The following is a 72,089-nucleotide window of genomic DNA, read 5'->3' on the forward strand; positions in this document are numbered from 1 at the left end:
AATTTAATTGGTATGGTTTTTTAAATGCTATTGAAGTTAATTGGTGAATAGTAGTGAAGAGTTACATAATTTTATAAATGCTATAGAAGTTAATTTCCATTTATGTTTAAATTCTAATGGCTTTTATGTAATTTCTCTCTCTCACTCAAGAAATGGTCATACTCATGACTCATTCTCAATCCAAATGAAGCTTTTCATAAAGCTTTTCCTTAATCAAGCTATGCTTGAGGCCAAATTAATGGCTTTTTGCTATGCTTTTAGTTTATGCACACTGATGATTCAATCCATTATGGATTGATGACCCAATTAGAGACCATTCTAATTATTTCCTTAATGATAAGCTTTATCCCTTAGAAAAAAAAAATTTGAGATTTATCAGTCATAGTAGCGGAGCTATGGCAAAATTTTTATAGAAATCACGCATAAAATAAATTCATTCAAAGCATAAAAAGAGGACTTCCTACCATATCCTAGGAACTATCATCCTAGATTAATTAAAAGAATATTATTATGCATGGAGATATGGACGTTTGCATGAAGATGTAGATGTATAGATGTAGATGAGAATGGAGATGTGGATGTATACATGTAGATGTAGATGTATAGATGTAGATGGGAATGGAGATGTGGATGTATACATGTAGATGTAGGTGTATAGACGTAGATGTGAATGGAGATGTGGATGTATGCATGTAGATGTAGGTGTATAGACGTAGATGTGAATGGAGATGTGGATGTATGCATGTAGATGTAGGTGTATAGACGTAGATGTGAATGGAGATGTGGATGTATGCATGTAGATGTAGGTGTATAGACGTAGATGTGGATGTAGAGGTGGATGTATGCATGTAGATGTAGATGTATAGATGTGGATGTGAATGTGGAGTGGATGTATGCATGTAGATGTAGATGTATGGAGGTAAATGTGAATGTGGATGTGGATGTATGCATAGGGATGTAGATGTATGCATGTAGATGTGAATGTACGCATATAGTTGTGGATGTATGGATGTGAATATACGATTGTGATGTGAGGGAATCTGAAGTGATGAGATGGAAATGATGTGATGGGATGAGTATACATATAAATGGAATATGGAATAAGTAATGTAGATTGAGGAGGGATAATGTGGAAAAATGAAAGTTAAAATAGAAATTGTATTGTAAACGGTTTGTAAATGCTGTTTGTAAATGCTGTTTGTAAATGATTGTTTTATGTCAAGAATGCTGGGGGGAGCATTTTGACCGTCTTGTGATTAAGGTCGTGATGAGAAAGTTGCAACTGCTGACGGGGAGTCAATGAAGGACGTCTCGCGTAGCAAGGTCGGCCGAGGTCTTGACCAGCCTCGGTGCGATTAAAATGGTGAGCTTCCGGTACGGTGGATGAGGGGCCAAGGAAGCGGCCTATGCGTGAAGCGCTAGGTTACCTGCGAAGGATCCTAGAGGGTGCTGACCATACGGTGCTCGGGCTCTGGGTCGCCTAGGATACCCACGCGTGCGTCGAGGAAGATATTGGAACAGAGTTGGAGTTGTTTTCTGAAATCGAGCATGGATCTGGTTGATTGACCTTGCTGGTCTTCAATGGATGAGTCCATGGCTCCTTATAAGGGTCCGTTGGTTGATCTTGCTGATCTTCAACGAGAGTCCATCTTGTTAAGTGATTATATTGCCAAGTATTATGGGCTAGGAACTATCGAAACGGCTCCTGAGCGTTCTAGTTGCCAATGATGCCATAGATACTCTGATGAAGGAATGATGGAAAATTAAGAATCAATTGGATAAAGTGGAAGATGGTGATCAATGATACTATGGTTTTATTAAAGGATTGTTTTAAACTGGTTGAATCTGGTTGAAAAAGGTAATTTCATATTGGGTGTGTGAGTGGTGTGACTAGTTTTATTTTGCATGAACATCCGGCTAGGGGGCCTTGGAACTCTTTTCTTTGGTACCCGGGACAAAACCTAACCAAATTTTTAATTGGATCCCATCACTACAGTGGTTGGGCGGTTGGCTAACCCATGGGATTGGATGGGGTTAGGCTGGACTGATGGATCCGTAAATCGAGACTCAAACTTTTGTTTTTACGATAGAAAAAAAAAATCCCGGACAGTAACTGTTCTATGGATAGGAACCAACGGCTGTGCCTCTTGAATGGGGAAAAAAGCGTTGATCCCAATGATCCAAGTGCAAGTTTCTTCCTTGAACTGACTAAGTATCTTATAGATGTAATTGGATCATCTCGATCAGAAATGATCTTGACTACGTTAGAGTAAAAAGTTATCCTGGTGGAATCGCCCGTGCTTCCGGTTAAGAAAGTTTTTCCGGGTTCGGTTTTGGAACAATCGGCGGATTAGTCTCTTATCCGGATATCCGTGGGCGAGGCCCCGAGTGTGGGACCCCTGTCCCGCGCGAGAAGCGCTACTTCCGTTGCCAGTACCCCGAATCCGTTGCTCGGTGGGAACAGGGATCTTACAGTTGGTATCAGAGCATTTGGTTAATAAACATCAACTGAGAAGACAAATATGTCAAAAATTTATCAAGAAACACAAAAAGGTTATAATTGTGTGATATAATTCATACAATTTGATATTCAAACTGAAAGTCGTAATTTGGTAATTGGGTCTTCAAATGGAAGTTTTGCAATTATATAGAACCCTGACTTGCTTGAGGCCTAGACATGATGGTATTTACCTTATAATTCCAAGGGCCGTGACTACCCGTATATACCGAGAGTATACTGCAGCTCTTTACTGACAGTATATACGAGTAAATCTAAGACTTGAAATTTTAAGCGTTAATGCTATCCAGATGATGATTTCGAATGTGATTGATATGATTTTTAATTCTGTTTGAGAATTGATGAATTGATTTGGATTCTGATTGAAAATGCTGATTGAAAAAAAAATGTTGATTTTTAAAAATTAGTTGAAATATAATGAAACCACAATGAGGGAGAATGGGACGAGTCCCTGTGATGATATTCATAACTAGAATGATGATAACGAATTCAGCAAATCACTATGAGATTAGTGGGTTGTGCTGTCAGATTACTACTGTTAATACTTGACCGGTAGATCAAGTTAAGGGATGTCAAATTGAGAACTTGCTTGACTGAAATTTCCGTGTGGAGGAATGTTCCAAAGGAAACTTTTCGGTCTAATGGACCATTATCATGTTAAAGATATGAATGATATAATCTGAATGAATTGTTATTTAATGATGAGTTCTATATAAGGGATATTTATCCCAGTGTTCTATTGGGTTGACCAGAATATAAGGAACCCTAGAATAAAATTGGATCTTAAGAATAAGAGCTGTCCTCTACCTTGCGAGATGAGGACATCTCGCACTTTTTAAGTCGGGTAGGATGTAAGATTCCTCCCCAGCCTTCGAGGTATATAGGAGTAAGAATCTCCCTTTCGGATCTTATAATTATTCCCTCTCTAAAATAAAAGAAAGTTTCTGTTTAAAAAAAGGAAGACCCTTTTCCTAGAATACTTCTCAGGAGTCACGCCTATTTTAAGGATTCAAAACAATGAGTTCAGAAGTGAAAATCGATGTTTTGGATACCAAGGTTTTGGTTTTCATTCGAGTACGGCCCAAAAGAAGTTCTTTATCTCTTGGGGAGTATAAGAAGTTATCCCCCAGATATTGTGATCCTTATATCTAAATTCAATGAAAGTAGGTGACTTAGCCTACAAGTTTCTTTTATCTCCTCATCTCAAAATTCTTAATGCCTTCTATAGAAAAATGTGTCAAACTCAAATCATGGAAATACGAAAAAAACTTTAGTGGCAAGTTACCGATGGCTTCTAGGTTACGCTAGCTCCTTCCTCTATATAAGTCGTAACTTTTACTTGTCGCTCACAGTAATCTTACTCCCATCAATCTCCTTTCTTTCTTAATCTCCTTCATGGCTTGGCAACAAGAACTAGTTTTATCCATGATGATTTCTCACCTTCAAGACGCAAGAGAGTCTGTGAAGAAAGACTTTATAGAACAGTATGAGCGCTCACTTTTTCCTCACCTAGGAACTTCTGTAGCGCAGACCAAATGGCGGACCTATCAAAACATAACTAGGGTAACACCCTGGGGTCAGCAGCACTTTCGTAACAATGTCCGCTTGGCCATGGTTATCGAAGCCTTGGGTTTGGGTCCCCGATACTACTGCGTCATGAGATCAAGGCATCTTGGGTTTTCTGAGCGGGTCTTCTTACTGGCGTGTTTTCTTCCTCATGAGAAGATATGCCTTTACCCCGTTTTTGGCTTGCCTCTCAGAGGTCCTTTTGTTGGATCACCTCATACCACTGAGATAGGTGCGGCAATAACCAGCAGAATCATTCCCATAGATGAGTTACCCTATACTTGTGCAGCTTGTGAGGACTGCTTTTGTGACCATATGATGGACGGGCTTATGGAAGTGTAAAGAGTTCTTCTATCTTTACTGTATAAGTTTCGAGAATGAATAAAGTTTAAATCTTGTTCTTATCTTGCCCTCTTTAAGACTTTTCTTGGTGGTTAATCTTGATTAAAATTTTTCTCTAAGTCTCATATTCGTGCATCTTGCGAAATTATCCCAAGTTGTGAGATGAGGACATCTCGCGTTTTTTAAGTGGGGTAGAATGTAAGATTCCTCCCCCAACCCCTTTTTGATGTCTAGTATCTTCCCCTGTAATCAATCCCTCTTCAGAAATATAAAGACCTTGTTTCTAACTGTTTTAACCTAGAGAGAGAAAATATTCTACAGAGAGAATATTCAGATTTTGAATATTTTTAGATAGAAAAATATCTCATATAATTAAGATGAATTCCCTTGAAACAAAAATTCAAAAAGAATATTCCAATGTGCAATTGGAATTAATTGGAAATAGGTATAAAGAACCTTAGTCTAAGGGTATAGATTTTCAGAAATCTTTAGACTATGGTTCAATTAAAGTTCCTATGGGCCAATAGCATCAATACATGTGTAGGGAGGAGATAAATCCTATTTGTAAAAAGAAGATACCCAAAAATGAGTAAATGCTCACACGAGGTGAAGAGTTGAAAATGTACAAGGTTTATTAGTAAAAAAACTATGAGCAATATTAAAAATATGAGATATTTTGGGTATAATGATTTTATTATGACACATATGTAAGGAAGGGGAGTCCCTTAAATGCTCACATAAGATGAAGAGTTGAAAATGTACAAGGTTTATTAGTAAAAAACTATGAGCAATATTAAAATGATTCCATTATGACACCTATGTAAGGAAGGGGAGTTCTTTAAAGGAGGTGCATATTTCACATAAGATGAAGAGTTGAAAATGTACAAGGTTTATTAGTAAAAAAAAACTATGACACATATGTAAGGAAGAGGAATTCTTTAAAGGAGGTGCATATTTCACATAAGATGAAGAGTTGAAAATGTACAAGGTTTATTAGTAAAAAACTATGAGCAATAAAATTTTGACACATATGTAAGGAAGGGGAATTATTTAAAGGAGGTGCATATTTCACATGCTTGAATGAGTTTTAAACTCATAAAAATTGAGATATTTCATCTCTCCTCTCTCCTCATTCAAGTCTAGTTCCAAAAAGTTAGCTTAACTGACCTAAAAATGGTCAAAAAGTGACCAAACTGACTTGGAAAATTCTAGAATCGGTTTGTTTGGTTAGGAGCTCAAATTTTCCTATAAATAGAAGCCTTCCCTTGTTGAAAAAAATATAGAGTCTTATGCCTTGTTACTCTACTCCACCTAAGCCAAATTAGATAGAGTCTTATGCCTTGTTACTCTACTCCACCTAAGCCAAATTAGATAGAGTCTTATGCCTTGTTACTCTACTCCACCTAAGCCAAATTAGATAGAGTCTTATATCTTGTTACTCTACTCCATCTAAGCCAAAATATATAGTGTCTTATGCTATGTTACTCCACCTAAGCCAAGAACTGTGAATTCTTTAATAATTCACTAGTTTTTGACACTCTCTCTTTCTTCAATCCCCATTGGTGGCTCCATCAACATACTAAACCAATTGATTGGTTGGGGGCCTCTACCGTGAATAAAGAATCAAGCAAATCATAAGGTAAGTATATTGAATTTTGATCTTTTCTATAATTTCTCAATGATTCTCTCTTCTCAACCCCTCTCAAGCTTGAGAAATTTAATTGGTATGGTTTTTTAAATGCTATTGAAGTTAATTGGTGAATAGTAGTGAAGAGTTACATAATTTTATAAATGCTATAGAAGTTAATTTCCATTTATGTTTAAATTCTAATGGCTTTTATGTAATTTCTCTCTCTCACTCAAGAAATGGTCATACTCATGACTCATTCTCAATCCAAATGAAGCTTTTCATAAAGCTTTTCCTTAATCAAGCTATGCTTGAGGCCAAATTAATGGCTTTTTGCTATGCTTTTAGTTTATGCACACTGATGATTCAATCCATTATGGATTGATGACCCAATTAGAGACCATTCTAATTATTTCCTTAATGATAAGCTTTATCCCTTAGAAAAAAAAAAATTGAGATTTTTCAGTCATAGTAGCGGAGCTATGGCAAAATTTTTATAGAAATCACGCATAAAATAAATTCATTCAAAGCATAAAAAGAGGACTTCCTACCATATCCTAGGAACTATCATCCTAGATTAATTAAAAGAATATTATTATGCATGGAGATATGGACGTTTGCATGAAGATGTAGATGTATAGATGTAGATGAGAATGGAGATGTAGATGTATACATGTAGATGTAGATGTATAGATGTAGATGGGAATGGAGATGTGGATGTATGCATGTAGATGTAGATGTATAGATGTAGATGGGAATGGAGATGTGGATGTATGCATGTAGATGTAGATGTATAGATGTAGATGGGAATGGAGATGTGGATGTATGCATGTAGATGTAGATGTATAGATGTAGATGTGAATGGAGATGTGGATGTATGCATGTAGATGTAGATGTATAGACGTAGATGTGAATGGAGATGTGGATGTATGCATGTAGATGTAGGTGTATAGACGTAGATGTGGATGGAGATGTGGATGTATGCATGTAGATGTAGGTGTATAGACGTAGATGTGGATGGAGATGTGGATGTATGCATGTAGATGTAGATGTATAGACGTAGATGTGGATGTAGAAGTGGATGTATGCATGTAGATGTAGATGTATAGATGTGGATGTGAATGTGGAGTGGATGTATGCATGTAGATGTAGATGTATGGAGGTAAATGTGAATGTGGATGTGGATGTATGCATAGGGATGTAGATGTATGCATGTAGATGTGAATGTACGCATATAGTTGTGGATGTATGGATGTGAATATACGATTGTGATGTGAGGGAATCTGAAGTGATGAGATGGAAATGATGTGATGGGATGAGTATACATATAAATGGAATATGGAATAAGTAATGTAGATTGAGGAGGGATAATGTGGAAAAATGAAAGTTAAAATAGAAATTGTATTGTAAACGGTTTGTAAATGCTGTTTGTAAATGCTGTTTGTAAATGATTGTTTTATGTCAAGAATGCTGGGGGGAGCATTTTGACCGTCTTGTGATTAAGGTCTTGATGAGAAAGTTGCAACTGCTGACGGGGAGTCAATGAAGGATGTCTCGCGTAGCAAGGTCGGCCGAGGTCTTGACCAGCCTCGGTGCGATTAAAATGGTGAGCTTCCGGTACGGTGGATAAGGGGCCAAGGAAGCGGCCTATGCGTGAAGCGCTAGGTTACCTGCGAAGGATCCTAGAGGGTGCTGACCATACGGTGCTCGGGCTCTGGGTCGCCTAGGATACCCACGCGTGCGTCGAGGAAGATATTGGAACAGAGTTGGAGTTGTTTTCTGAAATCGAGCATGGATCTGGTTGATTGACCTTGCTGGTCTTCAATGGATGAGTCCATGGCTCCTTATATGGATCCGTTGGTTGATCTTGCTGATCTTCAACGAGAGTCCATCTTGTTAAGTGATTATATTGCCAAGTATTATGGGCTAGGAACTATCGAAACGGCTCCTGAGCGTTCTAGTTGCCAATGATGCCATAGATACTCTGATGAAGGAATGATGGGAAATTAAGAATCAATTGGATAAAGTGGAAGATGGTGATCAATGATACTATGGTTTTATTAAAGGATTGTTTTAAACTGGTTGAATCTGGTTGAAAAAGGTAATTTCATATTGGGTGTGTGAGTGGTGTGACTAGTTTTATTTTGCATGAACATCCGGCTAGGGGGCCTTGGAACTCTTTTCCTTGGTACCCGGGACAAAACCTAACCAAATTTTTAATTGGATCCCATCACTACAGTGGTTGGGCGGTTGGCTAACCCATGGGATTGGATGGGGTTAGGCTGGACTGATGGATCCGTAAATCGAGACTCAAACTTTTGTTTTTACGATCGAAAAAAAAAATCCCGGACAGTAACTGTTCTATGGATAAGAACCAACGGCTGTGCCTCTTGAATGGGGAAAAAAGCGTTGATCCCAATGATCCAAGTACAAGTTTCTTCCTTGAACTGACTAAGTATCTTATAGATGTAATTGGATCATCTCGATCAGAAATGATCTTGACTACGTTAGAGTAAAAAGTTATCCTGGTGGAATCGCCCGTGCTTCCGGTTAAGAAAGTTTTTCCGGGTTCGGTTTTGGAACAACCGACGGATTAGTCTCTTATCCGGATATCCGTGGGCGAGGCCCCAAGTGTGGGACCCCTGTCCCGCACGAGAAGCGCTACTTCCGCTGCCAGTACCCCGAATCTGTTGCTCGGTGGGAACAGGGATCTTACAGTTGGTATTAGAGCATTTGGTTAATAAACATCAACTGAGAAGACAAATATGTCAAAAATTTATCAAGAAACACAAAAAGGTTATGATTGTGTGATATAATTCATACAATTTGATATTCAAACTGAAAGTCGTAATTTGGTAATTGGGTCTTCAAATGGAAGTTTTGCAATTATATAGAACCCTGACTTGCTTGAGGCCTAGACATGATGGTATTTACCTTATAATTCCAAGGGCCGTGACTACCCGTATATACCGAGAGTATACTGAAGCTCTTTACTGACAGTATATACGAGTAAATCTAAGACTTGAAATTTTAAGCGTTAATGCTATCCAGATGATGATTTCGAATGTGATTGATATGATTTTTAATTCTGTTTGAGAATTGATGAATTGATTTGGATTCTGATTGAAAATGCTGATTGAAAAAAAAATGTTGATTTTTAAAAATTAGTTGAAATATAATGAAACCACAATGAGGGGGAATGGGACGAGTCCCTGTGATGATATTCATAACTAGAATGATGATAACGAATTCAGCAAATCACTATGAGATTAGTGGGTTGTGCTGTCAGATTACTACTGTTAATACTTGACCGGTAGATCAAGTTAAGGGATGTCAAATTGAGAACTTGCTTGACTAAAATTTCCGTGTGGAGGAATGTTCCGAAGGAAACTTTTCGGTCTAATGGACCATTATCATGTTAAAGATATGAATGATATAATCTGAATGAATTGTTATTTAATGATGAGTTCTATATAAGGGATATTTATCCCAGTGTTCTGTTGGGTTGACCAGAATATAAGGAACCCTAGAATAAAATTGGATCTTAAGAATAAGAGCTGTCCTCTACCTTGCGAGATGAGGACATCTCGCACTTTTTAAGTGGGGTAGGATGTAAGATTCCTCCCCAGCCTTCGAGGTATATAGGAGTAAGAATCTCCCTTTCGGATCTTATAATTATTCCCTCTCTAAAATAAAAGAAAGTTTCTGTTTAAAAAAAGGAAGACCCTTTTCCTAGAATACTTCTCAGGAGTCACGCCTATTTTAAGGATTCAAAACAATGAGTTCAGAAGTGAAAATCGATGTTTTGGATACCAAGGTTTTGGTTTTCATTCGAGTACGGCCCAAAAAAAGTTCTTTATCTCTTGGGGAGTATAAGAAGTTATCCCCCAGATATTGTGATCCTTATATCTAAATTCAATGAAAGTAGGTGACTTAGCCTACAAGTTTCTTTTATCTCCTCATCTCAAAATTCTTAATGCCTTCTATAGAAAAATGTGTCAAACTCAAATCATGGAAAGACGAAAAAAACTTTAGTGGCAAGTTACCGATGGCTTCTAGGTTACGCTAGCTCCTTCCTCTATATAAGTCGTAACTTTTACTTATCGCTCACAGTAATCTTACTCCCATCAATCTCCTTTCTTTCTTAATCTCCTTCATGGCTTGGCAACAAGAACTAGTTTTATCCATGATGATTTCTCACCTTCAAGACGCAAGAGAGTCTGTGAAGAAAGACTTTATAGAACAGTATGAGCGCTCACTTTTTCCTCACCTAGGAACTTCTGTAGCGCAGACCAAATGGCGGACCTATCAAAACATAACTAGGGTAACACCCTGGGGTCAGCAGCACTTTCGTAACAATGTCCGCTTGGCCATGGTTATCAAAGCCTTGGGTTTGGGTCCCCGATACTACTGCGTCATGAGATCAAGGCATCTTGGGTTTTCTGAGCGGGTCTTCTTACTGGCGTGTTTTCTTCCTCATGAGAAGATATGCCTTTACCCCGTTTTTGGCTTGCCTCTCAGAGGTCCTTTTGTTGGATCACCTCATACCACTGAGATAGGTGCGGCAATAACCAGCAGAATCATTCCCATAGATGAGTTACCCTATACTTGTGCAGCTTGTGAGGACTGCTTTTGTGACCATATGATGGACGGGCTTATGGAAGTGTAAAGAGTTCTTCTATCTTTACTGTATAAGTTCCGAGAATGAATAAAGTTTAAATCTTGTTCTTATCTTGCCCTCTTTAAGACTTTTCTTGGTGGTTAATCTTGATTAAAATTTTTCTCTAAGTCTCATATTCGTGCATCTTGCGAAATTATCCCAAGTTGCGAGATGAGGACATCTCGCATTTTTTAAGTGGGGTAGAATGTAAGATTCCTCCCCCAACCCCTTTTTGATGTCTAGTATCTTCCCCTGTAATCAATCCCTCTTCAGAAATATAAAGACCTTGTTTCTAACTGTTTTAACCTAGAGAGAGAAAATATTCTAGAGAGAGAATATTCAGATTTTGAATATTTTTAGATAGAAAAATATCTCATATAATTAAGATGAATTCCCCTGAAACAGAAATTCAAAAAGAATATTCCAATGTGCAATTGGAATTAATTGGAAATAGGTATAAAGAACCTTAGTCTAAGGGTATAGATTTTCAGAAATCTTTAGACTATGGTCCAATTAAAGTTCCTATGGGCCAATAGCATCAATACATGTGTAGGGAGGAGATAAATCCTATTTGTAAAAAGAAGATACCCAAAAATGAGTAAATGCTCACATGAGGTGAAGAGTTGAAAATGTACAAGGTTTATTAGTAAAAAAACTATGAGCAATATTAAAAATATGGGATATTTTGGGTATAATGATTTTATTATGACACATATGTAAGGAAGGGGAGTCCCTTAAATGCTCACATAAGATGAAGAGTTGAAAATGTACAAGGTTTATTAGTAAAAAACTATGAGCAATATTAAAATGATTCCATTATGACACCTATGTAAGGAAGGGGAGTTCTTTAAAGGAGGTGCATATTTCACATAAGATGAAGAGTTGAAAATGTACAAGGTTTATTAGTAAAAAAAAACTATGACACATATGTAAGGAAGAGGAATTCTTTAAAGGAGGTGCATATTTCACATAAGATGAAGAGTTGAAAATGTACAAGGTTTATTAGTAAAAAACTATGAGCAATAAAATTTTGACACATATGTAAGGAAGGGGAATTCTTTAAAGGAGGTGCATATTTCACATGCTTGAATGAGTTTTAAACTCATAAAAATTGAGACATCTCTCCTCTCTCCTCATTCAAGTCTAGTTCCAAAAAGTTAGCTTAACTGACCTAAAAATGGTCAAAAAGTGACCAAACTGACTTAGAAAATTCTAGAATCGGTTTGTTTGGTTAGGAGCTCAAATTTTCCTATAAATAGAAGCCTTCCCTTGTTGAAAAAAATATAGAGTCTTATGCCTTGTTACTCTACTCCACCTAAGCCAAATTAGATAGAGTCTTATGCCTTGTTACTCTACTCCACCTAAGCCAAATTAGATAGAGTCTTATATCTTGTTACTCTACTCCATCTAAGCCAAAATATATAGTGTCTTATGCTATGTTACTCCACCTAAGCCAAGAACTGTGAATTCTTTAATAATTCACTAGTTTTTGACACTCTCTCTTTCTTTAATCCCCATTGGTGGCTCCATCAACATACTAAACCAATTGATTGGTTGGGGGCCTCTACCGTGAATAAAGAATCAAGCAAATCATAAGGTAAGTATATTGAATTTTGATCTTTTCTATAATTTCTCAATGATTCTCTCTTCTCAACCCCTCTCAAGCTTGAGAAATTTAATTGGTATGGTTTTTTAAATGCTATTGAAGTTAATTGGTGAATAGTAGTGAAGAGTTACATAATTTTATAAATGCTATAGAAGTTAATTTCCATTTATGTTTAAATTCTAATGGCTTTTATGTAATTTCCCTCTCTCACTCAAGAAATGGTCATACTCATGACTCATTCTCAATCCAAATGAAGCTTTTCATAAAGCTTTTCCTTAATCAAGCTATGCTTGAGGCCAAATTAATGGCTTTTTGCTATGCTTTTAGTTTATGCACACTGATGATTCAATCCATTATGGATTGATGACCCAATTAGAGACCATTCTAATTATTTCCTTAATGATAAGCTTTATCCCTTAGAAAAAAAAAATTGAGATTTATCAGTCATAGTAGCGGAGCTATGGCAAAATTTTTATAGAAATCACGCATAAAATAAATTCATTCAAAGCATAAAAAGACGACTTCCTACCATATCCTAGGAACTATCATCCTAGATTAATTAAAAGAATATTATTATGCATGGAGATATGGACGTTTGCATGAAGATGTAGATGTATAGATGTAGATGAGAATGGAGATGTGGATGTATATATGTAGATGTAGATGTATAGATGTAGATGTGAATAGAGATGTGGATGTATACATGTAGATGTAGATGTATAGATGTAGATGGGAATGGAGATGTGGATGTATACATGTAGATGTAGATGTATAGACGTAGATGGGAATGGAGATGTGGATGTATGCATGTAGATGTAGGTGTATAGACGTAGATGTGAATGGAGATGTGGATGTATGCACGTAGATGTAGGTGTATAGACGTAGATGTGAATGGAGAGGTGGATGTATGCACGTAGATGTAGGTGTATAGACGTAGATGTGAATGGAGAGGTGGATGTATGCATGTAGATGTAGGTGTATAGATGTGGATGTGAATGTGGAGTGGATGTATGCATGTAGATGTAGATGTATGGAGGTAAATGTGAATGTGGATGTGGATGTATGCATAGGGATGTAGATGTATGCATGTAGATGTGAATGTACGCATATAGTTGTGGATGTATGGATGTGAATATACGATTGTGATGTGAGGGAATCTGAAGTGATGAGATGGAAATGATGTGATGGGATGAGTATACATATAAATGGAATATGGAATAAGTAATGTAGATTGAGGAGGGATAATGTGGAAAAATGAAAGTTAAAATAGAAATTGTATTGTAAACGGTTTGTAAATGCTGTTTGTAAATGCTGTTTGTAAATGATTGTTTTATGTCAAGAATGCTGGGGGGAGCATTTTGACCGTCTTGTGATTAAGGTCGTGATGAGAAAGTTGCAACTGCTGACGGGGAGTCAATGAAGGACGTCTCGCGTAGCAAGGTCGGCCGAGGTCTTGACCAGCCTCGGTGCGATTAAAATGGTGAGCTTTTGGTACGATGGATGAGGGGCCAAGGAAGCGGCCTATGCGTGAAGCGCTAGGTTACCTGCGAAGGATCCTAGAGGGTGCTGACCATACGGTGCTCGGGCTCTGGGTCGCCTAGGATACCCACGCGTGCATCGAGGAAGATATTGGAACAGAGTTGGAGTTGTTTTCTGAAATCGAGCATGGATCTGGTTGATTGACCTTGCTGGTCTTCAATGGATGAGTCCATGGCTCCTTATATGGATCCGTTGGTTGATCTTGCTGATCTTCAACGAGAGTCCATCTTGTTAAGTGATTATATTGCCAAGTATTATGGGTTAGGAACTATCGAAACGGCTCCTGAGCGTTCTAGTTGCCAATGATGCCATAGATACTCTGATGAAGGAATGATGGGAAATTAAGAATCAATTGGATAAAGTGGAAGATGGTGATCAATGATACTATGGTTTTATTAAAGGATTGTTTTAAACTGGTTGAATCTGGTTGAAAAAGGTAATTTCATATTGGGTGTGTGAGTGGTGTGACTAGTTTTATTTTGCATGAACATCCGGCTAGGGGGCCTTGGAACTCTTTTCCTTGGTACCCGGGACAAAACCTAACCAAATTTTTAATTGGATCCCATCACTACAGTGGTTGGGCGGTTGGCTAACCCATGGGATTGGATGGGGTTAGGCTGGACTGATGGATCCGTAAATCGAGACTCAAACTTTTGTTTTTACGATAGAAAAAAAAATCCCGGACAGTAACTGTTCTATGGATAGGAACCAACGGCTGTGCCTCTTGAATGGGGAAAGAAGCGTTGATCCCAATGATCCAAGTGCAAGTCTCTTCCTTGAACTGACTAAGTATCTTATAGATGTAATTGGATCATCTCGATCAGAAATGATCTTGACTACGTTAGAGTAAAAAGTTATCCTGGTGGAATCGCCCGTGCTTCCGGTTAAGAAAGTTTTTCCGGGTTCGGTTTTGGAACAACCGACGGATTAGTCTCTTATCCGGATATCCGTGGGCGAGGCCCCGAGTGTGACCCCTGTCCCGCGCGAGAAGCGCTACTTCCGCTGCCAGTACCCCGAATCCGTTGCTCGGTGGGAACAGGGATCTTACAGGGAGGGGGCAAAAAGGCCTTTTACTACACGGTCTCCTTAGAAAGAAATACATGCACAAAATCCTCAGCCACCACCATCTTAATTGCTTCCCCGCCGCTAACAAAGACAGTTTCGCATTCTTAACCAATCTATCCAAGGGAGGATCCAATCTTCTGACAAACCCATGGAGAAGGGTCTCGTCTTCCATCGGAAGAGCATGTCGGACTAGGCTTACGTAAGATCAATTGATAATACGCCTCCGTAAGTTTGCCTGCTTGAGAAAACTCTATAAACTCATTTATCTTCTCTTCCATGGGGACAAAACCTTTGATGGAGGTAAGCTTTCATGTCCTCCCATCTCAGACTATACCATTAACTTTCAATTTGGCGAGATCCATCTTACTGTACCCCGCACATGTTACACTACTCGTCCATAGAATCTGTCCAATTCAACACTCCCTCTCTCCAAGGTTTTTACCCTTGCCTCGAAATGGCTATGGTGGTTGTGACCCATATACGAAGTGCTTCCTTGACATCCTTATCCAATGCCTTAATTCTAGATATGACATCATCCATCCCTCATGATTATTCTAAAACAAAAGACCGTCGTAGGCTCGGCCAGCAATCGACATCTTGTATCAAGGAATATAATGCCCCAGAGTCGTACACATCAATCTATGAACACTAAGGTCTCGTCGAGGTGGTGCTGATAGAGAACTATCCCTCTTGTAACAGGCAGTTCACTAAGGATCATGGCAAAGGCAATGTTCTCGGCCAACCGCTCATGCCGACTATAGGTGGTGTGCCATGATCTACTGACTATCCTAAGCACACGTGTACCTCCGCTGATCATTCAGTAGTACTCAGAAAGTAGAGGCTCTCCAATTATCGAGCCGAGATGACTTAATCTGCGTAGTGAAGGTGCTTGAAGGCAAAGGCTATCGTGTCATCCTCTAGAGACAGCTCAGGGACTCCAGATAGATAGGGTCTCACCATCCGATTTGCTGCTTTATCTGAAAGCGAAACTGGATAAGATACTGTAAGTTTTGGTTTTAGGCTAGAATAGGCACCGTTAGGGCCTCTTAGAGGTTGGTGGCACGAGAAGAAAGTTTTGAGTAAAAGAAAAAAGGGGAGGAAAATAAAGGAGGTACCTATTCTAGGGTTTGGATCCACTCGCGCTCTTGACAAGGATTTGATTCCCACGCTTTGTGCACTCAAGCCTTCTTTCACTCCACACTCTATGGTCATTTGCCTAGCCCGTTATCTTCACCATTAACCTTATCCTATTTTCTTGCACACATGTACACACCTTCGCTACACTGGTATTGAAAGAGGCTGCTTTCGTGCAAATTTTGCATACGCACATTTGGAGAGGATTTGAGGTCTAGAGGATTGATCACACATATTTTTAGTGATTGTTAGGCATGTTACATGGGGGTGAGGGGAGAGCGTGTTTTCAGGGATCTATTGTGGGTCTTGTTCACACGTGATTGCACCCTATATGAGTCACGTGTGGGGCTTGTGTTGAGCATTGGTTGTGGCGTTTTTTCACACGCTTGTGCACTTTGGGTAGTGTTCACACACGACCATGGGTTATGATTCTTATTACTTTTACCCTTCAGTTGGGCACCATGGTACGACTTTGCATCATCATCGCGCAAGCAAGACGACATCGTTTTGATTGTTTTTTCGTTTACGATCGGATCATGGGAGAGCCGCTCATGCACTATTATCGTCGCTCTACGATCGATATTATGAGTTGCCATTTTGTGTCATGGTTCACATATCTTTTGTCAATTTCACACGTACGTTTAGTAGTGCTTCAAGGCTTAGGACCTCTATACCCTCATTTACAGACTCCACGCTATGAAGAGATGGCATACTCATGCCATTGTTGGACGTTGGAGCTTGCATGTTTGTTGCCTAGTCATATGAGGTGTTGTTTTGATGAGGAGGATATATGGTCCACATACGGCAACTTTGTTGACCCACTCTGTGCTCGAATGCGTTGACACAGAAGGTTCGGCATTGTTCGCATTCATGGGATGAGTCTTCTTTTGGTGACTTGTACGAGTGTCTGACACTCTTAAGCCGCCATGATTACGTTCTTAATACTGTAGACTACATCGATGCACGGATCTGATGATGATGATGATGATGATGTATCTTATATAAACCCATACGCATGATGATCTATTACACACACATACGATGATATTGATGTATCACACACACATGTGCACATGATGATACATACACACATATTTGCACATGATGATATGGACACTGATGCTGACGTATGTGATAGCGATGTGTGTGAGCTAGATCATGTGGGCATGATCTGGAGAGGGGGCAGGGATGATGGCATCGAGCATTATGAGTGTTCATATATCTAGGCCTACCTTCTCATCATCCAATACATGACTTGGATCTAGAACATACTTCTTCTTTCTTCAAATGAGCTCGCATGAAAATACATTGTGGATCTTCCAGTATGGAGGAGGGAATAAAAGTTCACGAGCTCAATCTCCAACTTTCCTCGTATTCATGCACAGTCTATAACTTAATCTCCAACTTTCCTCATATTTGTGTAGGGTTTATGTTATATGGGCAAAAACTTCTTGTACTTTTCCCCAAGGAGAGGGATTTTCTGTGGTTGGGTCGTATACCAACAAGGAAGACCATATCACCTTCATCAAATTCTCTAGTAGTCTATTTGAGATCAACACGCTACTTTTTTCTATCGTGAGTAGCTTTGATATCCTTTTTTATAGTCCGCATTGAACAATCCACTTTATCTATTTGCTTCAAGACTTCCACTCTGACCAGTGGGTTGAACTAAATCAATGGTGTTGCACAATCTACTATAAGATGCATCGCAATAAAATTATACCGAATGTGGAGAATTCATCCATTTTTTGGGTTCCCTTCCATGGAATGCTCGAAGAATGTCTTTGATTACCCTCTCTGCCTAATCATCAATTTCTAGATAGTACCAAAATCTATAGAGCTACAGCTTCAAAGCATTTATTCCAAGAGCAGGACACATGAATTCAGCACCCCGATCCCTAACTATCCTTCCAAAGTAAAGTCTAAATATATCCTTTGGAATGACTTTTAGCAAACACCAAGAGCAGTATAAGTCTTTTTCAAAAGAATCGAATGAGCAACCTTCGTCAAGCGATCTACCACACGGCTAAGATGGAATCATGTCCTGCATCGACTGAAGAAAAATCTAATGATGGAATCCATGCTTATGTATTCTAATTGTATATGTGAAATAGGATGCACGTGTCTTGGCGTTTTTGTCATTTCACCTTTGCAAGGCTAAAAGAAATGCTTCTTTGTAGCAGCCACCATGACGGTCTTCACTTAGCTGGGGCGTGTCACGAGCTTTCTTTAGAATCCTCTTATTAAGATCTCTATCTTGAAAAATATACAACCGATTATTGAAGTACAAGCATCCACCTCTAACGTGAATCCATGAATTTTCTTTATTTCTAGGGTTGCCTTTACTTTTGCGGTAAGCAATATGATAATAGGGATAAGGAACTTATCTAATCCAATCTCTTCCTTAATCTCAACGTGCAAGTAAGGAGGCCTTCCTGCCTAATATATCTATGACCGCATTCTCCTTGTCTAACCTATACTTGATTTTAAAACCAAACTCTCGAAGTGTTTGTATTTATCTTCTTTGCTGATGTTAACATCATTCTGGTTGAAAATTTGCTTTAAAATTTTATGATCTATAACCCGAGAAGACAAGCAACTCTACGTCATCACTGTTCCTCTCGTGAGATCTTAGCTATAGCACCAGCGGATTAGTCAAGCAACCCCTCAGCTTATCAAAGTTACTTTGGCACATCGCGCAGACCATTAGAATGGAATGTCCTTCTTGAGAAGCGCCGTCAAAGGAGAAACAATCTTGGCATATGAACATCGGATACCATCTTATCAATCCCAAGAACCATTTGACTTCCTCTATCGTCTTTGGTTCTGGCAAATCGATAGCCGCTTTTGCACCTTGGCAGGATCAGCTAATATACTATCTCTTGACATTATGATCCCGGATATTCAATTTGATGGTAAAGAAGGTACATGCACTCTTCTTAGAGAAAAGTCTGTGCTTCTGGAGGCTTTCGAGGACTTTGAAGAGACACATACTTCACATGCGATCAGCTACATTCTTCGAGCAAACTAGAATTGCATCAATGAAGACCGAGATAAAATCATCCGAAGGTTTCTTTTCTTTTTCTTTTTGCATTCAACAGTTATAGCTAGAAGGGGAATTTGTTTAATCCCAACAGCATTATCGTGAACTCGTAATGTGCATACCATGTATTAAAATCTATCTTAGGAATATTATGATACGATAACATCCTAAGTTTAAGTCAATCTTTATAAATATCTGGCCTTTATGCGATCAATCTAACAGCACATTCCAGGAGTAAGATGCTTATTCTTAACAGTAAGCCGATTTAACCCTGAATATACAATCTCATAGTCCCATCATTCTTCTTCTGAAAGAGAATGAGCACCACATAGCAAGGGGATACAAATGGGCCAAACAAAGCTCTCCTCAAACAGTTATCTCGATTATTCCCCGCGCTCGGTTGCTTTCGGAATGGCCTTCTTATAAGCTCAAGATTCACTATTGTTGGGCTCCGAGAATGAACTCTTTCTCATGATCCACCTCACGAGTCGAGGGTATTGTAGTTAAATCTACGTCACAGTATATACTCACTTAACCAACATGGTTTCCTTGCAACTCTTTATCTGCAGGATGGCTTGCTTCTGCTGGAGTCCCTTCAATAACTTTACTACTTTTACAGGTTACGGGGTGGGAGTTCAACAAACTACTCCAGTTCCTTTCATCTTGTTCACATGAAGATCCATGAAGGAAATGGTGCCTTTGTGATAATATTTGGCTAGGTTCCCATCCAAGAGAAACTGAATTACATCCGTCTTTTGGCAAGTAACTTCCACTACCCAATTCCACTCGCATTGGTCTGCCTTGCTTCTGGTCGATTACTAATTTATGCAACATCCAAGTGAAATGAATGAATGAATGAGCGTTTCTCGAATCAACAAAAAGCTTAAAATTCTTACCTCAAAAATCGGATGGGGTGTAACTTAGTGAGAATCGTTGGTTTCGATCCTGGTGCTCCACTCTATCGAACGAAGTCTACCTCTTCCTTCTTTCTCTGGGGTTAGCTACTATTATAATGGCATTAGAAGTTGCTGAGACTGGGCTAGAACTTGCCTCCTTTGACTTGTCAAGCAAGTTCTATGGTGGAGTTAGAATGGTAACATCAATCGGTGCGTTGGCACAACCATTCATAAAATGTCCCAATAGCTGCTCGCATCTAAAACACTTCATACTCCTTCCTGAGCTAAAACTGCAAATCCAAAGGCATTCTAGGGAAAGAATCATGTCCACCGTGCCCACTCGCTTTTCATACTTGGCTCCAATCTTGTCCCCTATTTCTCTTTGAATTTGGCATACTAGAATTAGATGGAGCTCTCTTTGGGACGGGGCAAAAAGGCCTTTTACTACACGGTCTCCTTAGAAAGAAATACATGCACAAAATCCTCAGCCACCACCATCTTAATTGCTTCCCCGCCGCTAACAAAGACAGTTTCGCATTCTTAACCAATCTATCCAAGGGAGGATCCAATCTTCTGACAAACCCATGGAGAAGGGTCTCGTCTTCCATCGGAAGAGCATGTCGGACTAGGCTTACGTAAGATCAATTGATAATACGCCTCCGTAAGTTTGCCTGCTTGAGAAAACTCTATAAACTCATTTATCTTCTCTTCCATGGGGACAAAACCTTTGATGGAGGTAAGCTTTCATGTCCTCCCATCTCAGACTATACCATTAACTTTCAATTTGGCGAGATCCATCTTACTGTACCCCGCACATGTTACACTACTCGTCCATAGAATCTGTCCAATTCAACACTCCCTCTCTCCAAGGTTTTTACCCTTGCCTCGAAATGGCTATGGTGGTTGTGACCCATATACGAAGTGCTTCCTTGACATCCTTATCCAATGCCTTAATTCTAGATATGACATCATCCATCCCTCATGATTATTCTAAAACAAAAGACCGTCGTAGGCTCGGCCAGCAATCGAGATCCTGTATCAAGGAATATAATGCCCCAGAGTCGTACACATCAATCTATGAACACTAAGGTCTCGTCGAGGTGGTGCTTATAGAGAACTATCCCTCTTGTAACAGGCAGTTCACTAAGGATCATGGCAAAGGCAATGTTCTCTGCCAACCGCTCATGCCGACTATAGGTGGTGTGCCATGATCTACTGACTATCCTAAGCACACGTGTACCTCCGCCGATCATTCAGTAGTACTCAGAAAGTAGAGGCTCTCCAATTATCGAGCCGAGATGACTTAATCTGCGTAGTGAAGGTGCTTGAAGGCAAAGGCTATCGTGTCATCCTTAGAGACAGCTCAGGGACTCTAGATAGATAGGGTCTCACCATCCGATTTGCTGCTTTATCTGAAAGCGAAACTGGATAAGATACTGTAAGTTTTGGTTTTAGGCTAGAATAGGCACCGTTAGGGCCTCTTAGAGGTTGGTGGCACGAGAAGAAAGTTTTGAGTAAAAGAAAAAAGGGGAGGAAAATAAAGGAGGCACCTATTCTAGGGTTTGGATCCATTCGCGCTCTTGACAAGGATTTGATTCCCACGCTTTGTGCACTCAAGCCTTCTTTCACTCCACACTCTATGGTCATTTGCCTAGCCCGTTATCTTCACCATTAACCTTATCCTATTTTCTTGCACACATGTACACACCTTCGCTACACTGGTATTGAAAGAGGCTGCTTTCGTGCAAATTTTGCATACGCACATTTGGAGAGGATTTGAGGTCTAGAGGATTGATCACACATATTTTTAGTGATTGTTAGGCATGTTACATAGGGGTGAGGGGAGAGCGTGTTTTCAGGGATCTATTGTGGGTCTTGTTCACACGTGATTACACCCTGTATGAGTCACGTGTGGGGCTTGTGTTGAGCATTGGTTGTGGCGTTTTTTCACACGCTTGTGCACTTTGGGTAGTGTTCACACACGACCATGGGTTATGATTCTTATTACTTTTACCCTTCAGTTGGGCACCATGGTACGACTTTGCATCATCATCGCGCGAGCAAGACGACATCGTTTTGATTGTTTTTCCGTTTACGATCGGATGATGGGAGAGCCGCTCATGCACTATTATCGTCGCTCTACGATCGATATTATGAGTTGCCATTTTGTGTCATGGTTCACATATCTTTTGTCAATTTCACACGTACGTTTAGTAGTGCTTCAAGGCTTAGGACCTCTATACCCTCATTTACAGACTCCACGCTATGAAGAGATGGCATACTCATGCCATTGTTGGACGTTGGAGCTTGCATGTTTGTTGCCTAGTCATATGAGGTGTTGTTTTGATGAGGAGGATATATGGTCCACATACGGCAACTTTGTTGACCCACTCTGTGCTCGAATGCGTTGACACAGAAGGTTCGGCATTGTTCGCATTCATGGGATGAGTCTTCTTTTGGTGACTTGTACGAGTGTCTGACACTCTTAAGCCGCCATGATTACGTTCTTAATACTGTAGACTACATCGATGCACGGATCTGATGATGATGTATCTTATATAAACCCATACGCATGATGATCTATTACACACACATACGATGATATTGATGTATCACACACACATGTGCACATGATGATACATACACACATATTTGCACATGATGATATGGACACTGATGCTGACGTATGTGATAGCGATGTGTGTGAGCTAGATCATGTGGGCATGATCTGGAGAGGGGGCAGGGATGATGGCATCGAGCATTATGAGTGTTCATATATCTAGGCCTACCTTCTCATCATCCAATACATGACTTGGATCTAGAACATACTTCTTCTTTCTTCAAATGGGCTCGCATGAAAATACATTGTGGATCTTCCAGTATGGAGGAGGGAATAAAAGTTCACGAGCTCAATCTCCAACTTTCCTCGTATTCATGCACAGTCTATAACTTAATCTCCAACTTTCCTCATATTTGTGTAGGGTTTATGTTATATGGGCAAAAACTTCTTGTACTTTTCCCCAAGGAGAGGGATTTTCTGTGGTTGGGTCGTATACCAACAAGGAAGACCATATCACCTTCATCAAATTCTCTAGTAGTCTACTTGAGATCAACACGCTACTTTTTTCTATCGTGAGTAGCTTTGATATCCTTTTTTATAGTCCGCATTGAACAATCCACTTTATCTATTTGCTTCAAGACTTCCACTCTGACCAGTGGGTTGAACTAAATCAATGGTGTTGCACAATCTACTATAAGATGCATCGCAATAAAATTATACCGAATGTGGAGAATTCATCCATTTTTTGGGTTCCCTTCCATGGAATGCTCGAAGAATGTCTTTGATTACCCTCTCTGCCTAATCATCAATTTCTAGATAGTACCAAAATCTATAGAGCTACAGCTTCAAAGCATTTATTCCAAGAGCAGGACACATGAATTCAGCACCCCGATCCCTAACTATCCTTCCAAAGTAAAGTCTAAATATATCCTTTGGAATGACTTTTAGCAAACACCAAGAGCAGTATAAGTCTTTTTCAAAAGAATCGAATGAGCAACCTTCGTCAAGCGATCTACCACACGGCTAAGATGGAATCATGTCCTGCATCGACTGAAGAAAAATCTAATGATGGAATCCATGCTTATGTATTCTAATTGTATATGTGAAATAGGATGCACGTGTCTTGGCGTTTTTGTCATTTCACCTTTGCAAGGCTAAAAGAAATGCTTCTTTGTAGCAGCCACCATGACGGTCTTCACTTAGCTGGGGCGTGTCATGAGCTTTCTTTAGAATCCTCTTATTAAGATCTCTATCTTGAAAAATATACAACCGATTATTGAAGTACAAGCATCCACCTCTAACGTGAATCCATGAATTTTCTTTACTTCTAGGGTTGCCTTTACTTTTGCGGTAAGCAATATGATAATAGGGATAAGGAACTTATCTAATCCAATCTCTTCCTTAATCTCAACGTGCAAGTAAGGAGGCCTTCCTGCCTAATATATCTATGACCGCATTCTCCTTGTCTAACCTATACTTGATTTTAAAACCAAACTCTCGAAGTGTTTGTATTTATCTTCTTTGCGTGATGTTAACATCATTCTGGTTGAAAATTTGCTTTAAAATTTTATGATCTATAAGCCGAGAAGACAAGCAACTCTACGTCATCACTGTTCCTCTCGTGAGATCTTAGCTATAGCACCAGCGGATTAGTCAAGCAACCCCTCAGCTTATCAAAGTTACTTTGGCACATCGCGCAGACCATTAGAATGGAATGTCCTTCTTGAGAAGCGCCGTCAAAGGAGAAACAATCTTGGCATATGAACATCGGATACCATCTTATCAATCCCAAGAACCATTTGACTTCCTCTATCGTCTTTGGTTCTGGCAAATCGATAGCCGCTTTTGCACCTTGGCAGGATCAGCTAATATACTATCTCTTGACATTATGATCCCGGATATTCAATTTGATGGTAAAGAAGGTACATGCACTCTTCTTAGAGAAAAGTCTGTGCTTCTGGAGGCTTTCGAGGACTTTGAAGAGACACATACTTCACATGCGATCAGCTACATTCTTCGAGCAAACTAGAATTGCATCAATGAAGACCGAGATAAAATCATCCGAAGGTTTCTTTTCTTTTTCTTTTTGCATTCAACAGTTATAGCTAGAAGGGGAATTTGTTTAATCCCAACAGCATTATCGTGAACTCGTAATGTGCATACCATGTATTAAAATCTATCTTAGGAATATTATGATACGATAACATCCTAAGTTTAAGTCAATCTTTATAAATATCTGGCCTTTATGCGATCAATCTAACAGCACATTCCAGGAGTAAGATGCTTATTCTTAACAGTAAGCCGATTTAACCCTGAATATACAATCTCATAGTCCCATCATTCTTCTTCTGAAAGAGAACGAGCACCACATAGCAAGGGGATACAAATGGGCCAAACAAAGCTCTCCTCAAACAGTTATCTCGATTATTCCCCGCGCTTGGTTGCTTTCGGAATGGCCTTCTTATAAGCTCAACATTCACTATTGTTGGGCTCCGAGAATGAACTCTTTCTCATGATCCACCTCACGAGTCGAGGGTATTGTAGTTAAATCTACGTCACAGTATATACTCACTTAACCAACATGGTTTCCTTGCAACTCTTTATCTGCAGGATGGCTTGCTTCTGCTGGAGTCCCTTCAATAACTTTACTACTTTTACAGGTTACGGGGTGGGAGTTCAACAAACTACTCCAGTTCCTTTCATCTTGTTCACATGAAGATCCATGAAGGAAATGGTGCCTTTGTGATAATATTTGGCTAGGTTCCCATCCAAGAGAAACTGAATTACATCCGTCTTTTGGCAAGTAACTTCCACTACCCAATTCCACTCGCATTGGTCTGCCTTGCTTCTGGTCGATTACTAATTTATGCAACATCCAAGTGAAATGAATGAATGAATGAGCGTTTCTCGAATCAACAAAAAGCTTAAAATTCTTACCTCAAAAATCGGATGGGGTGTAACTTAGTGAGAATCGTTGGTTTCGATCCTGGTGCTCCACTCTATCGAACGAAGTCTACCTCTTCCTTCTTTCTCTGGGGTTAGCTACTATTATAATGGCATTAGAAGTTGCTGAGACTGGGCTAGAACTTGCCTCCTTTGACTTGTCAAGCAAGTTCTATGGTGGAGTTAGAATGGTAACATCAATCGGTGCGTTGGCACAACCATTCATAAAATGTCCCAGTAGCTGCTCGCATCTAAAACACTTCATACTCCTTCCTGAGCTAAAACTGCAAATCCAAAGGCATTCTAGGGAAAGAATCATGTCCACTGTGCCCACTCGCTTTTCATACTTGGCTCCAATCTTGTCCCCTATTTCTCTTTAAATTTGGCATACTAGAATTACATGGAGCTCTCTTTGGGACGGGGCAAAAAGGCCTTTTACTACACGGTCTCCTTAGAAAGAAATACATGCACAAAATCCTCAGCCACCACCATCTTAATTGCTTCCCCGCCGCTAACAAAGACAGTTTCGCATTCTTAACCAATCTATCCAAGGGAGGATCCAATCTTCTGACAAACCCATGGAGAAGGGTCTCGTCTTCCATCGGAAGAGCATGTCGGACTAGGCTTACGTAAGATCAATTGATAATACGCCTCCGTAAGTTTGCCTGCTTGAGAAAACTCTATAAACTCATTTATCTTCTCTTCCATGGGGACAAAACCTTTGATGGAGGTAAGCTTTCATGTCCTCCCATCTCAGACTATACCATTAACTGTCAATTTGGCGAGATCCATCTTACTGTACCCCGCACATGTTACACTACTCGTCCATAGAATCTGTCCAATTCAACACTCCCTCTCTCCAAGGTTTTTACCCTTGCCTCGAAATGGCTATGGTGGTTGTGACCCATATACGAAGTGCTTCCTTGACATCCTTATCCAATGCCTTAATTCTAGATATGACATCATCCATCCCTCATGATTATTCTAAAACCAAAGACCGACGTAGGCTCGGCCAGCAATCGAGATCCTGTATCAAGGAATATAATGCCCCAGAGTCGTACACATCAATCTATGAACACTAAGGTCTCGTCGAGGTGGTGCTCATAGAGAACTATCCCTCTTGTAGCAGGCAGTTCACTAAGGATCATGGCAAAGGCAATGTTCTCTGCCAACCGCTCATGCCGACTATAGGTGGTGTGCCATGATCTACTGACTATCCTAAGCACACGTGTACCTCCGCCGATCATTCAGTAGTACTCAGAAAGTAGAGGCTCTCCAATTATCGAGCCGAGATGACTTAATCTGCGTAGTGAAGGTGCTTGAAGGCAAAGGCTATCGTGTCATCCTCTAGAGACAGCTCAGGGACTCCAGATAGATAGGGTCTCACCATCCGATTTGCTGCTTTATCTGAAAGCGAAACTGGATAAGATACTGTAAGTTTTGGTTTTAGGCTAGAATAGGCACCGTTAGGGCCTCTTAGAGGTTGGTGGCACGAGAAGAAAGTTTTGAGTAAAAGAAAAAAGGGGAGGAAAATAAAGGAGGTACCTATTCTAGGGTTTGGATCCATTCGCGCTCTTGACAAGGATTTGATTCCCACGCTTTGTGCACTCAAGCCTTCTTTCACTCCACACTCTATGGTCATTTGCCTAGCCCGTTATCTTCACCATTAACCTTATCCTATTTTCTTGCACACATGTACACACCTTCGCTACACTGGTATTGAAAGAGGCTGCTTTCGTGCAAATTTTGCATACGCACATTTGGAGAGGATTTTAGGTCTAGAGGATGGATCACACATATTTTTAGTGATTGTTAGGCATGTTACATGGGGGTGAGGGGAGAGCGTGTTTTCAGGGATCTATTGTGGGTCTTGTTCACACGTGATTGCACCCTGTATGAGTCACGTGTGGGGCTTGTGTTGAGCATTGGTTGTGGCGTTTTTTCACACGCTTGTGCACTTTGGGTAGTGTTCACACACGACCATGGGTTATGATTCTTATTACTTTTACCCTTCAGTTGGGCACCATGGTACGACTTTGCATCATCATCGCGCGAGCAAGACGACATCGTTTTGATTGTTTTTCCGTTTACGATCGGATGATGGGAGAGCCGCTCATGCACTATTATCGTCGCTCTACGATCGATATTATGAGTTGCCATTTTGTGTCATGGTTCACATATCTTTTGTCAATTTCACACGTACGTTTAGTAGTGCTTCAAGGCTTAGGACCTCTATACCCTCATTTACAGACTCCACGCTATGAAGAGATGGCATACTCATGCCATTGTTGGACGTTGGAGCTTGCATGTTTGTTGCCTAGTCATATGAGGTGTTGTTTTGATGAGGAGGATATATGGTCCACATACGGCAACTTTGTTGACCCACTCTGTGCTCGAATGCGTTGACACAGAAGGTTCGGCATTGTTCGCATTCATGGGATGAGTCTTCTTTTGGTGACTTGTACGAGTGTCTGACACTCTTAAGCCGCCATGATTACGTTCTTAATACTGTAGACTACATCGATGCACGGATCTGATGATGATGATGATGATGATGTATCTTATATAAACCCATACGCATGATGATCTATTACACACACATACGATGATATTGATGTATCACACACACATGTGCACATGATGATACATACACACATATTTGCACATGATGATATGGACACTGATGCTGACGTATGTGATAGCGATGTGTGTGAGCTAGATCATATGGGCATGATCTGGAGAGGGGGCAGGGATGATGGCATCGAGCATTATGAGTGTTCATATATCTAGGCCTACCTTCTCATCATCCAATACATGACTTGGACCTAGAACATACTTCTTCTTTCTTCAAATGAGCTCGCATGAAAATACATTGTGGATCTTCCAGTATGGAGGAGGGAATAAAAGTTCACGAGCTCAATCTCCAACTTTCCTCGTATTCATGCACAATCTATAACTTAATCTCCAACTTTCCTCATATTTGTGTAGGGTTTATGTTATATGGGCAAAAACTTCTTGTACTTTTCCCCAAGGAGAGGGATTTTCTGTGGTTGGGTCGTATACCAACAAGGAAGACCATATCACCTTCATCAAATTCTCTAGTAGTCTACTTGAGATCAACACGCTACTTTTTTCTATCGTGAGTAGCTTTGATATCCTTTTTTATAGTCCGCATTGAACAATCCACTTTATCTATTTGCTTCAAGACTTCCACTCTGACCAGTGGGTTGAACTAAATCAATGGCGTTGCACAATCTACTATAAGATGCATCGCAATAAAATTATACCGAATGTGGAGAATTCATCCATTTTTTGGGTTCCCTTCCATGGAATGCTCGAAGAATGTCTTTGATTACCCTCTCTGCCTAATCATCAATTTCTAGATAGTACCAAAATCTATAGAGCTACAGCTTCAAAGCATTTATTCCAAGAGCAGGACACATGAATTCAGCACCCCGATCCCTAACTATCCTTCCAAAGTAAAGTCTAAATATATCCTTTGGAATGACTTTTAGCAAACACCAAGAGCAGTATAAGTCTTTTTCAAAAGAATCGAATGAGCAACCTTCGTCAAGCGATCTACCACACGGCTAAGATGGAATCATGTCCTGCATCGACTGAAGAAAAATCTAATGATGGAATCCATGCTTATGTATTCTAATTGTATATGTGAAATAGGATGCACGTGTCTTGGCGTTTTTGTCATTTCACCTTTGCAAGGCTAAAAGAAATGCTTCTTTGTAGCAGCCACCATGACGGTCTTCACTTAGCTGGGGCGTGTCACGAGCTTTCTTTAGAATCCTCTTATTAAGATCTCTATCTTGAAAAATATACAACCGATTATTGAAGTACAAGCATCCACCTCTAACGTGAATCCATGAATTTTCTTTACTTCTAGGGTTGCCTTTACTTTTGCGGTAAGCAATATGATAATAGGGATAAGGAACTTATCTAATCCAATCTCTTCCTTAATCTCAACGTGCAAGTAAGGAGGCCTTCCTGCCTAATATATCTATGACCGCATTCTCCTTGTCTAACCTATACTTGATTTTAAAACCAAACTCTCGAAGTGTTTGTATTTATCTTCTTTGCGTGATGTTAACATCATTCTGGTTGAAAATTTGCTTTAAAATTTTATGATCTATAAGCCGAGAAGACAAGCACCTCTACGTCATCACTGTTCCTCTCGTGAGATCTTAGCTATAGCACCAGCGGATTAGTCAAGCAACCCCTCAGCTTATCAAAGTTACTTTGGCACATCGCGCAGACCATTAGAATGGAATGTCCTTCTTGAGAAGCGCCGTCAAAGGAGAAACAATCTTGGCATATGAACATCGGATACCATCTTATCAATCCCAAGAACCATTTGACTTCCTCTATCGTCTTTGGTTCTGGCAAATCGATAGCCGCTTTTGCAACTTGGCGGGATCAGCTAATATACTATCTCTTGACATTATGATCCCGGATATTCAATTTGATGGTAAAGAAGGTACATGCACTCTTCTTAGAGAAAAGTCTGTGCTTCTGGAGGCTTTCGAGGACTTTGAAGAGACACATACTTCATATGCGATCAGCTACATTCTTCGAGCAAACTAGAATTGCATCAATGAAGACCGAGATAAAATCATCCGAAGGTTTCTTTTTGTAAGATTCCTCCCCCAACCCCTTTTTGATGTCTAGTATCTTCTCCTGTAATAAACCCTCTTCAGAAATATAAAGACCCTGTTGCTAACTATTTTAGCCTAGAGAGAGAAAAATTATTCTAGAGAGAGAATATTCAGATTTTGAATATTTTTGGATAGAAAAATATCTCTTATAATTCAGATGAGTTCTCCTGAAACAGAAATTCAAAAAGAATTTTCCAATGTGCAATTGGAATTAATTGGAAATAGGTATAAAGAACCTTAGTCTAAGGGTCTAGATTTTCAGAAATCTTTAGACTATGGTCCAATTAAGGTTCCTATGGGCCAATAGAATCAATCCATGTGTAGGAAAGAGATAAATCCAAATTTGTAAAAAGAAGATACCCAAAAATGAGTAAATGCTCACATAAGGTGAAGAGTTGAAAATGTACAAGGTTTATTAGTAAAAAACTATGAGCAATATTAAAAATATGAGATATTTTGGGTATCCAAAAATGAGTAAATGCTCACATAAGATGAAGAGTTGAAAATGTACAAGGTTTATTAGTAAAAAACTATGAGCAATATTAAAATGATTCCATTATGACACATATGTAAGGAAGGGGAATTCTTTAAAGAAGATGCATATTTCACATAAGATGAAGAGTTGAAAATGTACAAGGTTTATTAGTAAAAAAAACTATGAGCAATATTAAAATGATTCCATTATGACACATATGTAAGGAAGGGGAGTTCTTTAAAGGAGGTGCATATTTCACATGCTTGAATGAGTTTTAAACTCATAAAAATTGAGATATTTCATCTCTCCTCTCTCCTCATTCAAGTCTAGTTCCAAAAAGTTAGCTTAACTGACCTAAAAATGGTCAAATATTGACCAAACTGATTTAGAAAATTCTAGAATCAGTTTGTTTGGTTAGGAGCTCAATTTTTCCTATAAATAGAAGCCTCCCCCTTGTTGAAAAATAGATAGTGTTTATGCATCGTTACTCTACTCCACCTAAGCCAAGAACTGTGAATTCATTTAATAATTCACTAGTTTTTGGAGCTTCCCTCTTTCTTCAATCCCCATTAGTGGCTCCATCAACATACTTAACCAATTGATTGGTTGGGGGCCTCTACCGTGAACAAAGAATCAAGCAAGTTGTAAGGTAATTAGTGAATATTGATCTTTCTATAATTTCTCAATGTTTCTCTCTTCTCAACCCCTCTCAAGCTTGAGAAGTTTAATTGGTATGGTTTTTTTTTAAAATGCTATTGAAGTTTGAATAGTAGTGAAGAGTTACATAATGCTATTGAAGTTAATTTTCATTTATGTTTAAATTCTAATGATTTTTATGTAAATTCTCTCTCTCACTCAAGAAATGGTCATACTCATGACCCATTCTCAATCCAAATCAAGCTTTTCATAAAGCTTTTCCTTAACCCAAGATTAAGCTATGCTTGAGGCTAAATTAATGGCTTTTTTTCTATGCTTTTAGTTTATGTATATTAATGATTCAATCCATTATGGATTAATAATCCAATTAGATATCATTTTAATTATTTCCTTAATGATAAGCATTATCCCTTAGAAAAATTGAGATTTATCAGTCATAGCAGCGGAGCTATGGCAAAATTTTTATAAAAATTATGCATAAAATAATCTCATTCAAAGCATAAAAAGAGGACTTCCTACCATATTCTAGGAATTATCATCCTAGATTAATTGAAAGAATTTCATTACAATCATGGAGAAATTGAATTTTAATATCATGCATAAAGGATAAGTTTTTATATCAAAAGTGTTATTTTTACCATTTTTATTTCATGCATAGAAGTATGCATAGTGGATAAATTTTTATATCAAAAGTGTTATTTTTACCATTTTTATTTTCATGCATAATGGATAAATTTTTATATCAAAAGTGTTATTTTTACCATTTTTATTTCATGCATAGAAGTATGCATAATGGATAAATTTTTATATCAAAAGTGTTATTTTTACCATTTTTATTTCATGCATAGATGGATAAATTTTTATATCAAAAGTGTTATTTTTATCATTTTTATTTTCATGCATAGAAGTATGCATAAAGGATAAATTTTTATATCAAAAGTGTTATTTTTATCATTTTTATTTTCATGCATAGAAGTATGCATAAAGGATAAATTTTTATATTAAAAGTGTTACTTTTATCATTTTTAATTTTCATGCATAGAAGTATGCATAAAGGAAAAATTTTTATATCAAAAGTGTTACTTTTATCATTTTTAATTTTCATGCATAGAAGTATGCATAAAGAAAAAATTTTATATCAAAAGTGTTACTTTTATCATTTTTAATTTTCATGCATAGAAGTATGCATAAAGGAAAATTTTTTATATCAAAAGTGTTACTTTTATCATATTGGATTTCATGCATAGAGGTATGTATAAAAGTTGATTATTTTATTATAAAAGTGTGACTTTTATCATAATTGAATTTCATGCATAGAGGTATGCATAAAAGTTGATTATTTTATTGTAAGAGTGTTACTTTTATCATATTGGATTTCATGCATATAGGTATGCATAAAAGATATTCTTTTTATACTAAAAGTGTGATTTTCCTCATAAATGGATTTTATGCTTAACTTAGATGCATAAGAGAAATTCTTTTATTCTAAAAGTGTAATTTCCTACCAAATTGAATTTATGCATAAGAAGATGCATAAAAGATTGATTTTAAATTCGAAAGTGTTAGTCTCCTTAAATGGAATTTATGTATAAATAAATGTGTAGAGAAATCTTATATCAAATATAAGAATTCTCTTTAAAAAAAAAGATATGAAATGTGATAAGAGGTGATAAGAGGTGTATGAGATGTGATAAGAATTGATAAGATGCGTATGGAAAGTGATAGGATGTGATAAGAGGTGTATGAGATGTGATAAGAATTGATAAGATACGTATGGAAAGTGATAGGATGTGATAAGAGGTGTATGAGATGTGATAAGAATTGATAAGATGCATATGGAAAGTGATAAGAGGTGATAAGAGGTGTATGAGATGTAAAAAGATGTGATAAGATGTGTATGAGATGTGATAAGATTTGATAAGATGCGTATGGAAAGTGATAGGATGTGATAAGAGGTGTATGAGATGTAAAAAGATGTGATAAGATGTGTATGAGATGTGATAGAATGTGTTAAGATGAGTTAGGATGTGTTAAGATGTATATGGGATGTGTTAGGACGAGAATGGATGTAATATGGTTGTATGAATGTGATGTGGATGTATACATGTAGATGTATATGTATGAATGTGAATGTTGATGTGGATGTGGATGTATGGATGTAGATACGGATGTGTATGTATGTATGTGGATGTGTATGTATGAATGAGGATGTGAAAATGGATGTATGTATCTAGATGTGGATGTATGGATGTATGTATGTAGATGTGGATGTATGTATGTAGATGTGGATGTATGAATATGAATGTGGATGTGTGGATGTGGAAATGGAGGTATGGATGTATGAATGTAGATGTGGATGTATGCATGTAGATGCGTATGTATGAATGTGAAATTGGATGTATGATGTGGACGTACGAACATGGATATGTATGTAGAATAATGAATATGAAGTTGTATGTGAGATAATGTAGTCTATATGAGTGAATGGATGAGAACGAGTACACACTGAATGGAATGTGGAATAAGTAATGTGGTCCGAGAGTGGATAATATGGAAAGACAAGAGTTCGTTATAGAAATTGTATTTGTGACTGTTTGTAAATGACTGTTTTATGTCAAGAATGCTGGAGAAGCATTTTGACCGTCTTGAGGATTAAGGTCATGAAGACTGAACTGATAAAGTTGCAACTGCTGACGGAGAGTCAATGGAGGACGTCTCACGTAGCAAGGTCGATCGAGGTCTTGACCAGCCTCGGCTCGATTTAAATGGTGAGCTTCCGGTACGGTGGATGAGGGACCAAGGAAGCGGCCTATGAGTGAAGCGCTAGGTCACCTGCGAAGGATCCTAGAGGGTGCTGACCATACGGTGCTCGGGCTCTGGGTCGCCGAAGATACCCACACGTGCGTCGTGGAAGATATTGGAACAAGGAGTAAGAGTTGTTTTCTGAAACCGGGCATGGATCTGGTTGATTGACCTTGCTGGTCCTCAACAGATGAGTCCATGGCTCTTTTATATGGATCTGTGGGTTGATCTTGCTGATCTTCCACGGAGATTCCATTCTATTATATGAATATATTGCCGGTTACTATGAGCTAGGAACTATGGAAAAGGCCCCTGAGAGAACAGGTGGTGAGCGTTCTGGTTGCCAATGATGCCATAAGTATACCGATGAAAGAATGACTGGAAATAAGGATTCAACTAGAGACTTTGAGGATTGTCATCAGTGACATAATGGTTTTATTAAAGGATTGTTTTAAAGCTAGTTGATGCTAAGAAAAAGGCAATTTCATATTGGGTGTGTAAGTGGTATGACTAGTTTTATGTTTGCATGAACTTCCGGCTAGGGGGCCTTGGAACTCTTTTCCTTGGTACCCGGGACAAAACCTAACCAAATTCCAAATTGGATCCCATCACTACAGTGGTTGGGCGGTTGGCTAACCCATGGGATCGGATGGGGTTAGGCTGGACTGATGGATCCGTAAATCGAGATTTAATTTCTATTATTACGATAGATGAAGTAAATCCCGGATAGAAATTGTTCTATACATAGGAATCAACGGCTGTGCCTCTTGATGGGGAAAAAAGCGTTGATCCCAATGATCCAAGTGCAAGTTCTTCCTTGATTTGACCAAGTACCGTTAAAGGTGCAGTCAGATCAGTTTGATCAGTAATGATCTTGACTACGTTAGAGTAAAGAGTTATCCTGGTGGAATCGCCCGTGCTTTCCGGGTAAAGGAAGTTTTTTCGATTTCGGTTTTGGACAAACCGACGGATTAGTCTCTTGTCCGGATATCCGTGGGCGAGGCCCCGAGTGTGGGACCCTGTCCCGCGCGAGAAGTGCTACTTCCGCTGCTAGTACCCCGAATCCGTTGCTCGGTGGGAACAGGGACCTTACACTTTTCTTTTTCTTTTTGCATTCAACAGTTATAGCTAGAAGGGGAATTTGTTTAATCCCAATAGCATTATCGTGAACTCGTAATGTGCATACCATGTATTAAAATCTATCTTAGGAATATTATGATACGATAACATCCTAAGTTTAAGTCAATCTTTATAAATATCTGGCCTTTATGCGATCAATCTAACAGCACATTCCAGGAGTAAGATGCTTATTCTTAACAGTAAGCCGATTTAACCCTGAATATACAATCTCATAGTCCCATCATTCTTCTTCTGAAAGCGAACGAGCACCACATAGCAAGGGGATACAAATGGGCCAAACAAAGCTCTCCTCAAACAGTTATCTCGATTATTCCCCGAGCTCGGTTGCTTTCGGAATGGCCTTCTTATAAGCTCAAGATTCACTATTGTTGGGCTCCGAGAATGAACTCTTTCTCATGATCCACCTCACGAGTCGAGGGTATTGTAGTTAAATCTACGTCACAGTATATACTCACTTAACCAACATGGTTTCCTTGCAACTCTTTATCTGCAGGATGGCTTGCTTCTGCTGGAGTCCCTTCAATAACTTTACTACTTTTACAGGTTACGGGGTGGGAGTTCAACAAACTACTCCAGTTCCTTTCATCTTGTTCACATGAAGATCCATGAAGGAAATGGTGCCTTTGTGATAATATTTGGCTAGGTTCCCATCCAAGAGAAACTGAATTACATCCGTCTTTTGGCAGGTAACTTCCACTACCCAATTCCACTCGCATTGGTCTGCCTTGCTTTTGGTCGATTACTAATTTATGCAACATCCAAGTGAAATGAATGAATGAATGAGCGTTTCTCGAATCAACAAAAAGCTTAAAATTCTTACCTCAAAAATCGGATGGGGTGTAACTTAGTGAGAATCGTTGGTTTCGATCCTGGTGCTCCACTCTATCGAACGAAGTCTACCTCTTCCTTCTTTCTCTGGGGTTAGCTACTATTATAATGGCATTAGAAGTTGCTGAGACTGGGCTAGAACTTGCCTCCTTTGACTTGTCAAGCAAGTTCTATGGTGGAGTTAGAATGGTAACATCAATCGGTGCGTTGGCACAACCATTCATAAAATGTCCCAGTAGCTGCTCGCATCTAAAACACTTCATACTCCTTCCTGAGCTAAAACTGCAAATCCAAAGGCATTCTAGGGAAAGAATCATGTCCACTGTGCCCACTCGCTTTTCATACTTGGCTCCAATCTTGTCCCCTATTTCTCTTTGAATTTGGCATACTAGAATTAGATGGAGCTCTCTTTGGGACGGGGCAAAAAGGCCTTTTACTACACGGTCTCCTTAGAAAGAAATACATGCACAAAATCCTCAGCCACCACCATCTTAATTGCTTCCCCGCCGCTAACAAAGACAGTTTTGCATTCTTAACCAATCTATCCAAGGGAGGATCCAATCTTCTGACAAACCCATGGAGAAGGGTCTCGTCTTCCATCGGAAGAGCATGTCGGACTAGGCTTACGTAAGATCAATTGATAATACGCCTCCGTAAGTTTGCCTGCTTGAGAAAACTCTATAAACTCATTTATCTTCTCTTCCATGGGGACAAAACCTTTGATGGAGGTAAGCTTTCATGTCCTCCCATCTCAGACTATACCATTAACTTTCAATTTGGCGAGATCCATCTTACTGTACCCCGCACATGTTACACTACTCGTCCATAGAATCTGTCCAATTCAACACTCCCTCTCTCCAAGGTTTTTACCCTTGCCTCGAAATGGCTATGGTGGTTGTGACCCATATACGAAGTGCTTCCTTGACATCCTTATCCAATGCCTTAATTCTAGATATGACATCATCCATCCCTCATGATTATTCTAAAACAAAAGACCGTCGTAGGCTCGGCCAGCAATCGAGATCCTGTATCAAGGAATATAATGCCCCAGAGTCGTACACATCAATCTATGAACACTAAGGTCTCGTCGAGGTGGTGCTCATAGAGAACTATCCCTCTTGTAACAGGCAGTTCACTAAGGATCATGGCAAAGGCAATGTTCTCTGCCAACCGCTCATGCCGACTATAGGTGGTGTGCCATGATCTACTGACTATCCTAAGCACACGTGTACCTCCGCCGATCATTCAGTAGTACTCAGAAAGTAGAGGCTCTCCAATTATCGAGCCGAGATGACTTAATCTGTGTAGTGAAGGTGCTTGAAGGCAAAGGCTATCGTGTCATCCTCTAGAGACAGCTCAGGGACTCCAGATAGATAGGGTCTCACCATCCGATTTGCTGCTTTATCTGAAAGCGAAACTGGATAAGATACTGTAAGTTTTGGTTTTAGGCTAGAATAGGCACCGTTAGGGCCTCTTAGAGGTTGGTGGCACGAGAAGAAAGTTTTGAGTAAAAGAAAAAAGGGGAGGAAAATAAAGGAGGTACCTATTCTAGGGTTTGGATCCATTCGCGCTCTTGACAAGGATTTGATTCCCACGCTTTGTGCACTCAAGCCTTCTTTCACTCCACACTCTATGGTCATTTGCCTAGCCCGTTATCTTCACCATTAACCTTATCCTATTTTCTTGCACACATGTACACACCTTCGCTACACTGGTATTGAAAGAGGCTGCTTTCGTGCAAATTTTGCATACGCACATTTGGAGAGGATTTTAGGTCTAGAGGATGGATCACACATATTTTTAGTGATTGTTAGGCATGTTACATGGGGGTGAGGGGAGAGCGTGTTTTCAGGGATCTATTGTGGGTCTTGTTCACACGTGATTGCACCTTGTATGAGTCACGTGTGGGGCTTGTGTTGAGCATTGGTTGTGGCGTTTTTTCACACGCTTGTGCACTTTGGGTAGTGTTCACACACGACCATGGGTTATGATTCTTATTACTTTTACCCTTCAGTTGGGCACCATGGTACGACTTTGCATCATCATCGCGCGAGCAAGACGACATCGTTTTGATTGTTTTTCCGTTTACGATCGGATGATGGGAGAGCCGCTCATGCACTATTATCGTCGCTCTACGATCGATATTATGAGTTGCCATTTTGTGTCATGGTTCACATATCTTTTGTCAATTTCACACGTACGTTTAGTAGTGCTTCAAGGCTTAGGACCTCTATACCCTCATTTACAGACTCCACGCTATGAAGAGATGGCATACTCATGCCATTGTTGGACGTTGGAGCTTGCGTGTTTGTTGCCTAGTCATATGAGGTGTTGTTTTGATGAGGAGGATATATGGTCCACATACGGCAACTTTGTTGACCCACTCTGTGCTCGAATGCGTTGACACAGAAGGTTCGGCATTGTTCGCATTCATGGGATGAGTCTTCTTTTGGTGACTTGTACGAGTGTCTGACACTCTTAAGCCGCCATGATTACGTTCTTAATACTGTAGACTACATCGATGCACGGATCTGATGATGATGATGATGATGATGTATCTTATATAAACCCATACGCATGATGATCTATTACACACACATACGATGATATTGATGTATCACACACACATGTGCACATGATGATACATACACACATATTTGCACATGATGATATGGACACTGATGCTGACGTATGTGATAGCGATGTGTGTGAGCTAGATCATGTGGGCATGATCTGGAGAGGGGGTAGGGATGATGGCATCGAGCATTATGAGTGTTCATATATCTAGGCCTACCTTCTCATCATCCAATACATGACTTGGACCTAGAACATACTTCTTCTTTCTTCAAATGAGCTCGCATGAAAATACATTGTGGATCTTCCAGTACGGAGGAGGGAATAAAAGTTCACGAGCTCAATCTCCAACTTTCCTCGTATTCATGCATAGTCTATAACTTAATCTCCAACTTTCCTCATATTTGTGTAGGGTTTATGTTATATGGGCAAAAACTTCTTGTACTTTTCCCCAAGGAGAGGGATTTTCTGTGGTTGGGTCGTATACCAACAAGGAAGACCATATCACCTTCATCAAATTCTCTAGTAGTCTACTTGAGATCAACACGCTACTTTTTTCTATCGTGAGTAGCTTTGATATCCTTTTTTATAGTCCGCATTGAACAATCCACTTTATCTATTTGCTTCAAGACTTCCACTCTGACCAGTGGGTTGAACTAAATCAATGGCGTTGCACAATCTACTATAAGATGCATCGCAATAAAATTATACCGAATGTGGAGAATTCATCCATTTTTTGGGTTCCCTTCCATGGAATGCTCGAAGAATGTCTTTGATTACCCTCTCTGCCTAATCATCAATTTCTAGATAGTACCAAAATCTATAGAGCTACAGCTTCAAAGCATTTATTCCAAGAGCAGGACACATGAATTCAGCACCCCGATCCCTAACTATCCTTCCAAAGTAAAGTCTAAATATATCCTTTGGAATGACTTTTAGCAAACACCAAGAGCAGTATAAGTCTTTTTCAAAAGAATCAAATGAGCAACCTTCGTCAAGCGATCTACCACACGGCTAAGATGGAATCATGTCCTGCATCGACTGAAGAAAAATCTAATGATGGAATCCATGCTTATGTATTCTAATTGTATATGTGAAATAGGATGCACGTGTCTTGGCGTTTTTGTCATTTCACCTTTGCAAGGCTAAAAGAAATGCTTCTTTGTAGCAGCCACCATGCCGGTCTTCACTTAGCTGGGGCGTGTCACGAGCTTTCTTTAGAATCCTCTTATTAAGATCTCTATCTTGAAAAATATACAACCGATTATTGAAGTACAAGCATCCACCTCTAACGTGAATCCATGAATTTTCTTTACTTCTAGGGTTGCCTTTACTTTTGCGGTAAGCAATATGATAATAGGGATAAGGAACTTATCTAATCCAATCTCTTCCTTAATCTCAACGTGCAAGTAAGGAGGCCTTCCTGCCTAATATATCTATGACCGCATTCTCCTTGTCTAACCTATACTTGATTTTAAAACCAAACTCTCGAAGTGTTTGTATTTATCTTCTTTAGGTGATGTTAACATCATTCTGGTTGAAAATTTGCTTTAAAATTTTATGATCTATAACCCGAGAAGACAAGCAACTCTACGTCATCACTGTTCCTCTCGTGAGATCTTAGCTATAGCACTAGCGGATTAGTCAAGCAACCCCTCAGCTTATCAAAGTTACTTTGGCACATCGCGCAGACCATTAGAATGGAATGTCCTTCTTGAGAAGCGCCGTCAAAGGAGAAACAATCTTGGCATATGAACATCGGATACCATCTTATCAATCCCAAGAACCATTTGACTTCCTCTATCGTCTTTGGTTCTGGCAAATCGATAGCCGCTTTTGCACCTTGGCGGGATCAGCTAATATACTATCTCTTGACATTATGATCCCGGATATTCAATTTGATGGTAAAGAAGGTACATGCACTCTTCTTAGAGAAAAGTCTGTGCTTCTGGAGGCTTTCGAGGACTTTGAAGAGACACATACTTCACATGCGATCAGCTACATTCTTCGAGCAAACTAGAATTGCATCAATGAAGACCGAGATAAAATCATCCGAAGGTTTCTTTTCTTTTTCTTTTTGCATTCAACAGTTATAGCTAGAAGGGGAATTTGTTTAATCCCAACAGCATTATCGTGAACTCGTAATGTGCATACCATGTATTAAAATCTATCTTAGGAATATTATGATACGATAACATCCTAAGTTTAAGTCAATCTTTATAAATATCTGGCCTTTATGCGATCAATCTAACAGCACATTCCAGGAGTAACATGCTTATTCTTAACAGTAAGCCGATTTAACCCTGAATATACAATCTCATAGTCCCATCATTCTTCTTCTGAAAGAGAACGAGCACCACATAGCAAGGGGATACAAATGGGCCAAACAAAGCTCTCCTCAAACAGTTATCTCGATTATTCCCCGAGCTCGATTGCTTTCGGAATGGCCTTCTTATAAGCTCAAGATTCACTATTGTTGGGCTCCGAGAATGAACTCTTTCTCATGATCCACCTCACGAGTCGAGGGTATTGTAGTTAAATCTACGTCACAGTATATACTCACTTAACCAACATGGTTTCCTTGCAACTCTTTATCTGCAGGATGGCTTGCTTCTGCTGGAGTCCCTTCAATAACTTTACTACTTTTACAGGTTACGGGGTGGGAGTTCAACAAACTACTCCAGTTCCTTTCATCTTGTTCACATGAAGATCCATGAAGGAAATGGTGCCTTTGTGATAATATTTGGCTAGGTTCCCATCCAAGAGAAACTGAATTACATCCGTCTTTTGGCAAGTAACTTCCACTACCCAATTCCACTCGCATTGGTCTGCCTTGCTTCTGGTCGATTACTAATTTATGCAACATCCAAGTGAAATGAATGAATGAATGAGCGTTTCTCGAATCAACAAAAAGCTTAAAATTCTTACCTCAAAAATCGGATGGGGTGTAACTTAGTGAGAATCGTTGGTTTCGATCCTGGTGCTCCACTCTATCGAACGAAGTCTACCTCTTCCTTCTTTCTCTGGGGTTAGCTACTATTATAATGGCATTAGAAGTTGCTGAGACTGGGCTAGAACTTGCCTCCTTTGACTTGTCAAGCAAGTTCTATGGTGGAGTTAGAATGGTAACATCAATCGGTGCGTTGGCACAACCATTCATAAAATGTCCCAGTAGCTGCTCGCATCTAAAACACTTCATACTCCTTCCTGAGCTAAAACTGCAAATCCAAAGGCATTCTAGGGAAAGAATCATGTCCACTGTGCCCACTCGCTTTTCATACTTGGCTCCAATCTTGTCCCCTATTTCTCTTTGAATTTGGCATACTAGAATTAGATGGAGCTCTCTTTGGGACGGGGCAAAAAGGCCTTTTACTACACGGTCTCCTTAGAAAGAAATACATGCACAAAATCCTCAGCCACCACCATCTTAATTGCTTCCCCGCCGCTAACAAAGACAGTTTCGCATTCTTAACCAATCTATCCAAGGGAGGATCCAATCTTCTGACAAACCCATGGAGAAGGGTCTCGTCTTCCATCGGAAGAGCATGTCGGACTAGGCTTACGTAAGATCAATTGATAATACGCCTCCGTAAGTTTGCCTGCTTGAGAAAACTCTATAAACTCATTTATCTTCTCTTCCATGGGGACAAAACCTTTGATGGAGGTAAGCTTTCATGTCCTCCCATCTCAGACTATACCATTAACTTTCAATTTGGCGAGATCCATCTTACTGTACCCCGCACATGTTACACTACTCGTCCATAGAATCTGTCCAATTCAACACTCCCTCTCTCCAAGGTTTTTACCCTTGCCTCAAAATGGCTATGGTGGTTGTGACCCATATACGAAGTGCTTCCTTGACATCCTTATCCAATGCCTTAATTCTAGATATGACATCATCCATCCCTCATGATTATTCTAAAACAAAAGACCGTCGTAGGCTCGGCCAGCAATCGAGATCCTGTATCAAGGAATATAATGCCCCAGAGTCGTACACATCAATCTATGAACACTAAGGTCTCGTCGAGGTGGTGCTCATAGAGAACTATCCCTCTTGTAACAGGCAGTTCACTAAGGATCATGGCAAAGGCAATGTTCTCTGCCAACCGCTCATGCCGACTATAGGTGGTGTGCCATGATCTACTGACTATCCTAAGCACACGTGTACCTCCGCCGATCATTCAGTAGTACTCAGAAAGTAGAGGCTCTCCAATTATCGAGCCGAGATGACTTAATCTGCGTAGTGAAGGTGCTTGAAGGCAAAGGCTATCGTGTCATCCTCTAGAGACAGCTCAGGGACTCCAGATAGATAGGGTCTCACCATCCGATTTGCTGCTTTATCTGAAAGCGAAACTGGATAAGATACTGTAAGTTTTGGTTTTAGGCTAGAATAGGCACCGTTAGGGCCTCTTAGAGGTTGGTGGCACGAGAAGAAAGTTTTGAGTAAAAGAAAAAAGGGGAGGAAAATAAAGGAGGTACCTATTCTAGGGTTTGGATCCATTCGCGCTCTTGACAAGGATTTGATTCCCACGCTTTGTGCACTCAAGCCTTCTTTCACTCCACACTCTATGGTCATTTGCCTAGCCCGTTATCTTCACCATTAACCTTATCCTATTTTCTTGCACACATGTACACACCTTCGCTACACTGGTATTGAAAGAGGCTGCTTTCGTGTAAATTTTGCATACGCACATTTGGAGAGGATTTTAGGTCTAGAGGATGGATCACACATATTTTTAGTGATTGTTAGGCATGTTACATGGGGGTGAGGGGAGAGCGTGTTTTCAGGGATCTATTGTGGGTCTTGTTCACACGTGATTGCACCCTGTATGAGTCACGTGTGGGGCTTGTGTTGAGCATTGGTTGTGGCGTTTTTTCACACGCTTGTGCACTTTGGGTAGTGTTCACACACGACCATGGGTTATGATTCTTATTACTTTTACCCTTCAGTTGGGCACCATGGTACGACTTTGCATCATCATCGCGCGAGCAAGACGACATCGTTTTGATTGTTTTTCCGTTTACGATCGGATGATGGGAGAGCCGCTCATGCACTATTATCGTCGCTCTACGATTGATATTATGAGTTGCCATTTTGTGTCATGGTTCACATATCTTTTGTCAATTTCACACGTACGTTTAGTAGTGCTTCAAGGCTTAGGACCTCTATACCCTCATTTACAGACTCCACGCTATGAAGAGATGGCATACTCATGCCATTGTTGGACGTTGGAGCTTGCATGTTTGTTGCCTAGTCATATGAGGTGTTGTTTTGATGAGGAGGATATATGGTCCACATACGGCAACTTTGTTGACCCACTCTGTGCTCGAATGCGTTGACACAGAAGGTTTGGCATTGTTCGCATTCATGGGATGAGTCTTCTTTTGGTGACTTGTACGAGTGTCTGACACTCTTAAGCCGCCATGATTACGTTCTTAATACTGTAGACTACATCGATGCACGGATCTGATGATGATGATGATGATGATGTATCTTATATAAACCCATACGCATGATGATCTATTACACACACATACGATGATATTGATGTATCACACACACATGTGCACATGATGATACATACACACATATTTGCACATGATGATATGGACACTGATGCTGACGTATGTGATAGCGATGTGTGTGAGCTAGATCATGTGGGCATGATCTGGAGAGGGGGCAGGGATGATGGCATCGAGCATTATGAGTGTTCATATATCTAGGCCTACCTTCTCATCATCCAATACATGACTTGGATCTAGAACATACTTCTTCTTTCTTCAAATGAGCTCGCATGAAAATACATTGTGGATCTTCCAGTATGGAGGAGGGAATAAAAGTTCACGAGCTCAATCTCCAACTTTCCTCGTATTCATGCACAGTCTATAACTTAATCTCCAACTTTCCTCATATTTGTGTAGGGTTTATGTTATATGGCCAAAAACTTCTTGTACTTTTCCCCAAGGAGAGGGATTTTCTGTGGTTGGGTCGTATACCAACAAGGAAGACCATATCACCTTCATCAAATTCTCTAGTAGTCTACTTGAGATCAACACGCTACTTTTTTCTATCGTGAGTAGCTTTGATATCCTTTTTTATAGTCCGCATTGAACAATCCACTTTATCTATTTGCTTCAAGACTTCCACTCTGACCAGTGGGTTGAACTAAATCAATGGCGTTGCACAATCTACTATAAGATGCATCGCAATAAAATTATACCGAATGTGGAGAATTCATCCATTTTTTGGGTTCCCTTCCATGGAATGCTCGAAGAATGTCTTTGATTACCCTCTCTGCCTAATCATCAATTTCTAGATAGTACCAAAATCTATAGAGCTATAGCTTCAAAGCATTTATTCCAAGAGCAGGACACATGAATTCAGCACCCCGATCCCTAACTATCCTTCCAAAGTAAAGTCTAAATATATCCTTTGGAATGACTTTTAGCAAACACCAAGAGCAGTATAAGTATTTTTCAAAAGAATCGAATGAGCAACCTTCGTCAAGCGATCTACCACACGGCTAAGATGGAATCATGTCCTGCATCGACTGAAGAAAAATCTAATGATGGAATCCATGCTTATGTATTCTAATTGTATATGTGAAATAGGATGCACGTGTCTTGGCGTTTTTGTCATTTCACCTTTGCAAGGCTAAAAGAAATGCTTCTTTGTAGCAGCCACCATGACGGTCTTCACTTAGCTGGGGCGTGTCACGAGCTTTCTTTAGAATCCTCTTATTAAGATCTCTATCTTGAAAAATATACAACCGATTATTGAAGTACAAGCATCCACCTCTAACGTGAATCCATGAATTTTCTTTACTTCTAGGGTTGCCTTTACTTTTGCGGTAAGTAATATGATAATAGGGATAAAGAACTTATCTAATCCAATCTCTTCCTTAATCTCAACGTGCAAGTAAGGAGGCCTTCCTGCCTAATATATCTATGACCGCATTCTCCTTGTCTAACCTATACTTGATTTTAAAACCAAACTCTCGAAGTGTTTGTATTTATCTTCTTTGCGTGATGTTAACATCATTCTGGTTGAAAATTTGCTTTAAAATTTTATGATCTATAACCCGAGAAGACAAGCAACTCTACGTCATCACTGTTCCTCTCGTGAGATCTTAGCTATAGCACCAGCGGATTAGTCAAGCAACCCCTCAGCTTATCAAAGTTACTTTGGCACATCGCGCAGACCATTAGAATGGAATGTCCTTCTTGAGAAGCGCCGTCAAAGGAGAAACAATCTTGGCATATGAACATCGGATACCATCTTATCAATCCCAAGAACCATTTGACTTCCTCTATCGTCTTTGGTTCTGGCAAATCGATAGCCGCTTTTGCACCTTGGCGGGATCAGCTAATATACTATCTCTTGACATTATGATCCCGGATATTCAATTTGATGGTAAAGAAGGTACATGCACTCTTCTTAGAGAAAAGTCTGTGCTTCTGGAGGCTTTCGAGGACTTTGAAGAGACACATACTTCACATGCGATCAGCTACATTCTTCGAGCAAACTAGAATTGCATCAATGAAGACCGAGATAAAATCATCCGAAGGTTTCTTTTCTTTTTCTTTTTGCATTCAACAGTTATAGCTAGAAGGGGAATTTGTTTAATCCCAACAGCATTATCGTGAACTCGTAATGTGCATACCATGTATTAAAATCTATCTTAGGAATATTATGATACGATAACATCCTAAGTTTAAGTCAATCTTTATAAATATCTGGCCTTTATGCGATCAATCTAACAGCACATTCCAGGAGTAACATGCTTATTCTTAACAGTAAGCCGATTTAACCCTGAATATACAATCTCATAGTCCCATCATTCTTCTTCTGAAAGAGAACGAGCACCACATAGCAAGGGGATACAAATGGGCCAAACAAAGCTCTCCTCAAACAGTTATCTCGATTATTCCCCGAGCTCGGTTGCTTTCGGAATGGCCTTCTTATAAGCTCAAGATTCACTATTGTTGGGCTCCGAGAATGAACTCTTTCTCATGATCCACCTCACGAGTCGAGGGTATTGTAGTTAAATCTACGTCACAGTATATACTCACTTAACCAACATGGTTTCCTTGCAACTCTTTATCTGCAGGATGGCTTGCTTCTGCTGGAGTCCCTTCAATAACTTTACTACTTTTACAGGTTACGGGGTGGGAGTTCAACAAACTACTCCAGTTCCTTTCATCTTGTTCACATGAAGATCCATGAAGGAAATGGTGCCTTTGTGATAATATTTGGCTAGGTTCCCATCCAAGAGAAACTGAATTACATCCATCTTTTGGCAAGTAACTTCCACTACCCAATTCCACTCGCATTGGTCTGCCTTGCTTCTAGTCGATTACTAATTTATGCAACATCCAAGTGAAATGAATGAATGAATGAGCGTTTCTCGAATCAACAAAAAGCTTAAAATTCTTACCTCAAAAATCGGATGGGGTGTAACTTAGTGAGAATCGTTGGTTTCGATCCTGGTGCTCCACTCTATCGAACGAAGTCTACCTCTTCCTTCTTTCTCTGGGGTTAGCTACTATTATAATGGCATTAGAAGTTGCTGAGACTGGGCTAGAACTTGCCTCCTTTGACTTGTCAAGCAAGTTCTATGGTGGAGTTAGAATGGTAACATCAATCGGTGCGTTGGCACAACCATTCATAAAATGTCCCAGTAGCTGCTCGCATCTAAAACACTTCATACTCCTTCCTGAGCTAAAACTGCAAATCCAAAGGCATTCTAGGGAAAGAATCATGTCCACTGTGCCCACTCGCTTTTCATACTTGGCTCCAATCTTGTCCCCTATTTCTCTTTGAATTTGGCATACTAGAATTAGATGGAGCTCTCTTTGGGACGGGGCAAAAAGGCCTTTTACTACACGGTCTCCTTAGAAAGAAATACATGCACAAAATCCTCAGCCACCACCATCTTAATTGCTTCCCCGCCGCTAACAAAGACAGTTTCGCATTCTTAACCAATCTATCCAAGGGAGGATCCAATCTTCTGACAAACCCATGGAGAAGGGTCTCGTCTTCCATCGGAAGAGCATGTCGGACTAGGCTTACGTAAGATCAATTGATAATACGCCTCCGTAAGTTTGCCTACTTGAGAAAACTCTATAAACTCATTTATCTTCTCTTCCATGGGGACAAAACCTTTGATGGAGGTAAGCTTTCATGTCCTCCCATCTCAGACTATACCATTAACTTTCAATTTGGCGAGATCCATCTTACTGTACCCCGCACATGTTACACTACTCGTCCATAGAATCTGTCCAATTCAACACTCCCTCTCTCCAAGGTTTTTACCCTTGCCTCGAAATGGCTATGGTGGTTGTGACCCATATACGAAGTGCTTCCTTGACATCCTTATCCAATGCCTTAATTCTAGATATGACATCATCCATCCCTCATGATTATTCTAAAACAAAAGACCGTCGTAGGCTCGGCCAGCAATCGAGATCCTGTATCAAGGAATATAATGCCCCAGAGTCGTACACATCAATCTATGAACACTAATGTCTCGTCGAGGTGGTGCTTATAGAGAACTATCCCTCTTGTAACAGGCAGTTCACTAAGGATCATGGCAAAGGCAATGTTCTCTGCCAACCGCTCATGCCGACTATAGGTGGTGTGCCATGATCTACTGACTATCCTAAGCACACGTGTACCTCCGCCGATCATTCAGTAGTACTCAGAAAGTAGAGGCTCTCCAATTATCGAGCCGAGATGACTTAATCTGCGTAGTGAAGGTGCTTGAAGGCAAAGGCTATCGTGTCATCCTCTAGAGACAGCTCAGGGACTCCAGATAGATAGGGTCTCACCATCCGATTTGTTGCTTTATCTGAAAGCGAAACTGGATAAGATACTGTAAGTTTTGGTTTTAGGCTAGAATAGGCACCGTTAGGGCCTCTTAGAGGTTGGTGGCACGAGAAGAAAGTTTTGAGTAAAAGAAAAAAGGGGAGGAAAATAAAGGAGGTACCTATTCTAGGGTTTGGATCCATTCGCGCTCTTGACAAGGATTTGATTCCCACGCTTTGTGCACTCAAGCCTTCTTTCACTCCACACTCTATGGTCATTTGCCTAGCCCGTTATCTTCACCATTAACCTTATCCTATTTTCTTGCACACATGTACACACCTTCGCTACACTGGTATTGAAAGAGGCTGCTTTCGTGCAAATTTTGCATACGCACATTTGGAGAGGATTTCAGGTCTAGAGGATGGATCACACATATTTTTAGTGATTGTTAGGCATGTTACATGGGGGTGAGGGGAGAGCGTGTTTTCAGGGATCTATTGTGGGTCTTGTTCACACGTGATTGCACCCTGTATGAGTCACGTGTGGGGCTTGTGTTGAGCATTGGTTGTGGCGTTTTTTCACACGCTTGTGCACTTTGGGTAGTGTTCACACACGACCATGGGTTATGATTCTTATTACTTTTACCCTTCAGTTGGGCACCATGGTACGACTTTGCATCATCATCGCGCGAGCAAGACGACATCGTTTTGATTGTTTTTCCGTTTACGATCGGATGATGGGAGAGCCGCTCATGCACTATTATCGTCACTCTACGATCGATATTATGAGTTGCCATTTTGTGTCATGGTTCACATATCTTTTGTCAATTTCACACGTACGTTTAGTAGTGCTTCAAGGCTTAGGACCTCTATACCCTCATTTACAGACTCCACGCTATGAAGAGATGGCATACTCATGCCATTGTTGGACGTTGGAGCTTGCATGTTTGTTGCCTAGTCATATGAGATGTTGTTTTGATGAGGAGGATATATGGTCCACATACGGCAACTTTGTTGACCCACTCTGTGCTCGAATGCGTTGACACAGAAGGTTCGGCATTGTTCGCATTCATGGGATGAGTCTTCTTTTGGTGACTTGTACGAGTGTCTGACACTCTTAAGCCGCCATGATTATGTTCTTAATACTGTAGACTACATCGATGCACGGATCTGATGATGATGTATCTTATATAAACCCATACGCATGATGATCTATTACACACACATACGATGATATTGATGTATCACACACACATGTGCACATGATGATACATACACATATATTTGCACATGATGATATGGACACTGATGCTGACGTATGTGATAGCGATGTGTGTGAGCTAGATGATGTGGGCATGATCTGGAGAGGGGGCAGGGATGATGGCATCGAGCATTATGAGTGTTCATATATCTAGGCCTACCTTCTCATCATCCAATACATGACTTGGACCTAGAACATACTTCTTCTTTCTTCAAATGAGCTCGCATGAAAATACATTGTGGATCTTCCAGTACGGAGGAGGGAATAAAAGTTCACGAGCTCAATCTCCAACTTTCCTCGTATTCATGCACAGTCTATAACTTAATCTCCAACTTTCCTCATATTTGTGTAGGGTTTATGTTATATGGGCAAAAACTTCTTGTACTTTTCCCCAAGGAGAGGGATTTTCTGTGGTTGGGTCGTATACCAACAAGGAAGACCATATCACCTTCATCAAATTCTCTAGTAGTCTACTTGAGATCAACACGCTACTTTTTTCTATCGTGAGTAGCTTTGATATCCTTTTTTATAGTCCGCATTGAACAATCCACTTTATCTATTTGCTTCAAGACTTCCACTCTGACCAGTGGGTTGAACTAAATCAATGGCGTTGCACAATCTACTATAAGATGCATCGCAATAAAATTATACCGAATGTGGAGAATTCATCCATTTTTTGGGTTCCCTTCCATGGAATGCTCGAAGAATGTCTTTGATTACCCTCTCTGCCTAATCATCAATTTCTAGATAGTACCAAAATCTATAGAGCTACAGCTTCAAAGCATTTATTCCAAGAGCAGGACACATGAATTCAGCACCCCGATCCCTAACTATCCTTCCAAAGTAAAGTCTAAATATATCCTTTGGAATGACTTTTAGCAAACACCAAGAGCAGTATAAGTCTTTTTCAAAAGAATCGAATGAGCAACCTTCGTCAAGCGATCTACCACACGGCTAAGATGGAATCATGTCCTGCATCGACTGAAGAAAAATCTAATGATGGAATCCATGCTTATGTATTCTAATTGTATATGTGAAATAGGATGCACGTGTCTTGGCGTTTTTGTCATTTCACCTTTGCAAGGCTAAAAGAAATGCTTCTTTGTAGCAGCCACCATGACGGTCTTCACTTAGCTGGGGCGTGTCACGAGCTTTCTTTAGAATCCTCTTATTAAGATCTCTATCTTGAAAAATATACAACCGATTATTGAAGTACAAGCATCCACCTCTAACGTGAATCCATGAATTTTCTTTACTTCTAGGGTTGCCTTTACTTTTGCGGTAAGCAATATGATAATAGGGATAAAGAACTTATCTAATCCAATCTCTTCCTTAATCTCAACGTGCAAGTAAGGAGGCCTTCCTGCCTAATATATCTATGACCGCATTCTCCTTGTCTAACCTATACTTGATTTTAAAACCAAACTCTCGAAGTGTTTGTATTTATCTTCTTTGCGTGATGTTAACATCATTCTGGTTGAAAATTTGCTTTAAAATTTTATGATCTATAACCCGAGAAGACAAGCAACTCTACGTCATCACTGTTCCTCTCGTGAGATCTTAGCTATAGCACCAACGGATTAGTCAAGCAACCCCTCAGCTTATCAAAGTTACTTTGGCACATCGCGCAGACCATTAGAATGGAATGTCCTTCTTGAGAAGCGCCGTCAAAGGAGAAACAATCTTGGCATATGAACATCGGATACCATCTTATCAATCCCAAGAACCATTTGACTTCCTCTATCGTCTTTGGTTCTGGCAAATCGATAGCCGCTTTTGCACCTTGGCGGGATCAGCTAATATACTATCTCTTGACATTATGATCCCGGATATTCAATTTGATGGTAAAGAAGGTACATGCACTCTTCTTAGAGAAAAGTCTGTGCTTCTGGAGGCTTTCGAGGACTTTGAAGAGACACATACTTCACATGCGATCAGCTACATTCTTCGAGCAAACTAGAATTGCATCAATGAAGACCGAGATAAAATCATCCGAAGGTTTCTTTTCTTTTTCTTTTTGCATTCAACAGTTATAGCTAGAAGGGGAATTTGTTTAATCCCAACAGCATTATCGTGAACTCGTAATGTGCATACCATGTATTAAAATCTATCTTAGGTGTAAGATCCCTGTTCCCACCGAGCAACGGATTCAGGGTACTGGCAGCGGAAGTAGCGCTTCTCGTGCGGGACAGGGGTCCCACACTCGGGGCCTCGCCCACGGATATCCGGATAAGAGACTACTCCGTCGGTTGTTCCAAAACCGAACCCGAAAAAACTTCCTCTACCGGAAAGCACGGGCGATTCCACCAGGATAACTTTTTACTCTAACGTAGTCAAGATCATTTCTGATCGAGATGATCCGATTACATCTATAAGATACTTAGTCAGTTCAAGGAAGAAACTTGCACTTGGATCATTGGGATCAACGCTTTTTTCCCCATTCAAGAGGCACAGCCGTTGATTCCTATCCATAGAACAGTTTCTGTCCGGGATTTTTTTTTTCTATCGTAAAAACAAAAGTTTGAGTCTCGATTTACGGATCCATCAGTCCAGCCTAACCCCATCCAGTCCCATGGGTTAACCAACCGCCCAACCACTGTAGTGATGGGATCCAATTAAAAATTTGGTTAGGTTTTGTCCCGGGTACCAAGGAAAAGAGTTCCAAGGCCCCCTAGCCGGATGTTCATGCAAAATAAAACTAGTCACACCACTCACACACCCAATATGAAATTGCCTTTTTCAACCAGATTCAACCAGTTTAAAACAATCCTTTAATAAAACCATAGTATCATTGATCACCATCTTCCAATTTATCCAATTGATTCTTAATTTCCCATCATTCCTTCATCAGAGTATCTATGGCATCATTGGCAACTAGAACGCTCAGGAGCCGTTTCGATAGTTCCTAGCCCATAATACTTGGCAATATAATCACTTAACAAGATGGACTCTCGTTGAAGATCAGCAAGATCAACCAACAGATCCATATAAGGAGCCATGGACTCATCCATTGAAGACCAGCAAGGTCAATCAACCAGATCCATGCTCGATTTCAGAAAACAACTCCAACTCTGTTCCAATATCTTCCTCCACGCACGCGTGGGTATCCTAGGCAACCCAGAGCCCGAGCACCGTATGGTCAGCACCCTCTAGGATCCTTCGCAGGTAACCTAGCGCTTCACGCATAGGCCGCTTCCTTGGCCCCTCATCCACCGTACCGGAGGCTCACCATTTTAATTGCACCGAGGCTGGTCAAGACCTCGGCCGACCTTGCTACGCGAGACGTCCTTCATTGACTCCCCGTCAGCAGTTGCAACTTTCTCATCACGACCTTAATCACAAGACGGTCAAAATGCTCCCCCCAGCATTCTTGACATAAAACAATCATTTACAAACAGCATTTACAAACAGCATTTACAAACAGTTTACAATACAATTTCTATTTTAACTTTCATTTTTCCACATTATCCCTCCTCAATCTACATTACTTATTCCATATTCCATTTATATGTATAGTCATCCCATCACATCATTTCCATCTCATCACTTCAGATTCCCTCACATCACAATCGTATATTCACATCCATACATCCACAACTATATGCGTACATTCACATCTACATGCATACATCTACATCCCTATGCATACATCCACATCCACATTCACATTCACCTCCATACATCTACATCTACATGCATACATCCACTCCACATTCACATCCACATCTATACATCTACATCTACATACATACATCCACCTCTACATCCACATCTACGTCTATACACCTACATCTACATGCATACATCCCCATCCACATCCACATCTACATCTATACATCTACATCTACATGTATACATATACATCTCCATTCACAACTACATCTACATGCATACATCCATATCTCCATTCCCATCTACATCTATACATCTACATCTACATGCATCCATCCACCTCCACATCCACATCTACATCTATACATCTACATCTACATGTATACATCCACATCTCCATTCACATCTACATCTATACCTCTACATCTACATGCATCCATCCACATCTCCATTTACATCCTCATCTACACATCTATTTCTACATGCATACATCCACGTCCCATGCATACATCCACCTCCACATTCACACTCACATCCATACATCTACATCTACATGCAACATCCACATCTCCATGCATAATAAAATTCTCTTAATTAATCTAGGATGATAGTTCCTAGAATATGGTAGGAATTCCTCTTTTTATACTTTGAATGAATTTATTTTATGCGTAATTTCTATAAAAATTTTGCCATAACTCCGCTACTATGACTGATAAATCTCAATTTTTTTCTAAGGGATAAAGCTCATTATTAAAGAAATAATTAGAATGGTCTCTAATTGGATCATCAATCCATAATGGTCTCTAATTGGATCATCAATCCATAATGGTCTCTAATTGGATCATTAAGAAAACAATTAGAATGGTCTCTAATTGGGTCATCAATCCATAATGGATTGAATCATCAATGTGCATAAACTAAAAGCATAGCAAAAAGCCATTAATTTGGCCTCAAGCATAGCTTAATCTTGGATTAAGGAAAGGCTTTATGAAAAGCTTCATTTGGATTGAGAATGGTTCATGAGTATGACCATTTCTTGAGTGAGAGAGAGAAATTACATAAAAACCATTAGAATTTAAACATAAATGAAAATTAACTTCTATAGCATTTATTAAATTATGTAACTCTTCACTACTATTCACCAATTAACTTCAATAGCATTTAAAAAACCATACCAATTAAACTTCTCAAGCTTGAGAGGGGTTGAGAAGAGAGAATCATTGAGAAATTATAGAAAGATCAAAATTCAATATACTTACCTTATAATTTGCTTGATTCTTTATTCACGGTAGAGGCCCCCAACCAATCAATTGGTTTAGTATGTTGATGGAGCCACCAATGGGGATTGAAGAAAGAGAGAAGTATCAAAAACTAGTGAATTATTAAAGAATTCACAACTCTTGGCGTAGGTAGAGTAGAGTAACAATGCATAAGACACTCTATATTTTGGCTTAGGTGGAGTAGAGTAACAAGCATAAAACTCTATCTAATTTGGCTTAGGTGGAGTAGAGTAACAAAGCATAAGACTCTATCTAATTTGGCTTAGGTGGAGTAGAGTAACAAAGCATAAGACTCTATCTAATTTGGCTTAGGTGGAGTAGAGTAACAAAGCATAAGACTCTATATATTTTGGCTTAGGTGGAGTAGAGTAACAAAGCATAAGACACTATATATTTTGGCTTAGGTGGAGTAGAGTGACAAAGCATAAGACACTATATTTTTTTCAACAAGGGGAGGCTTCTATTTATAGGAAAATTTGAACTCCTAACCAAACAAACTGATTCTAGAATTTTTCAAGTCAGTTTGGTTGAATTTGGACTAGATTTAGACCTAGTTTGGTTACTTTTTGATTCGGTTTGGTTCCATTTTGATTTGGTTTGGTTCAAGAGAGATGAGAGATAAAAATATCACATTATTTTTGAGTTTAAAACTCATTCAAGCATGTGAAATATGCACCTCCTTTAAAGAATTCCCCTTCCTTACATATGTGTCAAAATTTTATTGCTCATAGTTTTTTACTAATAAACCTTGTACATTTTCAACTCTTCATCTTATGTGAAATATGCACCTCCTTTAAAGAACTCCTCCTCCTTACATATGTGTCATAGTTTTTTTACTAATAAACCTTGTACATTTTCAACTCTTCATCTTATGTGAAATATGCACCTCCTTTAAAGAACTCCCCTTCCTTACATATGTGTTTATTTACTAATAAACCTTGTACATTTTCAACTCTTCATCTTATGTGAAATATGCACCTCCTTTAAAGAACTCCCCTTCCTTACATATGTGTTTATTTACTAATAAACCTTGTACATTTTCAACTCTTCATCTTATGTGAGCATTTACTCATTTTTGGATACCCAAAATATCTCATATTTTTAATATTGCTCATAGTTTTTTTACTTATAAATCTTGTACATTTTCAACTCTTCATCTTATGTGAGCATTTACTCATTTTTGGGTATCTTCTTTTACAAATTGGATTTATCTCCTCCCTACACATGGATTGATGCTATTGGCCCATAGGAACCTTAATTGGACCATAGTCTAAAGATTTATGAAAATCTAAACCCTTAGGCTAAGGTTCTTTATACCTATTTCCAATTAATTCCAATTGCACATTGGAAAATTCTTTTTAAATTTCTGTTTCAGGGGAACTCATCTAAATTATAAGAGATATTTTTCTATCCAGAAGTATTCAAAATCTGAATATTCTCTCTCTAGAATATTTTTCTCTCTATAGGTTAAAACAGTCACAAACAAGATCTCTTATATTTCAGAAAAGGAATTGATTACAGGGGAATATACTAGACATCAAAAAGGGGGTTGGGGGAGGAATCTTACATTCTACCCCACTTAAAAAACGCGAGATGTCCTCATCTCGCAACTTGGGATAATTTCGTAAGATGCACGAATATGAGATTTAGAGAAAAATTTTAATCAAGATTAACCACCAAGAAAAGTCTTAAAGAGAGCAAGATTCAAAATAAGAACAAGATTTAAACTTTATTCATTCACGGAACTTATACAGTAAAGATAGAAGAACTCTTTACACTTCCATAAGCCCGTCCATCATATGGTCACAAAAGCAGTCCTCACAAGCTGCACAAGTATAGGGTAACTCATCTATGGGAATGATTCTGCTGGTTATTGCCGCACCTATCTCAGTGGTATGAGGTGATCTAACAAAAGGACCTCTGAGAGGCAAGCCAAAAACGGGATAAAGGCATATCTTCTCATGAGGAAGAAAACACGCCAATAAGAAGACCCGCTCAGAAAACCCAAGATGCCTTGATCTCATGACGCAGTAGTATCGGGGACCCAAACCCAAAGCTTCAATAACCATGGCCAAGCGGACATTGTTACGAAAGTGCTGCTGACCCCAGGGTGTTACCCTAGTTATGTTTTGATAGGTCCGCCATTTGGTCTGAGCTACAGAAGTTCCTAGGTGAGGAAAAAGTGAGCGCTCATACTGTTCTATAAAGTCTTTCTTCACAGATTCTCTTGTGTCTTGAAGGTGAGAAATCATCAGGGATAAAACTAATTCCTGTTGCCAAGCCATGAAGGAGATTAAGAAAGAAAGGAGATTGATGGGAGTAAGATTACTGTGAGCGACAAGTAAAAGTTACGACTTATATAAAGGAAGGAGCTAGCGTAACCTAGAAGCCAACGGTAACTTGCCACTGAAGTTTTACCGTCTTTCCATGATTTGTGTTTGACACATTTTTCTATAGAAGGCATTAAGAATTTTGAGATGAGGAGATAAAAGAAACTTGTAGGCTAAGTCACCTACTTTCATTGAATTCAGATATAAGGATCACAATATCTGGGGGATAACTTCTTATACTCCCCAAGAGATAAAGAACTTCTTTTGGGCCGTACTCGAATGAAAACCAAAACCTTGGTATCCAAAACACCGATTCTCACTTCTAAACTCATTGTTCTAAATCCTTAAAACAGGCGTGACTCCTGAGAAGTATTCTAAGAAAAGGGTCTTCCTTTTTTAAACAGAAATTTTCTTTTATTTTAGAGAGGGAATAATTATAAGATCAGAAAGGGAGATTCTTACTCCTGTATACCTCGAAGGCTGGGGAGGAATCTTACATTCTACCCCACTTAAAAAGTGCGAGATGTCCTCATCTCGCAAGGTAGAGGACAGCTTTTTTTCTTAAGATCCAATTTTATTCTGGGTTCCTTATATTCTGGTCAACCCAACAGAACACTGGGATAAATATCCCTTATATAGAACTCATCATTAAATAACAATTCATTCAGATCATATCATTCATATCTTTAACATGATAAAGGTCCATTAGACCGAAAAGTTTCCTTCGGAACATTCCTCCCCACGGAAATTTCAGTCAAGCAAGTTCTCAATTTGACATCCCTTAACTTGATCTACCGGTCAAGTATTAACAGTAGCAATCTGACAGCACAATCCACTAATCTCATAGTGATTTGCTGAATTCGTTATCATCATTCTAGTTATGAATATCATCACAGGGACTCGTCCCATTCCCCCTCATTGTGGTTTTATTATATTTCAACTAATTTTTAAAAATCAACATTTTTTTTTTCAATCAGCATTTTCAATCAGAATCCCAATCAATTCATCAATTCTCAAACAGAATTAAAAATCATATCAATCACATTCGAAATCATCATCTGGATAGCATTAACGCTTATAATTTCAAGTCTTAGATTTACTCGTATATACTGTCAGTAAAGAGCTGCAGTATACTCTCGGTATATACGAGTAGTCACGGCCCTTGGGATTATAAGGTAACTACTATCATGTCTAGGCCTCAAGCAAGTCAAGGATTCTCTATAATTGCGGTACTTCCATCTGAAGACCCAACTACCAAATTACGAATTTCAGTTTGAATATCAAATTGTATGAATTATCTCACACAATTATAACCTATTTGTGTTTCTTGATAAATTTTTGATATATTTATCTTCTCAGTCGATCTTTATTAACCAAATGCTCTGATACCAACTGTAAGATCCCTGTTCCCACCGAGCAACAGATTCAGGGTACTGGCAGCGGAAGTAGCGCTTCTCGCGCGGGACAGGGGTCCCACACTCGGGGCCTCGCCCACGGATATCCGGATAAGAGACTAATCCGTCGGTTGTTCCAAAACCGAACCCGGAAAAACTTCCTCTACCGGAAAGCACGGGCGATTCCACCAGGATAACTTTTTACTCTAACGTAGTCAAGATCATTTCTGATCGAGATGATCCGATTACATCTATAAGATACTTAGTCAGTTCAAGGAAGAAACTTGCACTTGGATCATTGGGATCAACGCTTTTTCCCCCATTCAAGAGGCACAGCCGTTGATTCCTATCCATAGAACAGTTTCTGTCCGGGATTTATTTTTTTTTTTCTATCGTAAAAACAAAAGTTTGAGTCTCGATTTACGGATCCATCAGTCCAGCCTAACCCCATCCAGTCCCATGGGTTAACCAACCGCCCAACCACTGTAGTGATGGGATCCAATTAGAAATTTGGTTAGGTTTTGTCCCGGGTACCAAGGAAAAGAGTTCCAAGGCCCCCTAGCCGGATGTTCATGCAAAATAAAACTAGTCACACCACTCACACACCCAATATGAAATTGCCTTTTTCAACCAGATTCAACCAGTTTAAAACAATCCTTTAATAAAACCATAGTATCATTGATCACCATCTTCCAATTTATCCAATTGATTCTTAATTTCCCCTCATTCCTTCATCAGAGTATCTATGGCATCATTGGCAACTAGAACGCTCAGGAGCCGTTTCGATAGTTCCTAGCCCATAATACTTGGCAATATAATCACTTAACAAGATGGACTCTCGTTGAAGATCAGCAAGATCAACCAACAGATCCATATAAGGAGCCATGGACTCATCCATTGAAGACCAGCAAGGTCAATCAACTAGATCCATGCTCGATTTCAGAAAACAACTCCAACTCTGTTCCAATATCTTCCTCGACGCACGCGTGGGTATCCTAGGCAAACCAGAGCCCGAGCACCGTATGGTCAGCACCCTCTAGGATCCTTCGCAGGTAACCTAGCGCTTCACGCATAGGCCGCTTCCTTGGCCCCTCATCCACCGTACCGGAAGCTCACCATTTTAATCGCACCGAGGCTGGTCAAGACCTCGGCCGACCTTGCTACGCGAGACGTCCTTCATTGACTCCCCGTCAGCAGTTGCAACTTTCTCATCACAACCTTAATCACAAGACGATCAAAATGCTCCCCCCAGCATTCTTGACATAAAACAATCATTTACAAACAGCATTTACGAATAGCATTTACAAACAGTTTACAATACAATTTCTATTTTAACTTTCATTTTTCCACATTATCCCTCCTCAATCTACATTACTTATTCCATATTCCATTTATATGTATACTCATCCCATCACATCATTTCCATCTCATCACTTCAGATTCCCTCACATCACAATCGTATATTCACATCCATGCATCCACAACTATATGCGTACATTCACATCTACATGCATACATCTACATCCCTATGCATACATCCACATCCACATTCACATTCACCTCCATACATCTACATCTACATGCATACATCCACTCCACATTCACATCCACATCTATACATCTACATCTACATGCATACATCCACCTCTACATCCACATCTACGTCTATACACCTACATCTACATGCATACATCCCCATCCACATCCACATCTACATCTATACATCTACATCTACATGTGTACATATACATCTCCATTCACAACTACATCTACATGCATACATCCATATCTCCATTCCCATCTACATCTATACATCTACATCTACATGCATCCATCCACCTCCACATCCACATCTACATCTATACATCTACATCTACATGTATACATCCACATCTCCATTCACATCTACATCTATACCTCTACATCTACATGCATCCATCCACATCTCCATTTACATCCTCATCTACACATCTATTTCTACATGCATACATCCACGTCCCATGCATACATCCACCTCCACATTCACACTCACATCCATACATCTACATCTACATGCAACATCCACATCTCCATGCATAATAAAATTCTCTTAATTAATCTAGGATGATAGTTCCTAGAATATGGTAGGAATTCCTCTTTTTATACTTTGAATGAATTTATATTATGCGTAATTTCTATAAAAATTTTGCCATAACTCCGCTACTATGACTGATAAATCTCAATTTTTTTCTAAGGGATAAAGCTCATTATTAAAGAAATAATTAGAATGGTCTCTAATTGGATCATCAATCCATAATGGTCTCTAATTGGATCATCAATCCATAATGGTCTCTAATTGGATCATTAAGAAAACAATTAGAATGGTCTCTAATTGGGTCATCAATCCATAATGGATTGAATCATCAATGTGCATAAACTAAAAGCATAGCAAAAAGCCATTAATTTGGCCTCAAGCATAGCTTAATCTTGGATTAAGGAAAGGCTTTATGAAAAGCTTCATTTGGATTGAGAATGGTTCATGAGTATGACCATTTCTTGAGTGAGAGAGAGAAATTACATAAAAACCATTAGAATTTAAACATAAATGAAAATTAACTTCTATAGCATTTATTAAATTATGTAACTCTTCACTACTATTCACCAATTAACTTCAATAGCATTTAAAAAACCATACCAATTAAACTTCTCAAGCTTGAGAGGGGTTGAGAAGAGAGAATCATTGAGAAATTATAGAAAGATCAAAATTCAATATACTCACCTTATAATTTGCTTGATTCTTTATTCACGGTAGAGGCCCCCAACCAATCTGTAAAATTCCTCCCCCACCCCCTTTTTGATGTCTAGTATCTTTCCTTGTAATCAATCCCTCTTCAGAAATATAAAAACCTTGTTTCTATCTGTTTTAGCCTAGAGAGAGAAAAATATTCTAGAGAGAGAATATTCAGATTTTGAATATTTTTGGATAGAAAAATATCTCTTCTAATTCAGATGAGTTCCCCTGAAACAGAAATTCAAAAAGAATTTTCCAATGTGCAATTGGAATTAATTGAAAATAGCTATAAAGAACCTTAGCCTAAGGGTCTAGATTTTCAGAAATCTTTAGACTATGGTCCAATTAAGGTTCCTATGGACCAATAGCATCAATCCGTGTGTAGGGAGGAGATAAATCCAACTTGTAAAAAGAAAATACCCAAAAATGAGTAAATGCTCACATGAGGTGAAGAGTTGAAAATGTACAAGGTTTATTAGTAAAAAAAACTATGAGCAATATTAAAAGTATGACATATGTAAGGAAGAGGAGTTCTTTAAAGGAGGTGCATATTTCACATAAGATGAAGAGTTGAAAATGTACAAGGTTTATTAGTAAAAAATTATGAGCAATATTAAAAGTATGACATATGTAAGGAAGAGGAGTTCTTTAAAGGAGGTGCATATTTCACATAAGATGAAGAGTTGAAAATGTACAAGGTTTATTAATAAAAAATTATGAGCAATATTAAAAGTATGACATATGTAAGGAAGGGGAGTTCTTTAAAGGAGGTGCATATTTCACATAAGATGAAGAGTTGAAAATGTACAAGGTTTATTAGTAAAAAACTATGAGCAATATTAAAAATATGACATATGTAAGGAAGGGGAGTTCTTTAAAGGAGGTGCATATTTCACATGCTTGAATGAGTTTTAAACTCATAAAAATTGAGATATTTCATCTCTCCTCTCTCCTCATTCAAGTCTAGTTCCAAAAAGTTAGCTTAACTGACCTAAAAATGGTCAAATATTGACCAAACTGATTTAGAAAATTCTAGAATCAGTTTGTTTGGTTAGGAGCTCAATTTTTCCTATAAATAGAAGCCTCACCCTTATTGAAAAATATATAGTGTTTATGCATCGTTACTCTACTCCACCTAAGCCAAGAACTGTGAATTCATTTAATAATTCACTAGTTTTTGGAGCTTCCCTCTTTCTTCAATCCCCATTAGTGGCTCCATCAACATACTTAACCAATTGATTGGTTGGGGGCCTCTACCGTGAACAAAGAATCAAGCAAGTTGTAAGGTAATTAGTGAATATTCATCTTTCTATAATTTCTCAATGTTTCTCTCTTCTCAACCCCTCTCAAGCTTGAGAAGTTTAATTGGTATGGTTTTTTTTAAATGCTATTGAAGTTTGAATAGTAGTGAAGAGTTACATAATTTAATAAATGCTATTGAAGTTAATTTTCATTTATGTTTAAATTCTAATGATTCTTATGTAAATTCTCTCTCTCACTCAAGAAATGGTCATACTCATGACCCATTCTCAATCCAAATCAAGCTTTTCATAAAGCTTTTCCTTAACCCAAGATAAAGCTATGCTTGAGGCCAAATTAATGGCTTTTTCTTATGCTTTTAGTTTATGTATATTGATGATTCAATCCATTATGGATTGAGGATCCAATTAGAGAATCATTTTAATTATTTCCTTAATGATAAGCTTTATCCCTTAGAAAAATTGAGATTTATCAGTCATAGCAGCGGAGCTATGGCAAAATTTTTATAAAAATTATGCATAAAAAATTTTCATTCAAAGCATAAAAAGAGGACTTCCTACCATATTCTAGGAATCATCATCCTAGATTAATTGAAAGAATTTCATTATAATCATGGAGAAATTGAATTTTAATATTATGCATAAAGGATAAATTTTTATATCAAAAGTGTTCTTTTTACCATTTTTATGCATAGAAGTATGCATAATGGATAGATTTTTATATCAAAAGTGTTACTTTTATCATTTTTACTTTCATGCATAGAAGTATGCATAAAGGATAAATTTTTATATCAAAAGTGTTATTTTTACCATTTTTATTTTCATGCATAGAAGTATGCATAATGGATAAATTTTTATATCAAAAGTGTTACTTTTATCATTTTTATTTCATACATAAAAGTATGCATAAAAGAAAATTTTTATATCAAAAGTGTTACTTTTATCATTTTTAATTTTCATGCATAGAAGTATGCATAAAGAAAAATTTTTATATCAAAAGTGTTACTTTTATCATTTTTAATTTTCATGCATAGAAGTATGCATAAAGGAAAAATTTTTATATCAAAAGTGTTACTTTTATCATATTGGATTTCATGCATATAGGTATGCATAAAAGATATTCTTTTTATACTAAAAGTATGATTTTCTTCATAAATGGATTTTATGCTTAACTTAGATGCATAAGAGAAATTCTTTTATTCTAAAAGTATAATTCCCTACAAAATTGAAATCATGCATAAGAAGATGCATAAAAGATTGATTTTAATTTCGAAAGTATTAGTCTCCTTAAATGGAATTTATGTATAAATAAATGTGTAGAGAAATCTTATATCAAATAAAAGAATTCTCTTTTTAAAAAAAAAAGAAAAAAAGGATATGAAATGTGATAAGATGTGATAAGAGGTGTATGAGATGTGATAAGAATTGATAAGATGCGTATGGAAAGTGATAGGATGTGATAAGAGGTGTGTTAAGAGGTGATAAGATGCTTATGAAATAAGTTAGGATGTGATAAGATGAATTAAGATGTGTATGGGGGGATGAGGTAAGAAGTGTATGTGATAGGATAAGATGTATATGGGTTGTGATAGGGCGAGAATGGATGTGATGTAAAAGATTAGATGTGAAGGTATATGGGGTTATATAAATGGGAATGTGAAAATGGATGTATGTATGTGGATGTGTGGATATGGAGATGGGAGTGTGGATGTATGAACATGAAAATGGATATATGCATGAAGATGTATATGCATAGATGTAAATGTGGATGTAGATGTGGATGTATAGATATGAATGGATGTGGATGTATAGATGTGAATGGAAATGTGGATGTGGATGTATGTGAATGTGGATGTAGATGTGGATGTATAGATGTGAATGTGGAATGTGGATGTGGATGTATGTATGTATGTGGATGTAGATGTGGATGTATAGATGTGAATGGGAATGGGGATGTGGATGTATGTGAATGTGAATGTAGATGCATGTATGTGAATGTGAATGTAGATGTGAATGTGGAATGTGGATGTATAGTTGTGGATGTATGGGAATGTGGATGTGGATGTATGTGAATGTGGATGTGGATGTATGGGAATGTGGATGTGGATGTATGTGAATGTGAATGTAGATGTGGATGTATAGATGTGAATGTGGAATGTGGATGTGGATGTATGTATGTATGTGGATGTAGATGTGGATGTATGGATGTGTATGTATGAATGTGGATATGGGATGTGGATGTATAAATGAGGATGTGAAAATGGAGATAAGCATGTAGATGTGGATGTATGGATGTGAATGTGGATGTGGATATGGATGTGAATATATGATATGTGATGTGAAGGAATCTGAAGTGAAGAGATGGAAAAGGAGGTGATTGGATGAGTACACATATACATGGAATGTGGAATAAGTAATGTGGATTAATGAGGGATAATGTGGAAAAATGAGAGTTAATATAGAAACTGTATTTGTAAACTGTTTGTAAATGCTGTTTGTAAATGGCTGTTTTATGTCAAGAATGCTGGGGAAGCATTTTGACCGTCTTGTGATTAAGGTCGTGGAGACCTAACTGATAAAGTTGCAACTGCTGACGGAGAGTCAATGGAGGACGTCTCGCGTAGCAAGGTCGACCGAGGTCTTGACCAGCCTCGGTTCGATTAAAATGGTGAGCTTCCGGTACGGTGGATGAGGGACCAAGGAAGCGGCCTATGAGTGAAGCGCTAGGTCACCTGCGAAGGATCCTAGAGGGTGCTGACCATACGGTGCTCGGGCTCTGGGTCGCCTAGGATACCCACGCGTGCGTCGAGGAAGATATTGGAACAAGGAGTAAGAGTTGTTTTGTGAAACCGGGCATGGATCTGGTTGACTGACCTTGCTGGTCCTCAACGGATGAGTCCATGGCTCTTTTATATGGATCTGTTGGTTGATCTTGCTGATCTTCAACGAGAGTCCATCTTGATAAGTGATTATATTGCCGAGTATTATGGGCTAGGAACTATGGAAACGGCCTCTGTGTGGACAGGTGGTGAGCGTTCTAGTTGCCAATGATGCCATAGATACTCTGATGAAGGAATGATGGGAAATTATGAATCAACTGGATAAATTGGGAGATTGTGATCAGTGGTACTATGGTTTCATTAAAGGGTTGTTTTAAAGTTAGCTGATGCTAAGAAAAAGGCAATTTTCATATTGGGTGTGTAAGTGGTGTGGCTAGTTTTATGTTTGCATGAAATTCCGGCTAGGGGGCCTTGGAACTCTTTTCCTTGGTACCCGGGACAAAACCTAACCAAATTCCAAATTGGATCCCATCACTACAGTGCTTGGGCGGTTGGCTAACCCATGGGATCGGATGGGGTTAGGCTGGACTGATGGATCCATAAATCGAGACTCAACTTGTTTTTACGATAGATAAAGTAAATCCCGGATAGAAATTGTTCTATGGATAGGAATCAACGGCTGTGCCTCTTGATGGGAAAAAAAGCGTTGATCCCAATGATCCAAGTGCAAGTTTCTACCTTGAATTGACCAAGTACCGTTAAAGGTGCAGTCAGATCAGTTGATCCGTAATGATCTTGACTACGTTAGAGTAAAGAGTTATCCTGGTGGAATCGCCCGTGCTTTCCGGGTAAGGGAAGTTTTTTCCGGGTTCGGTTTTGGAAAAACCGACGGATTAGTCTCTTGTCCGGATATCCGTGGACGAGGCCCGAATGTGGGACCCCTGTCCCGTGCGAGAAGTGCTACTTCCGCTGCTAGTACCCGAATCCGTTGCTCGGTGGGAACAGGGGGATCTCATAGTTGGTATCAGAGCATTTGGCTAATAAAGATCAACTGAGAAACCAAATATGTCAAAAATTTATCAAGAAGCACAAAAAAGGTTGTAATTGTGTGATATAATTCATACAATTTGATATTCAAACTGAAATTCGTAAATTGGTAATTGGGTCTTCAGATGGAAGTACCGCAATTATATAGAATCCCTGACTTGCTTGAGGCCTAGACATGATGGTATTTACCTTATAATTCCAAGGGCCGTGACTACCGTATATACCGAGAGTATAACTGCAGCTCTTTACTGACAGTATATACGAGTAAATCTAAGACTTGAAATTATAAGCATTAATGCTATCCAGATGATGATTTCAAATGTGGTTGATATGATTTTTAATTCTGTTTGAGAATTGATGAATTGAATTGGATTCTGATTGAAAAATGACGATTTTCGAAATTTAGTTGAAATGTAATAAGCTGAGCGAAACCACAATGAGGATGAATGGGACGAGTCCCAGTGATGATATTCATAACTGGAATGATGATAATGATTTCAGCAAATCACTATGAGATTAGTGGATTGTGCTGTCAGATTGCTACTGTTAACACTTGAGACGGTAGATTAAGTTAAGGGATGATAAATTGAGAACTTGCTTAACTAAAATTCCTGTGGAGGAATGTTCAGAAGGGAAATTTTCAGACTAATGGACCATTATCGTGTTAAAGATATGAATGATATGATCTGAATGAATTGTTATTTAATGATGAGTTCTATATAAGGGATAATTATCCCCGTATTCTGTTGGGTTGACCAGAATATAAGGAACCCCAGAATAAATTGGATCTTAAGAAAAAGAGTTGTCCTCTACCTTGCGAGATGAGGACATCTCGCACTTTTCAAGTGGGGTAGAATGTAAGATTCTCCCCCAGCCTTAGAGGTATACAGGAGTAAGAATCTCCTTTTCTGATCTTATAATTATTCTCTCTCTAAAATAAAAGAAAGATTCTGTTTAAAAAAGGAAGAACCTTTTTCCTGAATACTTCTCAAGAGTCCCACCTGTTTTAAGATTCAGAACAATGAGTTCAGAAGGAGAATCGATGTTTTGGATATCAAGGTTTTGGTCTTCATTCGAGTACGGCCCAAAAGAAGTTCTTTATCTCTTGGGAAGAAGTTATCTCCCAGATATTGTGGACCAAAGAAAGTAGGTGATTTAGCTTACGAGCTTCTTTTATCTCCTCATCTCAAAGTTTGAATGCCTTCTATAGAAAAATGTGCCAAACCCAAATCATGGAAAGATGGTAAAACTTCAGTGGCAAGTTACCGTTGGCTTCTAAGTTACGCTAGCTCCTTCCTTTATATAAGTCGTAACTTTTACTTGTCGTTCACAGTAATCTTACTTCCATCGATCTCCTTTCTTTCTTAATCTCCTTCATGGCTTGGCAACAAGAATTAGTTTTATCTATGATGATTTCTCACCTTCAAGACGCAAGGGAGTCTGTGAAGAAAGATTTTATAGAGCAGTATGAGCGCTCACTTTTCCCTCACTTGGGAACTTCTGTAGCACAGACAAAATGGCGGACCTATCAAGACATAACTAGGGTAACACCCTGGGGTCAGCAGCACTTTCGTAACAATGTCCGCTTGGCCATGGTTATTGAAGCTTTGGGTTTGGGTCCCCGATACTACTGCGTCATGAGATCAAGGCATCCTGGGTTTTCTGAGCGGGTCTTCTTACTGGCGTGTTTTCTTCCTCATGAGAAGATATGCCTTTACCCCGTTTTTGGCTTGCCTCTCAGAGGTCCTTTTCTTAGAACACCTCATACCACTGAGATAGGCGCAGCAATAACCCACAGAATCATTCCCATAGATGAGTTACCTTATACTTGTGCAGCTTGTGAGGACTGCTTTTGTGACCATATGATGGACGGGCTTATGGAAGTGTAAAGAGTTCCTCTATCTTTACTGTATAAGTTCCGAGAATGAATAAAGTTTAAATCTTGTTCGTATTTTGAATCTTGCTCTCTTTAAGACTTATCTTGGTGGTTAATCTTGATTAAAATTTTTCTCTAAGTCTCATATTCGTGCATCTTGCGAAATTATCCCAGTTTGCGAGATGAGGACATCTCGCATTTTTTTAAGTGGGGTAGAATGTAAGATTCCTCCCCCACCCCCTTTTTGATGTCTAGTATCTTTCCCTGTAATCAATCCCTCTTCAGAAATATAAAGACCTTGTTTCTATCTGTTTTAGCCTAGAGAGAGAAAAATATTCTAGAGAGAGAATATTCAGATTTTGAATATTTTTGGATAGAAAAATATCTCTTCTAATTCAGATGAGTTCCCCTGAAACAGAAATTCAAAAAGAATTTTCCAATGTGCAATTGGAATTAATTGAAAATAGCTATAAAGAACCTTAACCTAAGGGTCTAGATTTTCAGAAATCTTTAGACTATGGTCCAATTAAGGTTCCTATGGACCAATAGCATCAATCCGTGTGTAGGAAGGAGATAAATCCAACTTGTAAAAAGAAAATACCCAAAAATGAGTAAATGCTCACATGAGGTGAAGAGTTGAAAATGTACAAGGTTTATTAGTAAAAAAAACTATGAGCAATATTAAAAGTATGACATATGTAAGGAAGAGGAGTTCTTTAAAGGAGGTGCATATTTCACATAAGATGAAGAGTTGAAAATGTACAAGGTTTATTAGTAAAAAATTATGAGCAATATTAAAAGTATGACATATGTAAGGAAGAGGAGTTCTTTAAAGGAGGTGCATATTTCACATAAGATGAAGAGTTGAAAATGTACAAGGTTTATTAATAAAAAATTATGAGCAATATTAAAAGTATGACATATGTAAGGAAGGGGAGTTCTTTAAAGGAGGTGCATATTTCACATAAGATGAAGAGTTGAAAATGTACAAGGTTTATTAGTAAAAAACTATGAGCAATATTAAAAATATGACATATGTAAGGAAGGGGAGTTCTTTAAAGGAGGTGCATATTTCACATGCTTGAATGAGTTTTAAACTCATAAAAATTGAGATATTTCATCTCTCCTCTCTCCTCATTCAAGTCTAGTTCCAAAAAGTTAGCTTAACTGACCTAAAAATGGTCAAATATTGACCAAACTGATTTAAAAAATTCTAGAATCAGTTTGTTTGGTTAGGAGCTCAATTTTTCCTATAAATAGAAGCCTCACCCTTATTGAAAAATATATAGTGTTTATGCATCGTTACTCTACTCCACCTAAGCCAAGAACTGTGAATTCATTTAATAATTCACTAGTTTTTGGAGCTTCCCTCTTTCTTCAATCCCCATTAGTGGCTCCATCAACATACTTAACCAATTGATTGGTTGGGGGCCTCTACCGTGAACAAAGAATCAAGCAAGTTGTAAGGTAATTAGTGAATATTCATCTTTCTATAATTTCTCAATGTTTCTCTCTTCTCAACCCCTCTCAAGCTTGAGAAGTTTAATTGGTATGGTTTTTTTTAAATGCTATTGAAGTTTGAATAGTAGTGAAGAGTTACATAATTTAATAAATGCTATTGAAGTTAATTTTCATTTATGTTTAAATTCTAATGATTCTTATGTAAATTCTCTCTCTCACTCAAGAAATGGTCATACTCATGACCCATTCTCAATCCAAATCAAGCTTTTCATAAAGCTTTTCCTTAACCCAAGATAAAGCTATGCTTGAGGCCAAATTAATGGCTTTTTCTTATGCTTTTAGTTTATGTATATTGATGATTCAATCCATTATGGATTGAGGATCCAATTAGAGAATCATTTTAATTATTTCCTTAATGATAAGCTTTATCCCTTAGAAAAATTGAGATTTATCAGTCATAGCAGCGGAGCTATGGCAAAATTTTTATAAAAATTATGCATAAAAAATTTTCATTCAAAGCATAAAAAGAGGACTTCCTACCATATTCTAGGAATCATCATCCTAGATTAATTGAAAGAATTTCATTATAATCATGGAGAAATTGAATTTTAATATTATGCATAAAGGATAAATTTTTATATCAAAAGTGTTCTTTTTACCATTTTTATGCATAGAAGTATGCATAATGGATAGATTTTTATATCAAAAGTGTTACTTTTATCATTTTTACTTTCATGCATAGAAGTATGCATAAAGGATAAATTTTTATATCAAAAGTGTTATTTTTACCATTTTTATTTTCATGCATAGAAGTATGCATAATGGATAAATTTTTATATCAAAAGTGTTACTTTTATCATTTTTATTTCATACATAAAAGTATGCATAAAAGAAAATTTTTATATCAAAAGTGTTACTTTTATCATTTTTAATTTTCATGCATAGAAGTATGCATAAAGGAAAATTTTTATATCAAAAGTGTTACTTTTATCATTTTTAATTTTCATGCATAGAAGTATGCATAAAGGAAAAATTTTTATATCAAAAGTGTTACTTTTATCATATTGGATTTCATGCATATAGGTATGCATAAAAGATATTCTTTTTATACTAAAAGTATGATTTTCCTCATAAATGGATTTTATGCTTAACTTAGATGCATAAGAGAAATTCTTTTATTCTAAAAGTATAATTCCCTACCAAATTGAAATCATGCATAAGAAGATGCATAAAAGATTGATTTTAATTTCGAAAGTATTAGTCTCCTTAAATGGAATTTATGTATAAATAAATGTGTAGAGAAATCTTATATCAAATAAAAGAATTCTCTTTAAAAAAAAAAGAAAAAAAAGATATGAAATGTGATAAGATGTGATAAGAGGTGTATGAGATGTGATAAGAATTGATAAGATGCATATGGAAAGTGATAGGATGTGATAAGAGGTGTGTTAAGAGGTGATAAGATGCTTATGAAATAAGTTAGGATGTGATAAGATGAATTAAGATGTGTATGGGGGGATGAGGTAAGAAGTGTATGTGATAGGATAAGATGTATATGGGTTGTGATAGGGCGAGAATGGATGTGATGTAAAAGATTAGATGTGAAGGTATATGGGGTTATATAAATGGGAATGTGAAAATGGATGTATGTATGTGGATGTGTGGATATGGAGATGGGAGTGTGGATGTATGAACATGAAAATGGATATATGCATGAAGATGTATATGCATAGATGTAAATGTGGATGTAGATGTGGATGTATAGATATGAATGGATGTGGATGTATAGATGTGAATGAAAATGTGGATGTGGATGTATGTGAATGTGGATGTAGATGTGGATGTATAGATGTGAATGTGGAATGTGGATGTGGATGTATGTATGTATGTGGATGTAGATGTGGATGTATAGATGTGAATGGGAATGGGGATGTGGATGTATGTGAATGTGAATGTAGATGCATGTATGTGAATGTGAATGTAGATGTGAATGTGGAATGTGGATGTATAGTTGTGGATGTATGGGAATGTGGATGTGGATGTATGTGAATGTGAATGTAGATGTGGATGTATAGATGTGAATGTGGAATGTGGATGTGGATGTATGTATGTATGTGGATGTAGATGTGGATGTATGGATGTGTATGTATGAATGTGGATATGGGATGTGGATGTATAAATGAGGATGTGAAAATGGAGATAAGCATGTAGATGTGGATGTATGGATGTGAATGTGGATGTGGATGTATGGATGTGGATATGGATGTGAATATATGATATGTGATGTGAAGGAATCTGAAGTGAAGAGATGGAAAAGGAGGTGATTGGATGAGTACACATATACATGGAATGTGGAATAAGTAATATGGATTAATGAGGGATAATGTGGAAAAATGAGAGTTAATATAGAAACTGTATTTGTAAACTGTTTGTAAATGCTGTTTGTAAATGGTTGTTTTATGTCAAGAATGCTGGGGAAGCATTTTGACCGTCTTGTGATTAAGGTCGTGGAGACCTAACTGATAAAGTTGCAACTGCTGACGGAGAGTCAATGGAGGACGTCTCGCGTA

This window comes from Cibotium barometz, chromosome 20 (genome assembly GCF_041138505.1).
Source record: "Cibotium barometz isolate CiBa-2024 chromosome 20, ASM4113850v1, whole genome shotgun sequence".
NCBI lineage: Eukaryota > Viridiplantae > Streptophyta > Polypodiopsida > Cyatheales > Cibotiaceae > Cibotium > Cibotium barometz.